The sequence below is a fragment of the Doryrhamphus excisus genome, linkage group LG13 (assembly GCF_037039965.1).
Source record: "Doryrhamphus excisus strain RoL-2023G ecotype Guam linkage group LG13, RoL_Dexc_Guam_v1.1, whole genome shotgun sequence".
Lineage (NCBI taxonomy): Eukaryota > Metazoa > Chordata > Actinopteri > Syngnathiformes > Syngnathidae > Doryrhamphus > Doryrhamphus excisus.
This window is the reverse complement of record NC_136369.1, coordinates 19,040,342-19,112,430: the sequence shown is the minus strand read 5'-3', so window position 1 is coordinate 19,112,430 and position 72,089 is coordinate 19,040,342.

The following is a 72,089-nucleotide window of genomic DNA, read 5'->3' as shown; positions in this document are numbered from 1 at the left end:
AATTTACAACGTCCATATGGCCCCGCCCCCTTTGCTAACACAGCGTCCGGAGGTCTAGACTCCCAAAAATCAAACAGACAGGCTGACCTGGGCGGCGCACGGTGCGCACGGTCAGGCTTGTTTTGGCTTCACCTCTGACTGACTGTAGATCCATTTACAGGAAGCACTTCTTGGCTTCGGGGAGCTTACTCGCTTACGGCATCGTCGTCATAATTCAGACATGTATCGCCATTCCTCCCCCGCCCCCCTAGCGTTCCGTTTCAGGGAGTGCTTCCAAAGTGGATCCACTTCAAAGGTAGGGATGGATTGATAGCTGAAGACAAATGTTAGTTCATAAGAGATGGGATTCTCTAATGGAGTTATGCTAAATGTCAACATCGGGAATGGGACGATACTCGTATTCCTGAACATGCATCAGATTACAATTGAGTGCATCCCATAATCAGTTCCCAGTTCCACATGTCCAAAAGGAGTAGGAAGAAGCAAAGCTTATTAAATCCTACCCCTCCATCTGGTACTTTTACAATCACTAACTGTTACATTTGTTCACTTCCTGCTTTCCTAATATATTTTAATTTTAATTTTAATTTTAATTTTAATTTTAATTTTAATTTTAATTTTAATTTTAATTTTAATTTTAATTTTAATTTTAATTTTAATTTTAATTTTAATTTTTTGTCATGAGGTGATATGACCTTGTATTGTTTCTTGAATTGGCTCATCGTTGTGCATTGTTTGAGGGTCTTACTCCATCCATTCCATAGTTTGATTCCACATACTGAAATGCTATGGCTTTTTTTATGGCTATGGCTGCTTTCCAAATATAATTTATTTATTTTTATTTTTTAAATTAATAATTTAAATTTGATAATGGTAATGGTAATGGTTTTATTTCATTTGAACATGCATCAGATTACAATTGAGTGCATCCCATAATCAGTTCCCAGTTCCACATGTCCAAAAGGAGTAGGAAGAAGCAAAGTTTATTAAATCCTACCCCTCCATCTGGTACTTTTACAATCAGTAACTGTTGCATTTGTTCACTTCCTGCTTTCCTAGTATAGTTTAAGTTAAAAAAATAATTGTATTATTAATTGTTAATTTTTTGTTAATTATTTATGTTTTAATTTTAATTTTAATTTTAATTTTAATTTTAATTTTAATTTTAATTTTAATTTTAATTTTAATTTTAATTTTAATTTTAATTTTAATTTTAATTTTAATTTCACGCTAACCACTCGACTACCGTGCAGCCTGAACAAACAGCCCGAGTACACACTTAAAATATAAGTTCCTTCACGCATGATCCAAGAACAGCTGTTTACATTTTTTTTTTCTCCTCATATGACATCATCCTCGAGCCAGCTTCCCTTCCTTCCTGTCTCGCTTTCGGATGGGCTTTGTTATGACAGGTTTAATTGAGGGTTGTCAAGGCATAACATTTTTGTAAATATTAGACTTGCCAAGAGCGTCAATAAGAGGAAGTGGCCTTACATGCAGTGTGTGCTGTTGTTGCTCTCGCCCCAAAACACAATACGCGCCTTTGTGAACGCATCGCCAAGAGGCGTTTGGAGCGTCCACAAATAAACGGACGTATCCTTTCAGACTTAGAATAAAGTGGAAGCTCCGAAGTCCGATGGAGTCGCTTCATAATTGGAAACAACGTCTGTCATCATCACAAAACCTTTATTAGCTAAACAGGCAATTTTAAATACTATTATTATTAATATTTAAAGATATAAACATGAGTGGATAGTGCGCAGGTCTCACAGCTAGGAGACCCGAGTTCAATTCCACCCTCGGCCATCTCTGTGTGGAGTTAGCATTTTTTGGTTTTCCGGTTTCCTCCCACATTCCAAAAACATGCTAGGTTAATTAGCGACTCCAAATTGTCCATAGGTATGAATGTGAGTGTGAATGGTTGTTTGTCTATATGTGCCCTGTGATTGGCTGGCCACCAGTCCAGGGTGTAAGTGATACAAAATGAATGAATGAATGAATAAAACAGCTTTGACTTTAATGACGATAAGTCATTAAAGTGGCCCACTACATCCTTTGATTTTAATTATGAGGCCCTGAAACACAAGTGGGCAAACTACGGCCCGTGGGCCAAATGTGGGCCACCAAGTGTTTGAATCCGGCCCGCCAGTTGCAACTTCTTAGTATTTCAACTTTTAACATACAAACTGCAAGTCGGATGTCTTCATTCATTCATTCATTCATTTTCAAACGCTTATCCACACGGTGGGTGGAATTGAACTCAGGTCTCCTAGCTGCATGACCTATGCGCAAACCACTCCCCCACCGTGCAGCCTCGTTCAATTAAAATAACACATACAAATAAAACAAAGACCAAATATGCAAAGTGCATCTGGAAATTGCCTAAATGTGTGAGTGTGCATGGTGTGTTGAATAAAAACATTCAGTAGTTGAAAACAAGGCAAACGTCAACAAGCAGTTGTTATTCATTCATTCATTTTCTACCACTTATCCTCATGAGGGTCGCGGGGGGTTGCTGGAGCCTATCCCAGCTGTCTCGCTTCGGGCGAGAGGCGGGGTACACCCTGGACTGGTGGCCAGCCAATCACAAGGCACATATAGACAAACAACCATTCACACTCACATTCATACCTATGGACAATTTGGAGTCGCTAATTAACCTAGCATGTTTTTGGAATGTGGGAGGAAACCGGAGTACCCGGAGAAAACCCATGCATGCACGGGGAGAACATGCAAACTCCACACAGAGATGGCCAAGGGTGGAATTGAACTCAGGTCTCCTAGCTGCATGGCCTACTCGCAAACCACTCAAACGCCGCGCAGCCTTGTTCAATTAAAATAACACATACAAATGAAACAAAGACCAAAATTGCAATGTGCATCTGGAATTTTCCTAAATGTGTGAGTGTGCATGGTGTGTTGAAAAAAGACATTCAGTGGTTGAAAACAAAGCAAATTTCAGTCATTCATTTTTTTACCGCTTATCCTCACGATGGTCGCGGGGTTGGGGGGGGGGCTGGAGCCTATCCCAGCTGTCTTCGGGCGAGACCCTGGACTGGTGGCCAGCCAATCACAGGGCACATATAGACAAACAACCATTCACACTCACATTCATACCTATGGACAATTTGGAGTCGCTAATTAACCTAGCATGTTTTTGGAATGTGGGAGGAAACCGGAGTACCCGGAGGGTGGGATTGAACTAACGCGCTAACCACTCAACCACCGTGCAGCCCGTCGGATGTCTTATTATTTAAAAAAAACAACAAAACTGTCAAATTTAATTACGTAGTTTTATGTGGTGTGATGTTTAAAGTGCTCCTGAAAAAAATGGACATAAGAACATACAGCTGATAGCATAACACGTTTACACATAAAATTAGACAAATAATAAAAAAAATTTAAGCATTAAAATATTGTGTGTTAAATATATGTTTTGGTCCCCCGGACAATTTTGTCAACTCAAAATATTTGACCTAAAATAAGTTGCTCAAATTACAAGTGGTTCAATTTCAGATGATCCACTGGGTTATAAAGGAAAGAAAAAAGCTACACACACAAAAAAAAACATGACTCAATGTTTCAGCATTGCATTGAAACGCATTTTAATTGCATGTTGGTGTTGTGTTCGTGTGCAGCCACTAGCCAAGCTGACATCACCTCATCGTGCGTGTGCATTCATCGGCCTCCTTCACTGATGAATACCATGACAGCCCCCGAAGATGAATGTGTTATTGTCATCCATGTCGTTAATGGCTTCAAAGGAGCACCTGGTGTGAGCTGCACACACACACACACACACACACACACACACACACACTCCACCATCTTGTCAGCTATTCAAATATCATAAAGTTACCTTCAATGAGTCATTAGCCATCGCCTCAATGCTTCACGTGCACATTAGGCGCTCGCGTATTTCCATGAGGTTTCCATTGTGTTTTGGCCCGGGAGAGTTCCAGTAAGTGACACTCGGGGGCCTGACTCACCTTGGAGGGCGGGGCGTTCGGGGGTAGCCGGCTGAGTCAGAGTGCATCATCGCTTAATAATGCCACTGTTGTTGTGAGGAGGCATAGAAATTGTGCTATCAATGGAGGAGTTGTAAAAAAAAAGCACAAATAAACAAATAGGGCCTGTTATTCTTCACAATAAAGACCTCCCTGAAGTCAAAGTGTGACTACGGATGGTTGTAAATACTTTGTGGAACTTAAGGAAGCCTGTTTCCGCCACAGGAAAAAAAAAATAATCCTGATTCTAAGTCATAATTATGAGATAAAATGTCGACATTATGAGATAAAACCTCCCGAGTTCCATTTGACCAAGGCTCCAGTGAAGGCGACACGCTAGTAGGATGCATCTCACCTTTGGGATATGTTTTTCGAGATGCACAGTATATGAATGAATGTAGTAGACATTAAAAAAAAATTCAAAAAACAAATAAGGAACAAGAACCGGGATATAACGTTCCCACTTTTGGACAGATTTAGTAGAGATACTCAATTGTTTAGGCCACAATTAAATAAAAGTAAAGTAAAGTAAAGTACACACAATCTACACTGCAAAAACGCTGCTCAAGCTCTGCAACCATTCTGTCCAGTGAACAGTGATCAATGATATAATAATCATTATTATATTATTCATTAGCCTATTATTATTACTATCATCATTATTCTTCTTTTGATTATTACTACTAATACAACTAGTAGTAGTAGTAGTAGGCTAGTATTAGCCTGCTTATTGGCTTGCTTATTAGCCTGTTTTTGCCCTATTATATGAAATTTGTCTGAATTTTTTTTTGTAAAAAAAAAAAATCAATAAAAAATTATCAAATTGTTTTATTTTTCTTAAGAACATTTTAGGGGGGATTCAGCAGTAAAACCTCAAAAATCTTATGAGCCCCTATTAAATGAAATTTTTATATGAGAATTTATATGAGATTTTTTTTGTAAAAAAAAAGAAATCAATTAAAAAAATACAAAAATCGATAAAAAATATCAAATTATTTAGGGGGATTTAAGAACATTTTAGGGGGGATTCAGCCCTCTAATTATTAATAAAATCTTATTAGCCTGCTTTTGCCCTATTATATGATTTTTTTTATGAGATTTTATATGAGATTCTTTTATAGAAAAAAAATGTAAAAAATATCAAATTATTTAGGGGGACTTAAGAGCACTTTAAGGGGATTCAGCCCTAAAACCCCTAAAATCTTATTAGCCTGCTTTTGCCCTATGATGTGAAATTTTTATGAAATTTTATATGAGATTTTTTTGTAAAAAAATCAATAAAAAAATCAATTAAAAAATCTCAAATTATTAAAAGGGGCTTAAGAATATTTTAGGGGGGCTTCAGCCCTAAAACCCCTAAAATCTTATTAGCCTGCTTTTGCCCTATTATATGAAAATTTTATATGAGATTTTTTTGTAAAAAAAAAAAAAAAAAAATCAAATTATTTAGGGGGACTTAATAACATTTTAGGGGGGCTTCAGCCTCCTTAAAAAAAGGCTTAAGTTACACACATCCCCGATGAAAAAATTGCACAAAACTATGAACCGAGAACTCATCGTACCACACACAAAATCCCTTCAGCGAGCTTTCGAGGTAGCCATTTTGAAAGAACCTAAACTACCTCAAACTCTTTTGTCAGACCTCAAATTGTTGTTTCTGTGACAAAGAGACTTCCAGTGAACAGCAAAGTCCTCCTTTATCGTATAACAATGGAGTCCATCTGACTAATTCATATGGGAGGCTCTTTAACGAGACATAACTCCACTACGGCTCCTCCACTCCGATATAAGAGATGATGAAATATGAAAATTGACAGCGCCGCCAGCCTGCCTTTTACGAGAGTCCTCCATAAGTCATAGAAGGAGGGCTCATCCTGCAGGAGGGATTTACGATATGACGGGAACACTCCTCATCACTCCACAGCCAAGTGCCGTGATCCGCATCCCCTCTGCCATGAGAAGCATCATTATCTAGATCAGGCTTCTCTATAAGCTTCATAGACAGACTGCTATTTACATATTGTAAACAAGCCCCCCCCCCCCTCCCCCTGCATGCTCATGTGTGTTTAGGGGGTTTAGGGGGTCATACACACGGGTGATGTAAGAATGTGTTTGTGTACATCAGTGTTTTTTTTTCTATCATGCCCCCCCCCCCCCCGAGGGACAGAATGCAAATAAATGAATAAAATGCAACAACATGGAGAGCATACAACTGTATTCAATAGTAAAATGGCATGTTGAGTACTAGAAATGTGTACACGTTGGCAGGTCTGCACTACAATGATTCTAAATCTGAATCTGAATCTGAATCTGATTCTGATTCTGATTCTGACTGACTCTGATTCCGAATCTGATTCCGAATCTGATTCTGAATCTGAATCTGAATCTGAATCAGATTCTGAATCTGATTCTGAATCAGATTCTGAATCTGATTCTGAATCTGATTCTGATTCTGAATCTGATTCTGAATCTGATTCTGATTCAGAAAGCTTTCTAGATCTTCCAGACTCCGCACTTCTATATGCAGTATTTCAACTGTGTTTTTGATTCCAACCCAAACAGTATGTTTAATTTACAATGATTCTGATTCTGATTCTGATTCTGATTCTGATTCTGATTCTGATTCTGATTCTGATTCTGATTCTGATTCTGAATCTGATTCTGATTCTGATTCAGAAAGCTTTCTAGATCTTCCAGATTCCGCACTTCTATATGTAGTATTTCAACTGTGTTTTTTATTCCAACCCAAACAGTCTGTTTAATTTACAATGATTCTGATTCTGATTCTGATTCTGATTCTGATTCGGATTCGGATTCTGAATCTGATTCTGATTCTGATTCAGAAAGCTTTCTAGATCTTCCAGATTCCGCACTTCTATATGTAGTATTTCAACTGTGTTTTTTATTCCAACCCAAACAGTCTGTTTAATTTACAATGATTCTGATTCCGATTCTGATTCTGATTCTGATTCTGATTCTGATTCTGAATCTGAATCTGAATCTGAATCTGAATCTGATTCTGACTGACTCTGACTCTGACTCTGACTCTGATTCTGATTCTGATTCTGATTCTGATTCTAAATTCCGAATCTGAATCTGAATCTGAATCTGAATCTGAATCTGAATCTGAATCTGTGAATCTGAATCTGTGAATCTGAATCTGATTCTGATTCTGATTCTGATTCTGATTCTGAAAGCTTTCTAGATCTTCCAGATTCCGCACTTCTACATGCAGTATTTCAACTGTGTTTTTGATCGCAACCCAAACAGTCTGTTTAATTTACGCCAACGGCCACTCCCGAGGACTTCCGGACATGTAGCTCTGTGTTTGCTAATTGATTTCATTGCATGAAACAACACTATAATTTGTTGTGGCTTTTGTTTTGCAGGGCCTGAAAAATAACGATTCATATTGATACCGTGTGAAACTTTGAACTTGCACAACACTGCAAGCGAGCAGCGGGCAGCCCGAGAGCCTTTCAGCCCCCCTCCCCCCCCCCTCCCTGCATGCTCAACTTCAACTGTTTGTTTGCATTTTTTGCACAGAGAGTGTGTGGCATTGACAAAGTTACAGAGAGAGAGAGAGAGAGGGGGGGGGTGGTCAAGGGAAGTGCTGAGGGCAAAGAGCCAGCTGAGACAACAGCTATTACAACAACGACAACAGGGAGGCTGAGGATGAACACAGACTGTACGCTCTTTGCTGCTGCTGCTGCTGCTGCTGCTGCTGGTCATGGTGCCTCTGGGCTCGCAGCGAGGGCAACATGACCTGGATGTGAAGCAGAAACACATCCAACGCTTAGACATCTTCAAGCCCATTAAGACGGGAAAAATGTGCCGTGAAGTTCATCAGGTCATGTTTTGCTAACATTCTCCCAAAGGCTTCCTATTAAAATACACAAAATTCAATTTATGATACAGTACCTAATTTTTTGGCACCGACTCGGACTCCCTTGGCTCCATCTTCTGCATCCTGCTGCTCCCTCGACTGGCGGACATGCAAATCATAACAGATACAAGGACCACCAGACAGACAGACAGACTGGGACAAATTGGGACAATCGACCCCCCCCCCCAGTCCGTGTCCTCCATTACCACCCACTCTTCCTCTCTGTCGCAGCAGCCTCTGCTCAGGGGGCTAATTCCACCGTCAGATCACCATTTGTACTTATTATGCTGACATAATTAATCCCCTGTTGTGATCAGTGGGGGCATGAGTGGATTGGGAGGGGGGGGTTCTTCGCCCACCCCCCCAACCCGCCAAACCCCCAACCCCGTCCTCTTTCCTCCATGTCCAACTTGTCTGGAAGGAGACGTCTTTTCATAATCTCCTACGTCTGAGTTATTATTTAAGATGGGACAAAAGTATCCAAAAAGTGTATTTTATTTGGATGACACAACATGTTTACAGCTAGTTAATATTCAATTGGTCAAACTGACATGAGTCAGTAAACACATAGAGTAAATGATATGTGGTATTCCTTCAAAACTAATAAATAGAGAATATTCCAAGTACATACATAACATCGGACACTGTGTGGTCGATATAGACAGTAATATCCATTCAAACTATATGCTGTGTTACTCATTAAATGATACATGAATTGATGCCGTCAGGGATAATGATATCAGACGTTGTTGTACTCATTAAATGAATGAATACAGGAATAAATGATATCAGACGTTGTTGTACTCATTAAATGAATGAATACAGGAATAAATGATATCAGACACTGTTGTACTCATGAAATGAATGAATACAGGAATAAATGATATCAGATACTGTTGTACTCATGAAATTAATGAATACAGGAATAAATGATATCAGATACTTTTGTACTCATGAAATGACTGAATACAGGAATAAATGATATCAGACACGGTTGTACTTATTAAATGAATTAATAAAAGAATAAATGATATCAGACACTGTTGTACTCAAATGAATGAATACAGGAATAAATGATATCAAACAATGTGTTACACATGAAATGAATGAATACAGGAATAAATGATATCAGACACTGTTGTACTCATGAAATGCATGAATATAGGAATAAATGATATCAGATACTGTTGTACTCATGAAATGTATTAATACAGGAATAAATGATATCAGACAATGTGTTACCCATGAAATGAATGAATACAGGAATAAATGATATCAGACACTTGTACTCATGAAATTAATGAATACAGGAATAAATGATATCAGACAATGTGTTACCCATGAAATGAATGAATACAGGAATAAATGATATCAGACACTGTTGTACTCATGAAATTAATGAATACAGGAATAAATGATATCAGACACTGTTGTACTCATAAAGGGAATGAATACAGGAATAAATGATATCAGACACGGTTGTACTTATTAAATGAATTCATAAAAGAATAACTGATATCAGACACTGTTGTACTTATTAAATTAATGAATACAGGAATAAATGATATCAGACAATGTGTTACCCATGAAATGAATGAATACAGGAATAAATTATATCAAACACTGTTGTACTCATGAAATAAATGAATACAGGAATAAATGATATCAGACACTGTTGTACTCATGAAATTAATGAATACAGGAAAAAATGATATCAGACACTATTGTACTCATGAAATGCATGAATACAGGCATACTACATGATATCAGACAATGTGTTATCATTGAATAATACATGAATGGATGAATTTCAGGAATAAATTGTATCAAGCACAGTTGGACCCATTAAATGAATGAATTTGGGATTAAAATATATCAGAAATTGGTTATTCATTAAAATAAAAATGAATAATGAACATATGAAAATAAATTAATGAACATATGAATGAATGAATGCTATCAAACACTGTGGTGCTCATGAAATGATAAATGATATCAGACACGATTGGACAAATTAAATGTTTATTCAGGAATAATTAATATCAGAAAGCATGGTATTCCTTAAAATAAAATAAAATAAAATAAAATAAAATAAAATAAAATAAAATAAAATAAAATAAAATAAAATAAAATAAAATAAAATAAAATAAAATAAAATAAAATGAAAATATATATGTATATATATAATAAATCATCGGATAATTTGTGGAGTGAATGATATCAGATTTTGTATTTATGGGAAATAATTAAGGAATAAAGGATATCAGACACTGTGGTGCTCATTAAATAATAAATGAATGTAGAAATTAATGATATCAGACACTGTTGTCAAAGGAATAAATTCAAGAATACATGATATCAGGACATGGTATTCATTAAAATGCATTAAATAATTTGATTAATAAAAGCAGGGGAAAGGAATACTGTGATCCTGAGCCTTGTGCTTATTCCACGTATGTTGGAAACAGAATATTCTTGTACCGTTTCATATTCGCACATGAAGTTCCTCGCGCTGGTTTTACTCGGCATACTGAAGCGCTAAATGTGCCGCATAGTCTAATCATCTCCTTTCAAACGATAGCAGCCGCTGTTGTGGTAAACATCTTTGATAGGAGTCAAGGTTAAGAAGGAGGGAGGGAATATGGAACAATGAGGGAGGATGGGGTTTAGATTCATCAAAAACACCAGCTGGATTAATAAATCCACATCTTAAAGTGACCGACGGATTAAAAAGAGGGTCGTGTCAGTTGAGAAACATATGTTGGCAAGGCTGAGAAAAAAACATGGTGGGAATAATAACACGGAGAAAAAGGGAAAGCACTTCTGAGAAATCAAAAGGCGAGCTTGGTGAACTTTGATTCTGGCGTGTATGAGTCTGTGTGAGGTCAAAGCTCCGGGGAAAAACACCATCGGATTGTTTGTGCACAGGAGAGACAAATATATAATTCAGGGAAATTGTCCGCATATTCAATATCATCATGCGATCTAAGTCGATAAAGAGGTGGAGACAAAGGAACCGTCTTTGACAAAACAGTCTGAGGCCATATTTCATGTGTCGTTTTTGATTTTTATGAAAGTACCGTAATTTCCCGACTATAAGTCGCACTTTTTTTCATAGGTTGGCTGTTCCTGCCACTTATACTCCAGAGCGACTTATAAATGAAAAAAATATTTATGTTCCATAAACATTGGACACCTTTTGTGTTCATGTTTATTTTTTGTGTAGCTGAATAAGCATTGTGTTAGCATATCTTACACCTATTCAGCCTGTTCTCTATTCTTTTATTGGTAGAACTTGCCTTCCAAGAGGACCTCATGTCTGTTTTGGTCAAGTAGTTCAAATAAATTACCCCCCAAAAATGCCACTTATACTCCAGTGCGACTTATGTATGTTTTTATACCTAATTATGCATTTTTGGCCTTGTGCGATTTATACTCCAGTGCGACTTATGTATGTTTTTTTCTACCTAATTATGCATTTTTGGCCTTGTACGACTTATACTCCAGCGCGACTTATGTATGTTTTTTTCTACCTAATTATGCATTTTTGGCCTTGTGCGACTTATACTCCAGCGCGACTTATGTATGTTTTTTTCTACCTAATTATGCATTTTTGGCCTTGTGCGACTTATACTCCAGTGCGACTTATGTATGTTTTTTTCTATCTAATTATGCATTTTTGGCCTTGTGCGACTTATACTCCAGCGCGACTTATGTATGTTTTTTTCTACCTAATTATGCATTTTTGGCCTTGTGCGACTTATACTCCAGCGCGACTTATGTATGTTTTTTTCCTACCGAATTATGCATTTTTTGCCTTGTGTGACTTATACTCCAGTGCGACTTATGTATGTTTTTTTCTACCTAATTATGCATTTTTGGCCTTGTGCAACTCATACTCCAGTGCGACTTATGTATGTTTTTTTTCTACCTAATTATGCATTTTTGGCCTTGTGCGACTTATACTCCAGTGCGACTTATATATGTTTTTTTCCTACCTAATGATGCATTTTTGGCCTTGTGCGATTTACGTATACTCCAATGCGACTTATGTATGTTTTTTTCTACCTAATTATGCATTTTTGGCCTTGTGCGACTTATACTCCAATGTGACTTATGTATGTTTTTTTCTACCTAATTATGCATTTTTGGCCTTGTGCGACTTATAATCCAGTGCGACTTATGTATGTTTTTTTCTATCTAATTATGCATTTTTGGCCTTGTGCGATTTATACTCCGGAGCGACTTATCGTCCAGAAAATACAGGTTGGACCCTGGTCTCCTCGCTGTGAGGTCTGTGTGCTAACCACTTGACCACCGTGCAGCCCTGCATAATAATGTTAATAATAACAATAATAATAACAATATCACTGCAGCTTGGTTAATATGGAGGTTTTATAAATATATTGGAGCATTATGGGATGTTTTAATATCTTCAGAAAGTATGGTGGTGGGTAATTTCCAAGCCTGGGGCTGCACGAGTGCTGCCATTCATTGCACTTCACTGCAGTTTATTGCGGGTTAAAATGGATTCCAAAAGGTACTGTGACATTCTGACTTTTTCTACCTAAGTTTTTGCCAAGTAGGCTGAAGGTGGAGATAATGGGGTCCAGACCTAAACCCTATTGAGCACCTGTGGGGCATCCTCTTTGTTGTTGTTTTTTTTGTTTTTGTTTTTGTTTTCTTTCTTTCTTTTTTTTAGGAGAGCGGCGGGCATGTTGACTTTTTGCAAGGTCTTAATTGTACAGAAAGTATTGATTGAATTCATTTTAATTTAATTTAATTTAATTTAATTTAATTTTATTTAATTTTATTTAATTTTATTTAATTTTATTTAATTTTATTTAATTTTATTTAATTTTATTTAATTTTATTTAATTTTATTTTCATCCTCAAGTGTAAGGAAGTGGAGCGCCAGGTCCTGTCCAACATCCACCAGCTCCGCCAGTGACATCATCAGAGGGAGTGGAAGAAAATTCCAGCAACAAATTCCGACTCTCTGGTGAATTCCATGCCCGGGAGGATTAAGGAAGTGTTAAATAACAGTGGCGCTCATGTTAATATTCACACCAAGGACACACTACACACTGACAACAATACATCAAGTGAATATTGTGGCTTTAAAGTGTCTTAAAATAAACCTGTTTCACTTTTTCCCCCCAACGTTTCCCGCCTAAGACCTTCATTCCGATGTAGGGAAGGATACAGCTGCCTGAACTAACCTCAAGGTTACTTTCTCAGCTCTATTATGGACACTATTCCCTGTGCAACTTTGAGAAAATTCAGTGATCAGACACTACAAACTTTTTGAACATCCTGAACATTTGGCATCACAGGAAAACAGGAAAAAAAACCACCTGGTATTGATGGGAAGCCGAGTGTTATTTTGCCCCGAAAAGAAGAGAGTGTACAGTCAACACATCTACATGCACCACTGCAGGAATTTGTGACAAAAGTGCAGAAGTGAAATGTAGAGTTAAACGGAGGGTGCGAAACCTGCGGCATGCAATTCCAGAAGCAAAAATAATATACTGTATAACCTAAAATACATAACATCTTAAAGTATTTAAGAACAAACATAAATAGTATGGGGCTGCACGGTGATCGAGTGGTGAGCACGCAGGCCTCACAGCGAGGAGACCCGAGTTCGATTCCACCATCGGGCATCTCTGTGTGGAGTTTGCATGTTCTCCCCATGCATGCGTGGGTTTTCTCCGGGTACTCCGACATTCCAAAAACATGCTAGGTTAATTGGCGACTCCAAATTGTCCATAGGTATGAATGTGAGTGTGAATGGTTGTTTGACTATGTGTCTATATAGTCTATATAGTCCAGAAAATACGGTATATCTGTTTGGGAAATTAATTGGAAATTAAAATAAGAAAGATATATATATTCTTTATTCAGTTTTACAACACACAGCCATTATTGTCTAGTGTCATGATCTGGGGGTGCACGAGTGCTGCAAGGACTCTGAGGAGCTACGGTTCATTTAGACCATTTTAATATTTTGGGGACATCAAAGTGTTAGTGTGGGCATGAGCTTGTCACACAGTGGAATGAAAGGTGAGCGCGGGGCGCACGGGGGACGGGGGGGTCTCGGAGTGGGGGGTCACCAGACTAACTACTATGTCGGTGCCACCATACTAATGACAGCACAGCATGTATGAAATGAATAGGTATGAATATGAGTGTGAATGGTTGTTTGTCTATATGTGCCCTGTGATTGGCTGGCCACCAGTCTCTCGCCCGAAGACAGCTGGGATAGGCTCCAGCACTCCCGAGACCCTCAGTATGGCTCCTTGAGGTCTTTATACAAACTCAAAAGGCCCCATAAAGTCGTAATTTTGTCGTAAATTTCTCTGAAAATATTATTCTGGAGTGGAAAAATTTGGAGTCCAAATATCATTTCAGGAAAATATGTTTCTGTGAAATCTTAACATTTGTAATGTAAATCAAATTTCCATAAAAATTATGCCTCTCCTAAGTTGTAGTTTTCGGAATCCAACCAAAATGTATTGGAAAAATATGGTGTGGATTCTTTCGGAATCCAACCAAAATTTATGGGAAAAATATGGTTTGGATTTTTTCGGAATCCAACCAAAATTTTTGGGAAAAATATGGTTTGGATTTTTTTTATTTCATCATTTCCGAAAAGGAGCTGCAAAGTGAAATATCTAGGATGAAATAAAAAATAAAATAAAATAAGTACACTTGTTGACCCTTTGGTCACAAACTGGTCCCTGAACACACCAATGCCGACAACATGGCACGTCCCATTAGTGGATGTTTCTGGGATACTGCGTTCCCGTCTTGCAAGCCTCCATTGGAAACCATCTGCCAACTTCTTCTCTTTTTTTTTTTTTCTTTTCCACCCGCCCTCTTCATGTTATTTGTTTGATTGGAGCTCTGCGATTCACAGCAAGGTTGAACTCTGTGGGAGTTATGATGTTTTCCCTCTTGTGATACTGTATGTCCCGGACAAATTGTGCCACAAACTAAATATTAATCTATGTGCAGACTTTGTTCCCAGCCAGCTGCTGCAGTGTGTATGAGATTTTCTCCTTTTTTTTTTTTTTTTTTTGGACCGGGCCCAGCTTCCCGCCCCATTATCTTCTCTGTGTCTTTGTATGCAGCTGATTTATTTCAACAGTGCTCTTTTGGCTTAGTGCTGGGTGCCGCCTCTTTGTCAGCTCCTGTGTGAACGCAGAAGCCTTTGACCACCTTTGACAGTGTGAATATTTTAGCGCCTTTTAATATGCAGCTGAACTTTTATGTAAATATGAGAAGAAGAAGAAGAAGAAGAAGAAGAAGGGAGGCGGGGTCTGATGGTGATGCGCTTGGGACTATTCTATCGCTTTTTATACCCAGTCAATTGAAAATGTAAACATGCAAAGTGGAACATTCTGTATAGTTCTAATAAAACATATAGACTTTTTATGAGGAATGCTCCCATCGGGGTTTTATGCTGCCGATCCTCCAGGACTGAAATTAGTCGATATCGATCATATGGATTAATTATACATTTTTGTATTCATTTAAGATGACTACAATTGGCCAGGGGTGCCGTATAAAGGGGAAAAATCAGGACAATTTCAAGGTCCCTTGAAGGCCCATAAAATAAGTAGTGATGATAGATGTTGCGATCAGGGTTTTATGCTGGCGATCATTCAGGACTGAAAATAGTCGATATCGATCACATGGATTAATTATACATTTTTGTATTTATTTAAGATGAGTGACCAGGGGTGCCGTATAAAGGGGAAAAATTAGGACAATTTGAAGGTCCTTTGAAGGCCCATAAAATAAGTTGTGATGGTTGATGTTGCGATCAGGGTTTTATGCTGCCAATCATCCAGGACTGAAATTGGTCGATACCAATCATATGGATTAATTATTCATTTTTGGATTAATTTAAGATGAGTGCGATTGGCCAGGGGTGCCGTATAAAGGGGGAAAATCAGGTCAATCTGAAGGTCCCTTGATGGCCCATAAAATAAGTAGTGACGATGGATCAGGGTTTTATGCTGCCAATAACAATCCCGATTATCCATGAGTGAAATCAACCGATACCGAGCATATGGATTAATTATAATTTTTTTTGTCTTTATTTAAGACGAGTGGTGTTGGCCAGGGGTGTTGTATAAAGGGGGAAAATCCGGACAATTTCAAGGTCCCTTGAAGGCCCATAAAATAAGTAGTGACAATGGATGTTGCGATCAGGGTTTTACGCTGGCAATCATCCAGGACTGAAATTGGTTGATATCAATCATATGGATTAATTATACATTTTTGTATTTATTTAAGATGAGTGTCCAGGGGTGCTGTATCAAGGGGAAAAATCAGGACAATTTCAAGGTCCCTTGAAGGCCCATAAAATAAGTAGTGACGATGGATGTTGTGATCATGGTTTTATGCTGCTGATCATCCAGGACTGAAATTTGTCGATACCAATCATATGGATTAATTATACATTTTTGTATTCATTTAAGATGAGTGCTATTGGCCAGGGGTGCCGTATAATGGGGAAAAGTCAGGACAATTTTAAGACCCCTTGAAGGCCCATAAAATAAGTAGTGACGATGGATGTTGCGATATGCTGCCAATAACGATCCCAGTTATCCATGAGCGAAATCAGCCGATACCTGTAGATGTACTACTGACTATATTCGGGGTCACCAAGGTTTTTAAAATCGAAAATGGCTAAGAACTACTTATTTTTGAAACATTTATTTTCATAGCCAAACAAAGCCAATATGCTAGTTTTCCCAGAACATGAACAAAATGCTAGCATCCACAACTCACGTTTTGTATCTTACAATGAGTTTATTTCTAGTCTTCTCAAAGGTTTGCCCACCTTTGCCAGGCCCCTCCAGCCGCATCCGCTGCCTTCTTAACCACAGAGGCAGCCAACACGGACAGGATTGTCTGCAATCTGTACTGAAGAGGTGCCCACACTTGCTAGTACAGTGTGTTGGGACCGGGGCTTTAGCCGCTGCAAGCCTCAAAAACTCACCACACCCTGCCAAGTGCTCGCCCCCCAGCAGGCATGGTTGTTATTGTTTTGGCCCGCTTGCGCACTATGAAGGAAAGTGGAACGAGGATGCTGGACAAAATAATCAGACATGACACTGATTTTTGTGGGCTGCGGTCGTACTAACCACAGGTGATTGGCTTTTGCGATTAGCATTGAAAGGCATTTATTGGCACATATCGATCATGTGATTAGTCGGTGGTGGATCGATTGGAGCATCTTTTTATCTTTATATCTGGCAACTTTATGACCCTCGGAAAACAAAAAATTAGGTTTAAAGTAGAATATTTAGAAAAAAAAACATGAATTTTGATAAATTCTTATTTTGTATCAAAGATAGTTCATAGATTTTTTTGGAACCTGTAAACCCCCAAATGGTCCAAAAAAATCCAATAAAAACATAATTAACTTTTTTTTATTGCATCAAATCTGTTTAAATTCTTTTCAGACCATTCATTCATTCATTTTCTACCGCTTTTCCTCACGAGGGTCATCATCAGGGAATCTCTGAGTTTATTTCACCAGAAAAAACACAAAAAATAAAAAATTAAAATAATAAAATAAAAACAATAAAAAAAACCAAAAAAAACCCAAAAAAAATCTAAAAAAATAAATAAAAAACAAATTCTAAAAAAAAAAAAAACTTCAAAAGCTCAAAAAATCTCATAAAAGTCTAATAATAAATGTAATATATTTTGTATATTTTCCCCACATTTTTAACAACATCAACTTTAGACTTAAACCACGGATCAAAAGGTTTTTCAGAAATTATTTTTGATTTTTGATTTTTTTTAATATACCTTTTAAAAATGTTCAATATTTTCCCTAAATGAGGTCACTAATTTACCATAAATAAAATAAATCATGAATCAAATACATATTATGTATGGATAATAGATAATGACTTATGAACATCACTGAGGTTTTCCATATTTTTACTCCACATACACTAATTGCAGGGTATTATGCCAATATGCATTATCTTCAGCTTTATATTAGTGTGTCTTTCGACCGCAGAGGTCCTCCGAAGTTGGCCGTCCACAATCACATTCTTTTTATTTGCGCCTATATCAACATACTGAGTACACAGAGGCCTCCCTGAACTCATTTCTCTGCCGAACACTCGGCCATTTGTTGAGCGTCACACAGCAGGCTCTGCTGTCTGAGGCCCGAGGATTAGGGCTCGATATTTGTAAACCTCTGCTGGCTTTAGTGCGGAAATGGGGAAGTGGAGGGAGGAAAAAAAAAAAAAAAAATGGGAAGGCCTTGGCAACGCGTGAGTGTGAAAAGCTATCAAATTGTCAGCCACGACAGAAACAGTTACACACGGCGCCTTCTGGCTGACACCCGCACAATGCGCCATTAAACCTGCGACACACTATGGCCTTATTTGCATGCATGTGACAGGATGTGCTCTTATAAGAGCTAATATATGGACCTGTTCATAAATGCATTGGCTGCTATTGTGTATGGATTTGTGAGAACATTCCACTTTAACGGGCGCCGAGTGTGTGACTAATGTTTTGACTTCTTATTTATAGAAAACTTTAACTAGATAAAGTGCTGATACAAAAATTGTTGCAGCACCCAAAATATTCACTAGAACAGGGGTCTCAAAAACGCGGCCCGTGGGCCAAATGTGGCCCGCAGGACACTAGTTTAAGGCCCCCGCCTTGATATGAAAGTTTAATGTTAGTGCGGCCCGTGCAAGTTTGATATGGATGCTGTATGGTATCATGTACCCAGAAAAAATTACTACGTTTGATTCATGTTCATGTTAAAGGTTAAATAACTGTTAATAGTTATCCTCCCTATCCGTGTGGAAGTGGTAAGTTTTTGGCTATTTAAGTTTAAAGGAAATAACTTGAAGGCTACCGTTTAGGTCGCTAGATCGCTAGTTTGCGAGTTAGCATGTGTCTCAAGACACTGCAGTTGCGCAATATGTTGTAAATAAAAAGAGTATAAATGTGACTATAGTCGTGTTTTGTCATGTCTACAGGGCTCTAATAATGCTTTGTTCATTTTAATCTGAAAAAAATAATTTTTCTACCCACCAACTATATGTGGTTTCTTAAGTTTTTATTGTTTGCCGTTTTATTATTATTATTATTATATTTATTTATTTATTACTGATTGATTGATTTTCTTTATTCTTTATTTATTTTTCATCTTATTTTGTGTGTCAAAAAATAAAAAGTAAGATATTTGACAACAGTGGAATGTTTTATAAATTTTTTTATTTATTTTTGTTTTTAATAAATGCGTTGTTTTGGGGTTTTTTTTGGAAAACCTGATGCGGCCCAGTCTCACCCAGACCCGAGCTCCAGTGGCCCCCAAGTAAATTGAGTTTGAGACCCCTCCACTCGAATCTACACACAACCCAGAAGCCATTAGGAGTTCATTTCAGTTTTTTATGGAATTCTCCTTTTACTTTTGAAGTGACCGCCGCCCGCCTGTTATTTCCTGCTTTGGAGCGCGAGTCACTTCGCTCACTATGTGTGTAATTAAACGCAGCGTGGAGCGTCCCGTGGAGTGGTCCCGCCCGGCCCGCTCGGCTGATGTTACAGCGACATAACGCCTCATTGGCGGCGCTAGGGTTCACTGCACGTCCAATTTACCCCACGGGTGGTAGGGCACGGCCCCATCGCCTTGTGAGGTGAGGTGGCAAGCGCCGTGTTTTGTGTGGTTTCAACCATAGCTACGACAGTAATTTTCATAATAGTAATATGTTTTGATGCTAATAGTTGCAGCATATTTAATTTGACTGGATTCGTGCATGTGTGTGTTCCTGGTTCTGATTCAGACTCTAGTGCAGCTCTCCAGCACATTAATTTCATAGCTCTCTATGAATTTACTGCTGGGGGCCTCAGGAGTTTTTTACAGAGACTCTTCAAACAAAGGTCAAAGTCAAGGGCGTAAGGGCCGCCGGCCTCTGGGACACAGCTGCAAATAAAAACGTGGGATATGTTGACACTTTATGGGTCTGTTTTGAAGCTGATAAAAAAATGTTAGGATGCAGACGTCGCTAATGTAGACAGATAGAGCTACATGTTTTTTGTTGCCTGTGTCTGACCCCCGTGAGCTGCATTGACTTGAAATTTCTCACACAGCTCCTATATGTCAATAAACACCCGCTGCAACTTTGACAGACAAAATATTTGAGTAAGATTGGGTGGAAAAACATGGCCATCATCAATCAAAATGTCTAATAAAGGGCTATCATAGAAATATATGCGTTTGTGGTGACCTAGAAAGTGAAAGTTACGTTTTTGTAGAAGGTCCCTTGAAGGCCCATAAAATAAGTCGTGACAATGGATGTTGCGATCAGGGTTTTATGCTGCCGATCATCCAGGACTGAAATTGGTCAATACCGATCATACGGATTAATTATACATTTTTGTATTTATTTAAGATGAGTGTCCAGGGGTGCCGTATAAAGGGGAAAAATTAGGACAATTTCAAGGTCCCATGAAGGCCCATAAAATAAGTAGTGACAATGGATGTTGCGATCAGTGTTTTATGCTGGTGATCATCCAGGACTGAAATTAGTCGATATCGATCATATGGATTAATTATCATTTTTTGTATTTATTTAAAATGAGTGACCAGGGGTTGTGCCGTATAAAGGAGAAAAGTCAGGGCAATTTCAAGGTCCCTTGAAGGCCCATAAATATGTAGTGACGATGGATGTTGCGATCAGTGTTTTATGCTGCCGATCATCCAGGACTGAAATTGGTCGATACCGATCATATGGATTAATTATACATTTTTGTATTTATTTAAGATGAGTGTCCAGGGGTGCCGTATAAAAAGGAAAAATTAGGACAATTTCAAGGTCCCTTGAAGGCCCATAAAATAAGTAGTGACAATGGATGTTGCGATCAGTGTTTTATGCTGGTGATCATCCAGGACTGAAATTAGTCAATATCGATCATATGGATTAATTATACATTTTTGTATTTATTTAAGATGAGTGACCAGGGGTTGTGCCGTATAAAGGAGAAAAGTCAGGGCAATTTCAAGGTCCCTTGAAGGCCCATAAATATGTAGTGACAATGGATGTTGCGATCAGTGTTTTATGCTGCCGATCATCCAGGACTGAAATTGGTCGATACCGATCATATGGATTAATTATACATTTTTGTATTTATTTAAGATGAGTGGCCAGGGGTGCCGTATAAAAAGGAAAAATTAGGACAATTTCAAGGTCCCTTGAAGGCCCATAAAATAAGTAGTGACAATGGATGTTGCGATCAGTGTTTTATGCTGGTGATCATCCAGGACTGAAATTGGTCACTATGGATCATATAGATTAATTATACATTTTTGTATTTATTTAAGATGAGTGGCCAGGGGTTCCGCATAAAGGGGAAATGTCAGGGCAATTTCAAGGTCCCTTGAAGGCCCATAAAATAAGTAGTGATGGTGGATGTTGCGTTCAGTGACTGAAACTGGTCGATACTGATCATCAAAGTGAAAGTTAAGCTTGTGTGAGTGAGAACAAAATTGTTGCACAACTTGTGATAGGAGACGCTATTAGACTGAAAACGACTGATGTAATAACTAACCATAGTACAACTATATAGAGTATAACTATATATATATATATTTATGGCCTGAAGATTCCTTTAATCTCACGTAGTTTAAGTAAGTAGCCATAAGCGGGAACAAATATTAAGCAAAAATGAACAAAGACCCTCACAACAAGACTAAAATTATTCATATCTACTGTCGCTGTGATTTTAATTGTCACGGAGTAGATCGACTTGCCTGAAGAAGGAACTGTAGCTTTGCCTGTATTGTTTTATTGTCATTTATACAGTGGTATAAATCGCAAAAATCTTGGTATGAGCTGCTAATTAACGGCAGGCATAGCCGAGGACAGCTACTTGGGAACCTGGGGAGATCGAGCCTTCTCCGCTTTTAGCCTTGTTTTTAGCTCTGAATGAATGAATGGATATTGTATTTTAACGCATCGTTTACTCTGTTTTTACTCAACTCATTTTTTTTTCTTCACTGTAAAGCATCTTTGAGTACTCTGGAAAGTGTTATACAAATAAAATGTATTATTATTATTATTATTATTATTACTTGTGTCAGATCTTGGCTGAAGAGCTAGCAATGCTAGCATAAGCAGCGCACTACCTGGTCACCAGAAAAGATGGTCAGTAAAATATACGTATAATATGTAACGTTTATCTTATTTATTATGTATTTGGTAAAACTATGATAGGAACAACATCAAATTAAAAGTGTGTCAAAAACTGACGGAACATTTTCGACAAAACCAAACCACCCAAAAACTGACACATACAAAAATGTACTGTAGTTTTGACTGTACTTTAAATACCTATGTGTTTGGACACTAGATGTGGCTACAAGTGAAATACTGGCCGTACCCAAATACACAAATATGCACGCACACATCGAGCTAGCAATGCTAGCATAAGCAGCGCACTACCTGGTCACCGGGAAGAATCGTCAGTAAAACATACGTATAATGTGTAATAATTATCTTATTTATTATGTATTGTATAAAACAATGACAGGAACAACATCAAATTAAAAGTTTGTCCAAAACTGACGTAACATTTTCGACAAAACCAAACCACCTGAAAACTAGCACATACAAAAATGTCAGTAAAACATACTTTTGTAACGTTTATCTTATTTATTATGTATTTGGTAAAACTATGACAGGAACAACATCAAATTAAATGTGTGTCTAAAAACTGACGTAACATTTTCGACAAAACCAAATCACCCAAAAACTGGCACATACAAAAATGTACTGTCATAAATGCCATATGTGTTTGGACACTAGACTTGGCTACAAGTGGAATACTGGTCGTACCAAATGCAGAAATATGCATATACACATCGAGCCGTCTCCCACTGCCTCCCCAGCAAACACAAAAGGTCCGCTGTGCTGACAACTCAACTGGAAGGCGGCTTAAACTTTGACCCCGCAGGTCAACTCATTAACACCAATACTTTGGCCTACTGATGCAAATTAAGAAACTTTTGAATGATACAACACAACAGTGTCATTCTGTCCCACAACATTTCATTAACTGGGTGTTTACGTTTGGGGGTACAACAGATATTCATGGGCGGGTTTCTTTGCAGGATAATTCCCAGCAAGAACTCCACCGATTTTCATTGAAATGAAGTCTAAGATCAGTAAGTCAAATATAAAACTGGTGCTTGTTGGGTGCAGGGTGGTTGTTTAAGGTGCTTTTAAGTGCACAGATAGTGTGTCACAGTGTCGCCTAATGGTTAGCGCCATCTAATTGGTCGGAGGTGGAGTCGGGCAGGTGTGCAGCCATTGTTTACCTTGACGAGATTATTTGTACCTCTCACCGGCGAAGAAAAAAGCACAGGTATCATCAGAGGGCAGGGGGTCTGCATTTACAATGGCCGAATTTAGTTATTGCACTCTGTTTTTTTTTGTTCTGTTGTGTAATTAGAGCTGCTCTGTAATTAGCGGCTTAAGGACCTGGGAATTGACAGTGTGCCTTGAAAGTAGACGTCTCAGAGAGGTGATGGGAAGAAGGTCCACCATTTTTGGTTTTCGCCATTAATTTGAGATTTTTGAGGAAAAAAACCCCAAAAAACTGAAGGTCCCTTTCACACAGAACCTTGAGACCATGACTCGCTTTTGCATATGAAATATTTGTTAGGTAGCAACCATTGTTTTCAAAACAGGGCAGGAGAAGTGAACCAGTCTCTGTGATATTACCCTTAGAAGAACCCGATTGGTGGGTTGATTTATTGGGTCCAATTCTAACTTATCCACGCAGATCATTGACAAAAATGCCGGGAAAAATGTCGATCCAGAGCCATCCCAGCTTGCTAAAAAGTGCCACTCATATTGACTCCGGGAGATAGGAAGAAGGTCCACCATTTTGGGTTTTCGCCATAGATTTGCCATTTTTGAGAAAAAAAAAACCCAAAAAACTGAAGGTCCCTTTCACACAGAACCTTGAGACCATGACTCGCTTTTGCATATGAAATATTTGTCAGGTAGCAACCATTGCTTTCAACACAGGGCAGAAGTGAATTAGTCTCTGTGATATCACCCTTAGAAGAACCCGATTGGTGGGTTGATTTATTGGGTCCAATTCTAACTTATCCATGCAGATCATTGACAAAAATGCCGGGAAAAATGTCGATCCTGATCCAGCCCAGCTTGCTAAAAAGTGCCACTCATATTGACTCCGGGAGATGGGAAGAAGGTCCACCATTTTGGGTTTTCGCCATAGATTTGAGATTTTTGAGAAAAAAAAAACAAAAAACTGAAGGTCCCTTTCACACAGAACTTTGAGACCATGACTCGCTTTTGCATATGAAATATTTGTCAGGTAGCAACCATTGCTTTCAACACAGGGCAGGAGAAGTGAACCAGTCTCTGTGATATTACTTTTAGAAGAACCCGATTGGTGGGTTGATTTATTGGGTCCAATTCTAACTTATCCATGCAGATCATTGACAAAAATGCCGGGAAAAATGTCGATCCTGATCCAGCCCAGCTTGCTAAAAAGTGCCACTCATATTGATTCGGGATATGGGAAGAAGGTCCACCATTTAAGTTTTCGCCATAGATTTGAGATTTTTGAAAAAAAAAAAAAAAACCCAAAAAACTGAAGGTCCCTTTCACACAGAACCTTGAGACCATGACTCGTTTTCGCATATGAAATACTTGTCAGGTAGCTAACATTGCTTTCAACACAGGGCAGGAGAAGTGAACCAGTCTCTGTGATATTACCCTGAGAAGAACCCGATTGGTGGGTTGATTTATTGGGTCAAATTCTAAATTATTTTGACAAAAAAAATTGACAAAACCTTATCATTGACAAAAATGCCGGGAAAATGTCGATCCTGATCCGGCCTAGCTTGCTAAAAATTGCCACTCACATTGACTGGCGAGCTATCAAAACTGGCGAGCACCAAACCTCAAATGGATTCTTTCCGTTGTGCTGTACGACCGCCGTCGCTAATGCTAACTAGCTAACTGCTAACTAACTGGAGCCGCATCGGATTCAGTGTGCACCCATGGTCATGCTACACCATCCGCTAAGATGTCACAGTTAAAGTACCATATTTTGGGACCAACAAGTTATTGGCTTATCAAGACTTAGCAAGAAGTCATCTGAATTGACAGTCACATTGTCAACACCGTAAAGCCCAGCCCAGCCTTTCAACTCCCCAAATGGCACCAAAAAGAAACATAAGCTCCACTCAGACACATTTCCTTCCTGACCTCGCCTGCCACGGTGTTCTGCAGCTAAGCTGAAGGGATTTGCACCAGCTCAACATTTACACCATATGGATGCTTTATTACCCGGTAATGATCTCTCTCTCTCTCTCTTGCTCTGTCGAACCAGAGATGAGTCGCACTAGCAAACAGTCTTACGGGGTGACCAGGTGATTAGAAAGACTTAAGCCGGGATTGGGATAGAATTCTACGGAGGAATGTACAAATACTTTTTTGCTCACTTTGTGTCTTACCAGCCATGCACATCCATCATCTCAAATACAGTTCATACTAAATCCTAATAAAAGGTTGGATGACTGGTTATTTGTTCCTATGCTACCGGTCTCTATTCAAGCTTGATAGTATGTTCGCAAGAAAAAAAAAATTAATGCAAAAAATGTTTGCTCACTTTGTGTGTTACCAGCCATGCACATCAACCATCTCAAATACAATTCATAGAAAATCCTAATAAAAGGTTCTAAACAGTATGGATGACTGGTTATTTGTTCCTATGCTACCGGTCTCTATTCAATCTTGATGGTATGTTCGAAAAAAAGTATTTTTTAATGCAAAAAAATTTTGCTCACTTTGTGTGTTACCAGCCATGCACATCCATCATCTCAAACCCAATTCATAGAAAATCCTAATAAACAGTATGGATGACTGGTTATTTGTTCCTATGCTACCGATCTCTATTCAAGCTTGATGGTATGTTCGCAAGAAATATTTTTTTAATGCAATTTTTTTTTGTTCAATTAATAGATTAATAGATTTAGATTAATTAATTTAATTAATAGATTAATTAATACAATTAATAGAAAATCCTAATAAAAGGTCCTAAACAGTATGGATGACTGGTTATTTGTTCCTATGCTACCGATCTCTATTCAAGCTTGATGGTATGTTCGCAAGAAATATTTTTTTAATGCAAATTTTTTTTGTTCAATTAATAGATTAATAGATTTAGATTAATTAATTAATTTAATTAATAGATTAATTAATACAATTAATAGAAAATCCTAATAAAAGGTCCTAAACAGTATGGATGACTATTTGGTTATTTGTTCCTATGCTACCGATCTCTATTCAAGCTTGATGGTATGTTCGCAAGAAATATTTTTTCAATGCAAAAAAATTGTGCTCACTTTGTGTGTTACCAGCCAAACTATTTTTTGAATGCAAAAGTCTGATAACAAATTTGCCTGGGTTCAATTCCCAATCAATGCACTTTCTAAAAAATCAATAAATACCATGACCCTGAACGGGCTATACCATGCTAATACGATGCTATGATATGTTATGCTGGAGATATATTCAGTTACACAATGCTATGCTACATTAGGTTATGCTACGCTACACTATGTTACGCAACGTTATATAGCATGCTATGTTTATGCATGCGCTAACAAATGATGAAGTCGTCACCGGAGGACCAAATTAAAACAACGTCAGCTTCAGCAGTAATTGGATTCATTTTGAAATGAGCGCTACACCGTCTATTGATTTCAACTGCGGCATATTAGCGCTCGGGTAATCAATGGAATGGATCGGGCGCTTATTAAACTGGAATAAGCTGGGATGGGCTTTCCCCCCATTTGTCAGCCAATGACTGTTAATCTCATACCTGGTCAAGGGGTAATGCGTTTTACCTCATAGGGGCCATATTACCATCGACAAAGGGGGGGAAATTACAGCGGTTGCATTGATTGGTGTATGGAAATTAATATGTTTTTACACAACAAGGCAAGGCTACATGGATTTAAATGTTTACAAGGGGGAGTGAGTCGTTTTATATCCTTTACATTTTTTTTTTGTGGTTAAAAATCCTGGTTACTCTGAACAGACGGTACAAAACTCCGATGTTGTCAAGTCAAAGCCAAATTATGGCTACTTTCTTTATCAGTCTTTTGGAATTTCAGTCAGGGGGAATTAATTCTAAGGAGAACATTTGCAAATGAATGTGAAAATATAACTGAGACGGGACAAACAGCTCCGGGACACAAGAAAGAGAAAGCCCTAATTTATTAGCGATGCACGACATTTTTCACCGAGCAGCCGGGGCAACTGCTCCGTCAGGACTGAAATGAAATTAGAACTCCAAAAACAAAAGAGCCTCCCTAAAGCTGCCGAGGGTCTCAGTCTGGCACAGTGAGGTCATCCGGCGGCGGAGGGGAGATGGCGATGCGGGTGCAAATCAGCTGCTTTTCTCCCGTTTCATTTCTCATGGGCCTCTTTTCACCAATGTCGGAGCATATCTTCGGCCCTCCCTTACCCGCCACGCTGAAAGAAAGGGCCTTCCCCGGCGACCAAGGTGACCCGCCACTGAGAAAAAGGAGGACCTGCCATGAACTGAGTGTCAGCCATTAAATATGATTTCGCCCATGAATGGCGAGCAAACACATTCAAGCGCAGGAGCTCATTAAGGCCGCATAATCTCTCTTTTCTTAGGCACAACAATGATTTTCAGCTGGGAAATGCAATGTTTTTTGTTTTTTTTTTTAAGAAAGGGGAGCTCAGCCATTGATTGGTGTCGCATTGAAAGCAATAAATCAAGTCCAACTTCACATCCTGGACCCATTTGCCTAATTCAGCTCCTCTCGCCCTAGCGGTCAATTAGTTTAGAGCAGATATATTCAATACGGAGAGACGTAATAAATAAATCCCTTGCTTTGGAGAACGTCCAACTTACCTGCTTCTTTATAAACATCATCGTAAACCTTTGGGTCAACTTTTGTATCCTTGTTTATTTTAATGGCAACGTTATCCCCACTTAAGACTCGATATGTGTATGATTAATCTGAAACGAGTTTTTAGTCTTATATGAGTATGTTTGTTTATTGCTTGAATGTTTAGCAAGTAGAAGGTACCACTTTTCGGAGAACTTCTTTGCCAGTTTCCCATTGGGTGAAAATGGGCGACATTGATGTTTTTTTGGGAATCAGCCAGCAAATTTTGGAAGTAATGGTAATGGTAATGGTTTTATTTCACTTAAACATGCATCAGATTACAATTGAATGCATCACATAATCAATTCACAGTTCCACATGTCCAAAAGGAGTAGGAAGAAGCAAAGCTTATTAAATCCCACCCCTCCATCTGGTACTTTTACAATCAGTAACTGTTACATTTGTTCACTTCCTGCTTTCCTAATAAAATTTTTAATTTTAATTTTAATTTTAATTTTAATTTTAATTTTAATTTTAATTTTAATTTTAATTTTTAAACATTTTTTATTTTTAAAAAATGTCTTTAATTTTTTCATTTTTTACAAAATTACATTTTTAAATTTTTTTTTAAAAATACATATTTTTAAATTAAAAAAAATTACATTTGTATTTTTTTTATAATTTTTTTTTATTTAAAAAAAATGTTTTAATTTTTTTTGTCACATATCTAGGTACTAGGTATCTAAGTACTAGGTGATATGACCATCCAATGACATAATGGGTACCATAGTAACTGTCAATATAGTGATATATATAGCACATCATGACTGGTTCAAGACTCTTCATCCTTGTATTTAGCAAACATCAACTGCTTGAAGATGAACTATATCAGCAAGTTGAAGTATTTGCAGCTGCAATCAGCCTGCTTGGTTTCTATCACACCAGAACGAGACCTCCAGGAGACGTAGAGTACGGACAGGATTCAGCATTTCTGACTTCTTTATTCAGTTTCAGCTGATTTCTAATTCAAAGGGTTGTGGGAGAAGCCGGCGAGGTGCGGTAGCAGCTGCTCTCAGCCCAGCTACCTTTGTAATCTGCATTAGCCGCGTTGCACGGGAGCGCCAGAGGTCAAAGTATTTAAATGAGTGCAGGGACAGGGGGTGAGTGTGGATTACATGTCATGGTGGCGATAGTCGCACGTAAGTGCTGCTTGATGATGTGCTTTTCAGAAACGTTCACATTGTTTAAAAGGGGACAGTCATTTACAAAAAGGAATTGTATTGGAGACGTCCATTAAGGTAAACCAAAGTTGTATCTGCACTTTATGCTCCCTCATGTCGCATTTTCTACCCCATTTTTCTATAATACCCCTTTGATACAGTGGTGTGAAAGTGTTTACCCCTTTCCTGAGTTTTTATTTTCTGCATGTTTGTCACACTTAAATGTTTCAGATCACCAAACAATCAGTCTGGAAAAGGTTATAAAGCCAATTCTGACTCCAGCAAACCACAGTGAGAGCCATTATCCACAAATGGTGAAAATATAGACCGATAGTGAACTTCAAGAGCACAGCGGCGACTCATCCAAGAGGTCACAAAAGACCCCGCAACAACATCCAAAGAACTACAAACCTCAGTTAAAGTCAGCCCTTTAGAATTCTTGGCTCCATTTATCACAGCAAGTCTTCCAGGTGTCTAAGCAGCAAAACAGCCCAGGAACATCACACTACCACCACCATATTTTACTGTTATTTTTATACCGTGCACACTTTCCCAATTTTTGTCTCGTCAGACCAAAGAGTATTTTCCTGAAGGTCTTGGGGATCATCAAGATCTTTTCTGGCAACAGGACGGACAATCATTTCTTCACACAGGGCCATGTAGGTGTGGATTTTTTCCTCCCTAAAAAATAAAATAAAATAAAATAAAATAAAATAAAATAAAATAAAATAAAATAAAATAAAATAAAATAAAATAAAATAAAATAAAATAAAATAAAATAAAATTTAAGTGTGACAAACATGCAAAAATAACAATAATAGATTTTATTTATGAAATCATACAGCATAATAAATATATTAACCAATTTTGGAAATAATTCACATCCAACAAAAAAAATTCCAGAAAAATTGGCTTAGGCATTTTTCATACCATACCATATTATATAGTGCTACAATATAGTGTATGCGCTCTCACATAAAGTATAACTGACATGAGGCACCCTAATCACCAGTTGGTGTGCCGGTTTTTTTTTATGAAATGCTGCTAAACTGCTAGTGTTTCAACAATGTTGCAACAATGACAATGCTGTTCTGTTGTGTTGTTAGCTATCTCAAGTATGCACTGCAACAACACAAACGAAAATAATGTATCTGAAGTATAAACGCGAACGTGAAAGTCTTCCTGGAAAGATTAAGAGCATGTTCTTGGACGTCTGATCTACTCAGACCTTCTTGACTGAGCATTAAAGAGTGACAGGAGGCTCTTAGTATATGTCTCCATGTCGTCACCGGGGCAAGATTCAAGAGGTCGGGTCGAAGTAGCATGTCATAAGTTTGTCCAGTGGTACAGATTTATAAGCTACTAAAATGACAGAGGAACCGGAGCCCAAAACCCAGAGGGAAGGCTTTTTTTCCATTTTTAATTCTTATTAGTACATACATAATTGTATGGGTACACAGTTGAGTGTTAAGTTGCTGTGTGATGAATTTAGTGCTGTTAGTACAACCAGTCAGACTTTTGTGTTGTTATACTGTTACATACAATGACCTCCTGCAATTTTCCAATTTGTTGACAAACTCGTTGTGAGTGCACTTATAACTCTTGATTTGCTCTTACCAAAGAATGACTGATCGTTTCACCGCTGACTCATGAGCAGCTTAGAGTACTTGAACTGTATTAATCAGTATTTAAACAGTATTTACACAAACAGTAGTAGAAGAAGTAGAGATGTCACAAGATTTAGCCCAAAATTTTAGCCCAAAATTTTAGCCCAAAATTTTAGCCCAAAATTTTAGCCCAAAATTTTAGCCCAAAATTTTAGCCCAAAATTTTAGCCCAAAATTTTAGCCCAAAATTTTAACCAAAAAAATTTTGCCAAAAATTTTGCCAATAATTAGCCGTACTGCTGCATAGCGCAGGGTTCAAAGTTTAGGAGCAAAAACAATAGCTTACACACCAAAATTTAAGGTAAATAAACTAACATATCGGAAACAAATAGCATATTTTTGACTCATGGCTGGGTGAATTATACACATGTGCAACCATGTGTCATTTGTTTGTCTGATCACGCAACTGTCTCTCCATTCGCATACAGGCATTGTCATAGAATCAACATATATGATCCTCATTCGCATTCAACACACAATCATTCCTAACATTTATGTATGCACGAACAGTTTGCTGCAGCGCACAACCGATCCGTCCGATCTCTCGACATCCACGGTTCTCCTTCACTTCATCCAAGCTCAAATCATTCCCAAGGATCATGCTTGTACACAGGCACACAGTTGAGTGTTAAGTTGCTGTGTGATGAATTTAGTGTTGTTAGTAAAGCGCTCTTCGGCAAATGACACCCAGTCAGACTTTTGTGTTGTTATACTGTTACATATAATGACCTCCTGCGATTTTCCAATTTGTTGACAAACTCTTGATTGGCTCTTACCAAAAAATGACCGTTTCATCACTGACTCATGAGCAGCGTAGAGTACTTGAACTGTATTAATAGTATTTAAACAAACAGTAGTAGAAGAAGTAGAGGAGATGTCACAAGATTTAGCCAAAAATTTTAGCCAAAAATTTTAGCCAAAAATTTTAGCCAAAAATTTTAGCCAAAAATTTTAGCCAAAAATTTCAGCCCAAAATTGTAGCCAAAAATTGTAGCCAAAAATTGTAACCAAAAATTGTAGCCAAAAATAAACTAACATACGGGAAACAAATAGCATGTTTTTGACGCATGGCCGGGTGAATTGTAGACATGTGTCATTTGTTTGTCTAATCACGCAACTGTCTCTCCATTCGCATACAGGCATTTTCATAGAATCAACATATATGATCCTCATTCGCATTCAACACAAAATTGTTGTTTGCAACAGTTTGTTGCATCACACAACCGATCCGTCCAATCTCTCGACGTCCGCGTTTCTCCTTCACGTCATCCAAGCTCAAATCCTTCCCAAGGATCATGCTTTTCCAATCGGAGACGCTGAATAATTTAACATGACATCTCAGAGTGATTGAAATGACAAATGAATGCCATTAACCTCAATGATGGCGACAATCATTTATAAAAAAAAAAAAAAGCATACATCCTGACGAATGTTTTAGTGCTATTGAGCAGAACCCAACAGACAGATTGTGTGCGGTGTCACACGGAGCTTACATAGATCCTCGCCGTGAAGCCTGCAGAGGAATGACTGAAAGCTCAATAGGGATGTCTGTCTCGGGGGGGGTCCTGACACACCCCCCCAACCACCCGAACCCTGTAGTAAAGGCAGCTTAACCCCCTCCCTGACGCACATGCATACATGTGACATACATATTAACACAATATAAAAAAAAAAAGTGATCGAGCACTTTGCCGTCACCGCGGTCCAGATTTATCTCCGCGTTAAAAAGTAAGCGCGGCCATTAAAGTCGCAGGTGTTTGGACGCCGTACGACTCCGCGATCGATAATGTCACTCTTAAATCGTTTTGTGCCATTAGGGAGGATGTGATCACGCAAAAAAGACAACCCTAACACTTTGTGTGTTTACAATGTCGCCCGTATAATTTAACACAAGCGATGACGACGGTGATGATCGGCAGTAAATGGCCGAGCTGATGATTGATAGCCGCACTTAGAACAATTAACGCCGGTTCAAACTTGCAGAAAGTTTCTTTTTCCGTCCAGCGAGGTCGAGCACTTTTTTAGCGTTAAAGCTGATGAGTTGGTGTCGCTGGAGCGTCGTCCCCAGGCCGTAAAGTCTGTCGCAGGCAACAAATAAAGACTAATGTAACGCTTCGCCGTGATCAGCTAGCTAAGCCGCGCAGACCATCTTGCAACCAAACTCCCACAGGAGGAAGAGGAGTGTACTCCATACGCTCAACAATACCACATAAGGAAGTAAAACATACTGAAACACATTTTGTTGATATTTGGAGAGTATCGGTACTTTACATTTAGATAACACAATACTTAGGAGTAGTTGTTTAAGGTAGTAGCCTAGTTGGGAGCACTAGTAGTAGTACTTATAGTGGCCATGTTGATAGTTGTAGTAGTATAAGTAGCAGTATCAGCCAGCAGTAGTAGTAGAAGTTGTAGTAGTAGTAGTAGTAATTACCTTAGTAGCGTATAGGTACACAGGTAGCGGAAATAGGACTTGTTGTACTGGAAGTACTCTGGATAGTAGTGGCAGGACTAGTAGTAGTACTTATAGTGGCCATGTTGATAGTTGTAGTAGTATAAGTAGCAGTATCAGCCAGCAGTAGTAGTAGTAGTAATGGCCTTAGTTGTAGTAGCGGAAGTAGGACTAGTTGTAGTAGTACTAGAAGTACTCTGGATAGTAGAGGGAGCACTAGTAGTAGTACTTATAGTGGCCATGTTGATAGTTGTAGTAATATACTAAGTAGCAGTATCAGCCAGCAGTAGTAGTAGTAGTAATGGCCTTAGTTGTAGTAGCGGAAGTAGGACTAGTTGTAGTAGTACTAGAAGTACTGGGGATAGTAGTAGGAGCACTAGTAGCAGTACTTATAGTGGCTATGTTGATACTTGTAGTAGTAAAAGTAGCAGTACTTATGGCGATATTGATAGCTGTAGTACTATAAGTAGCAGTATCAGCCAGCAGCAGCAGCAGTAGTAGTAGTAGTAGTAGTAGTAGTAGTAGTAGTAGTGGTAGCAATGGCCTTAGTAGTACTGGTAGCGGAAGTAGGACTAGTTGTAGTAGTACTGGGGATAGTAGTGGGAGCACTAGTAGCAGTACTTATAGTGGCCATGTTGATAGTTGTAGTAGTATAAGTAGCAGTATCAGCCAGCAGTAGTAGTAGAAGTTGTAGTAGAAGTTGTAGTAGTAGTAGTAGTAGTAGTAGTAGTAGTAGTAGTAGTAGTAATAGCCTTAGTAGTAATGGTAGCGGAAGTAGGACTAGTTGTAGTAGTACTAGAAGTACTCGGGATAGTAGTGGGAGCACTAGTAGTAGTACTTATAGTGGCCATGTTGATAGTTGTAGTAGTATTAAGTAGCAGTATCAGCCAGCAGTAGTACTACTACTACTACTACTAGTAGTAGTAGTAGTAGTAGTAGTAGCAGTAGTAGTAGTAGTATTAGTGATGGCCTTAGTAGTAATGGCAGCGGAAGTAGGACTAGTTGTAGTAGTACTAGAAGTACTGGAGATAGTAGTGGGAGGACTAGTAGTAGTACTTATAGTGGCCATGTTGATAGTTGTAGTAGTATAAGTAGCAGTATCAGCCAGTAGTAGTAGTAGTAACGGCCTTTGTAGTAGTGGTAGTGGAAGTAGGACTAGTTGTAGTAGTACTAATAGTACTGGGGATAGTAGTGGCAGCACTAGTAGCAGTACTTATAGTGGCCATGTTGATAGTTGTAGTAGTATAAGTAGCAGTATCAGCCAGTAGTAGAAGTAGTTACAGCCTTTGTAGTAGTGGTAGCGGAAGTAGGACTAGTTGTAGTAGTACTAGAAGTACTGGGGATAGTAGTGGGAGCACAAGTAGCAGTACTTATAGTGGCGATGTTGATAGTTGTAGTAGTATAAGTAGCAGTATCAGCCAGTAGTAGTAGTAGTAACGGCCTTTGTAGTAGTGGTAGCGGAAGTAGGACTAGTTGTAGTAGTACTAGAAGTACTGAGGATAGTAGTAGTAGCGATGTTGATAGTTGTAGTAGAATAAGTAGCCAGCAGCAGTCGTAGTAATGGCCTTAGTAGTAGTTAGCAGTGGTAGTGGAAGTAGGATTAGTCGTAGTAATGGAAGCAGTAGTAGCGGGAGTAGGTATTACTATTAGTGCTAGTGGCAGTAGTAGTAGTACTGTGTAAGTGTATGAGTAAGCATATTAGTGGTTGTCGTTTTATTGAGTAGCCTAGTTGTAGTAGTAATAGAAGTAGTGGGGATAGTAGTAGGGGATGGTGATGGCAATAGTTGTAGTAGTATAGGTATAGGCAGTAACAACAGTATTTGTAATGGGCATGCTAGTGATGCTAGTGGAAGTAGTATTGGTTGTAATGTTGAAAAATGTCGTATACTGCAGTACTTCCAAATCAGTGACGGTGTTACTTAGTCTTGCGGTACTGCAGTACAGTAAGTATTTACCAAAAGGTTTATTTATAAAAGTAAATAAAAGCCTTAAGGTTGATAATAAAAATGGCGGCGTTCCGGTTGACTTTGTCCAGGCTGGGAATGCCAGCGCGATGAAAATGAACTATTAATCTGTTTCCCCAAAGGAATTCCGCTCGCCACACAAGCTTGACAGCCGCAATTGGACGCCGCTTGTCTGGTCAACAAACAATTTTCCTGGGCTTCACTGCCTCTCAAAAGGCACTTTTTCTTTTTCTTCATTCCGAGCAGGACCCTGATCATGTGAAAAAAAAAAAAACAAAAAATGTCAAAGCTTCCCCAGCTTTTCTTCTGGCACAAAGATGTCAGATGGAGAGAGTTAAGAATTTCCAAACATGTTAATCCGCGCGAGTGTAAACGCCAATGCGCGTCCGCTTGAGAGTCATTCAGCATGTTGGAAAGTTCCTGTGCTCGAGTGACAAAAGTGTGCCTTTGAGTCAGCCATGCTTACTGAACACAAACAATGGCGGATTAGCGCTTTACGTAATCACACTCATCATACAAACTATGGCTTGGGGAGCCACAGATGGCTTTTTTAATTGCACAATAGAATATGATCCATGAGAAAGAAATTCAGCTATTATGATAATATTATTGTTATATACTAACTCAATGAAATTTGATATTTATATTGATATGGGGTTTATATGTAGTAGTACATTTATTTTGGACAATCAAATAAGCATTATATAACACGATAATTCATTTTCTACTACTTATCCTCACAAGGGTTGCAGGCATGCTGGAGCCTATCCCAGCTGTCTTTGGGCGAGAGGCAGGGTACACGCTGGGATAGGCTCCAGCACCCCCGCAACCCTCGTGAGGAAAAGCGGTAGAAAATGAATGAATGTTATTAAAGTCCTCTAGGCATAAAATAGCACCCCTATAGTCATTATTATATTATAGTACACATTCATTCATTTTCTACCGCTTATCCTCACGAGGGTCGCATGCATGCTGGAGCCTATCACAGCTGTCTTCGGGCGAGAGGCGGGGTACACCCTGGACTGGTGGCCAGCCAATCACAGGGCACATATAGACAAACAACTATAATGTAATCCCTCGTTTATCACGGTTAATTGGTTCCAGAGCTGACAGTGATAAGTCAGTTTCTGAAAAAAAAAGGATTACATATTCATAAATTCTAATATTTTCATTGTTAAGGCATCCAAAATCTGTTCACAACCTACTAAATATGATTTTTAATGTTATTAAAGTCCTCTAGGCATGAAATAGCATCCCTATAGTCACTATTACATTATAGTACACATTCATTCCTTCATTTATTTTATACCGCTTATCCTCACGAAGGTCGTGGGGGTGCTGGAGCCTATCCCAGCTGTCTTCGGGCGAGAGGCGTGGTACACCCTGGACTGGTGGCCAGCCAATCACAGGGCACATATAGACAAACAACCATTCACACTCACATTCATACCTATGGACAATTTGGAGTCGGCAATTAACCTAGCATGTTTTTCATCAGAGATAGCCGAGGGTGGAATTGAACTCGGGTTTTATAGCTACGTATATTATAGCAATATTAAGTATCAATAATTAGGCCAATGTTAGCAACAGCCAGTGGCGTCATTAGGCCCATTTTAGGGGGACTTCAGTTTTAGGGGGACTTCAGCCCCCCGTAAATAATTTGATATTTTTTATTGATTTAAAAAAAAAAATTATTGATTTTTTTTTTATATCTGACAAATGTCATATAATAGGGAAGAAGCAGGCTAATAAGCAAACCAATAAGCAGGCTAATACTAGCCTACTACTACTACTACTACTAGTATTAGTAGTAATAATCAGAAGAAGAATAATAATGATAGTAACAATAATAGGCTAATGAATAATATAATAATGATTATTATATCATTGATGACTGTTCACTGGACAGAATGGTTGCAGAGCTTGAGCAGCAGTTTTGCAGTGTAGATTGTGTTTACTTTACTTTACTTTACTTTACTTTTATTTAATGGTGGCCTAAAACAATTGAGTATCTCTACTAAATCTGTCCAAAAGTGGGAAAGTTATATCCCGGTTCTTGTTCCTTATTTTATATTTTGGGTATTTTTTTTGAATGTCTACTACATTGATTCATATCCTGTGCATCTCCAGGGGGCTAAGAACCAAATGACGCCCCTTGGTTGTTCATGTTTAAGAGGTTAACTTATCCTTACACTTGCATGATGGCTGCGGTTTGACCCTGGAATGGATTTGTTTCTTTGTTTCCGATGGGAAAAGTTGGTTCAGGAGTGTGAAACTAAAGTCTTGTTATCAGTGCGGAGAAAAGATGAGGTCATGGTAAAAAGGAAGGAGAGCGCAAGATAAGAAGCAAAACGACACGCAGGCTCGCCGGTGTGACAAACAAAAAAGTGTGGTTTGAATTATAGTCCGTCTGTATGGTTGGTATGGCTAATAAGGAGCCAAGCCAATTAGGCTTTTAAGTGTGCTGGGATTGCAGAGGAGGTAAGAAAATGAATGAATAGCCGCTTCTTATATTTCCCCGCCCTGGAAAACATACAGTAATTAGCCAAAAAGTGTATGTATAGCACCACCTGTACTCATTCATTCAGTCCAAGGTGTATTGTCCGCTATTGCCAAGGGACGCTGCGGAGCAACTACACAACAAAACAGCTGTGCGGAATATTACATTACAACAAGACATATCAACAAATGTGTCTCCAAGAAGCCCTATTGTGTATTTTATCCACTTTTAGCCTATAACGTAATCCCTCGTTTATCACAGTTAATTGGTTCCAGAGTTGACAGTGATACGTCAGTTTCTGAAAAAAAAAAAAAAAGATTACATATTCATAAATCTAATATTTTCATTGCTAGGGCATCCAAAATCGGTTCACAACTAAATATGCTTTTTACATTATTAAAGCCCTCCTGGAATGAAATAGCACCCCTATAGTCACTATTACATTATAGTACACATTCATTCATTCATTTTCTACCGCTTATCATCACAAGGGTTGCGGGCATGCTGGAGCCTATCCCAGCTGTCTTCAGGCGAGAGAGGCGGGGTACACCCTGGACTGGTGGCCAGCCAATCACAGTGCACATATACACAAACAACCATAACGTAATCCCTCGTTTATCGCGGTTAATTGGTTCCAGAGCTGACAGTGATGTACGTCAGTTTCTGAAAATATGATTACATATTTATAAATTGTATATTTTAATTGTTAAGGCATCCAAAATCTGTTCACAAACTACTAAATATGCTTTTTTACATTATTAAAGCCCCGCTGGAATGAAATAGCACCCCTATAGTCACTATTAGTCACTATATTAGTCACAATTACATTATAATATATAATAAATAATATATATATATAATAATAAATAATAATAATATAAATATACATGAATATATATAAATAATATAAATATATAATAAATATATATAAATAGATCAAATATGAATTTTTATGCTCTAATATGCGACAGATTCAAATATATATGTACGTATATAATAAATATATAAATAGTATAATAAATAATATATAATAAATAATATATATAATATATTAATAAATAAATAATATGTAATAATAAATAAATAATATAAATATATAATAATATACATATAAAAAAATATATAAATAGATCAAATATTTTTTATGTTTTTATGCTCTAAAATGCGACAGAATCAAATATATATATAATAAATATATAAATTGTACAATAAATAATATATATAATAAAATATATATAATATAATATATATAATAATATATATACATATAAATATATATATTATATAAAATATATAAAAAAATATATATATAAAAAATATATATATATAAAAATATATATAAATATATAAATATAAATATATAAATATATAAATATAAATAATATAAATATATATAAATTGATCAAATATGATTTTTTTTACGTATAGGCCGTATTCAAACACAAAACATTATTATTCATATGTTTGAAAACCTGTAATAGAGTGAAAATTCTCTAAATTCTAAGCGTGAAGTTGCAAAGGATTACTGTACGTCATTCATTAATATTAAAATAATGTACATTGATCATTGTCCACATAGACAGTGGTTAATCTATGGTTATTATCACACATTCCCCTCTTTGTTATCATTGTACAATATGTGTAAAAAGCAAAACATACTCCGCTTCTCATGGATGTTAAACCTTCCTAGATTTACTGACGACTTTAGAGGCAAACGTTTCTTTAAGTTTCAGAGTGGTTTTGAGACAAAGTTAGCATTAATTGCTTTCCAAGCTCACATTTTGGCACATAATGCCACTTTATTACATGCGAGCACAGCATGTGTGTGGCAGACTTGGGCGACACACCAAAATACAAAAAAAAAAAAAAAAAAAGGCTGTGATTGCAACTATGCGGTGCATTCAAAGCCAATTATAAGTCGTGAAAAAGTGTTTCCATGTACTGTAAAAAGTCTCTCTCTCTCACACACACAACAGCATCATCTTTTAATTGAATGCAATAATAATCCCGCAGCTGCGCTTGGTTATTATTTACAGTACGCTGCCAAAGCTGTGCACAACGCTGGAAGATGCGCAAGCTATTTAAAAATGGTGCGGCGGGTTGTAACGGTGTAGCTACTACGTCGTAAAAAGCCTCCAGACAAGCTGTCTGTCACAACATTTGTTTGCCAGATTACATTCCTCGGCTTTGCACCGCTGAGAGAGCCAATAAAACGTCCAATGTTGGCGGTGACATATGCTCAGAGGAAGGGAACACTTTTAGTCATCGCTAAAAAAACAAGACACGAGGCGGGCATTTCTTCATCAGCCAATGGGAAAGGAGGAGAGGAAGAAAGAGTTTGGAAGAGGAGGAGGAGGAGGAGGGATGCTGAAAGAAAAGGTCATGAGTGGCAGTTGATGTGAGGAGCCTCAGCGACCTCACAAAAGGAGCCTTGACATCATCAGGTATTGAAGGCAGCGACAGGGAGAAGGACTTCTTTAAAGCGGGGGGGTGGGGGGGGTTATGCCGTAATTACATTTGCACTAAAACATGCCCAAGTGCTCCTATGTTGGTGGGAGTATGATTTTTTTTTTTTTTAAAGATGGGGGTTGGAAAGCCGAATTAATAAGCACTCTTTGCCTTTAGAGAAGAAAACACAAAAGATTTAACAACATTTCCTTCATTAAGCATAAACATACATTTAATCATATGCAGTATAAACGGTAGTATATATGTGCAATATACCAACTATGCACGTATACATATAACTTCTGATTTGTATTAGCCGGATTTTGCACCATCTCCGCTCTTGTGTGATTTATATTATACCGTATTTTCTGGACTATATGTCACACTTTTTTTCATAGGTTGGCTGGTCCTGCGACTTATACTCCAGAGCGACTTATAAATGAAAAAATATATATAAATATAATCACTCTAGACTTTTGCACCGATATCTCCTACTCCGTAGACATTAGCTTACAAAGACAACCGAGAACGACAGAACACAAATGCCCCCCCCCCCCCCCCCCCCCCCAAAAGAAAATCAAGTCGTGAAATTTGCAGCTGAAAGCAATAATCGAATAGCAGAGAGAAAGTTTGGAGTAAGTGAGAATGTATGTCGCAGGAACAGCCAACCTATGAAAAAAGTGTGACTTATAGTCCGGAAAATACGGTAAATATACTGTATTCGGAGTATAAGTCGCACAAGGCCAAAAATGCATAATTAGGTAGAAAAAAACATACGTAAGTCGCTCTGGAGTATAAGTGGCAGGAACAGCCAACCTATGAAAAAAGTGCTTATAATCCGTAAAATACGGTATATATACTGTATTTTCCGGACTATAAGTCGCTCCGGAGTATAAGTCACACAAGGCCAAAAATGCATAATTAATTAGAAAAAAACATACATAAGTCACACTGGAATATAAATCGCATTTTTTGCGGGTAATTTATTTTCCAAACTACTTGACCAAAACAGACATTACGTCCTCTTGGAAGGCAAGTTCTAACAATAAAAGAATAGAGAACAGGCTGAGTAGGTGTAAGATATGCTAACACAATGCTTATTCAGCTACACAAAAAATAAACATGAACACAAAAGGTGTCCAGTGTTTATGTAACATAAACACTTTTTTCATTTATAAGTCGCTCTGGAGTATAAGTGGCAGGAACAGCCAACCTATGAAAAAAAGTGTGATTTATAGTCCGGAAAATACGGTATATACATATATATACCGTATTTTCTGGACTATAAGTCGCTCCGGAGTATAAGTCGCACAAGGCCAAAAATGCATAATTAGGTCGAAAAAAACATACATAAGTCACTCTGGAGTATAAGTGGCAGGAACAGCCAACCTATGAAAGAAGTGTGACTAACACAATGCTTATTCAGCTACACAAAAAATAAACATGAACACAAAAGGTGTCCAGTGTTTATGGAACATAAACACTTTTTTCGTTTATAAGTCGCTCTGGCGTATAAGTGGCAGGAACAGCCAACCAATGAAAAAAAGTGTGACTTATAGTCCGGAAAATACGGTATATATACCTTATTTTCTGGACTATAAGTCGCACTGGAGTTTAAGTTGCACAAGGCCAAAAATGCATAATTAGGTAGAAAAAAACATACATAAGTCGCACTGGAATATAAGTTGCATTTTTTGCGGGTAATTTATTTTCTAAACTACTTGACCAAAACAGACGTCCTGTTGGACTATAAGACTATAAGTCGCGCTTTTTTTCATTATGCGTTTTTGATCATTTTGTTCGACTTATACTCCGGAGTGACTTATAGTCCAGAAAACAGATTTTAAAAAAAGGTGTCCAGTGTTTATGTAACATAAACACTTTTTTCATTTATAAGTCGCTCTGGAGTATAAGTCGCAGGAACAGCCAACCTATGAAAAAAAGTGCGACTTATATTCCAAAAAATTGGGTATATATAGATATACACTTTTTTAATGGGAAGTAAGATTCTGATATCACATAATAATGAAATAAATTGAGTCAAAGGTCCATTTGTACGATGAATATACGTAAGTATAATATTCCTGTATCTGCACCAGCATGTAATGTGTTCTTCCTTGAGCTCCGCCATGCTCCTTCTACCGAGTTCAGGGGTTAAATAAGGTCAAGTAATAGCTGGGTTAAGTACTTGCATTATCTTACTAGGAAGCATACTACGTTGTGAAAAGCATGAATCTGCTCGAGAAAGTGAACCAAGTTCTTTCCTTGTGCCCGAGACCTCATCCATTACCAGCAGCGATGGAGTCCAGCCCGGGTGTCACCGGGCCTGAGAGACACTGAACAGCACAAAGCTTCCACTGTGAGCTGTGTAGCAGCGCGGCGATAAACCACAACAAGATTACCGACCAGAATAAGCTATGCTCTTAGAGGCCGGCTGATATAAATCAAGCTCTTTTACACATGTAGTGATTTGTGACGGGAGGGTGACAGATTCACCAATCCTATGATATTCGCCGGGGTTTCCGCCGCAACCCATCGTGTCGGGTCATCATTATCCTGACAGGGGCCCGCCAAAGAGCGCTCAGCCAGCAAATCCAATTAGTGTTCCCCGTGATGACAGTGGTACACTGCTGCCGGGCCAACGGCAAGCTGTAATATGATGTTATTATACGCAAAAGACTCAATCTGTTTCCTGTGGGAGGCTCGTGTCAGGAATCGCAGGGAGAGGCGCTAATGCTCAACTGACAGCCCCGTTCGCTGCCTTCTGCTACACGACTAAACGAAGCATCGTCATTGTCACGTACTTAGCACTCAACAAGGCTTTGAAGCAGCCTCTAATGTGCTTGTTGTAGACGGATGGTTGTGGTTTATACACAATTATACATGTACAAAAAGGAGTAGGAAGAAGCAGAGCTTATTTAACCCCTTCTCCGTGGCAGGGCAGACTAGCTAGGACAGCTCGGACAGACCCAGCATGCCTTGCGGGCACTTAGAAATACAAAAACAGTTTTAAGTTATGTGCTATGTTTAGTGCTTAGTTGTTGATTTATGTGAAGCGCTAATGCTAATGCTGGTGCCAGTTGGTGCCAGTTCGCGCCAAGGCAATTTGCTGTGGCGCCTAGTGTTGACAGTAAGGTGCCTAGTGGCGTGCAGTGGCTCAAACTGCCTCCCAACTGGCTCGTGGTGGCCCGTAAAATTGAATGATTCTAGGAGTCCACTCGGCTGGCGCCAGTTAGTGCCAGTTGGTGCCAGTTTGCGCCAGTTTGCGCCAGTTTGCGCCAGTTTGCGCCAGTTCACTCCAGTTCATGCCAGTTCGCGCCAGTTCGCGCCAATGCAATTTGCTGTGCCGCTAAGTGTCACCAACAGGGTGCCCAGGGGCGTGCAGTGGCTCAAACTGCCTCCCAACTGGCTCGTGGTGGCCCATAGAATTTAGTTTGGCGGCAAGAAAATTTCTAATTGTTTAAAATCTTTGTTGCGCCAATTGCTTGATGCACAAAGTGGAACCAAATGCTACAAACAATCTAGACTTAAAGACTACTGGAATCGACTGGAATGTAATGGTGCGAGCCAAGTTGCGCCAATGATTCTAAGAGTCCACTGGGCTGGCGCCAGTTGGTGCCAGTTCGCCCCAGTTTGTGCCAGTTTGTGCCAGTTCATGTCAATGCAATTTGCTGTGGTGCCAGGTGTCGCCGATAAGGTGCCTAGTGGCGTGCAGTGGCTCAAACTGCCTCCCAACTGGCTCGTGGTGGCCCGTAAAATTGAGTTTGGCGGCAAGAAAATTTCAAATTGTTTAAAATCTTTGTTGCGCCAATTACTTGATGCACAAAGTGGAACCAAATGTCACAAACAATCTAGACTAAAAGACCTCCCGAATTCACTGGAATGTAATGGCCCGAGCCAAGTTGCGCCAATGATTCTAAGAGTCCACTGGGCTGGCGCCAGTTGGTGCCAGTTCGCACGAGTTTGCGCCAGTTTGTGCCAGTTTGTGCCAGTTTGTGCCAGTTTGTGCCAAAGCAATTTGCTGTGGCGCCTAGTGTTGCCGATTAGGTGCCTAGTGGCGTGCAACTGCCTCCCAACTGGCTCGTGGTGGCCCCGTAAAATTGCGTTTGGCGGCAAAAAAATTTCAAAATGTTTAAAATCTTCATCGCGCCGATTGCTTGATGCACCAAGTGGAACCAAATGTCACAAACAATCAGACTATTGGAATCCACTGGAATCTAATGGCGCGAGCCAAGTTGCGCCAATGATGCTAGGAGTCCACTGGGCCGGCGCCAGTTGGTGCCAGTTCGCGCCAGTTGGCGCTAGTTCACACTACTTCGCGCCAGTTTGAGCCAGTTGGTGCCAGTTCACGCCAATGCAATTTGCTGTGGCGCCTAGTGTCACCAATAAGGTGGCGTGCAGTGGCTCAAACTGCTTGCTAACTGGCTCGTTCTTGGTGGCCCCGTAACGGTGGCAAAAATTGAGTTTGGCGGCAAGAAAATTTCCAAACATTTAAAATCTTAGTCGCGCTGATTGCTTGATGCACCAAGTGGAACCAAATATCACAAACAATCCGACTATTGGAATCCACTGGAATGTAATGGCGCGAGCAAAGTTGCGGCAATGATGCTAGGAGTCCACTGGGCCGGCGCCAGTTGGTGCCAAAGATTATGTGATTGGCGTGTAGTGGCTCGCTGTGGCGCCGAATTAATGGCAACATGCCGAGCGAACACTACGCGCCAATCACATAATCTTTGGCGCGTACTGGCACCAAGTGGAGCCGGCTCAGTGGACTCCGAGCATCATTGCCGCAACTTGGCTCGTGCCACTACATTCCAGTGTTTTCATTTTGTTGCACCGTGAGCAAGCATGTCGCTCTGCTTGATGCCACCGAAAGATAGAGGGCTCGTCCGCCATTTTTTTTTTGGGCAGAGGGCGTCAAAATATTTTTTGATGCCCTCGGACAAAAAAATTTTCAACTTTCGATTTTCAATTTCAACTGTAGCCCAGTCGCGCTTACTTATCTTGCTACTTAGACAATACTGGCTGTGTGTTGTATTGTTTTCAGTGCGTAGTACATCTATACTGTTATATAAGCTGTACACTGACTAAAAACTGGCTTAAAAAAACGTGATATATCCTCACTGACAAGCTAGCTAACATGTTCCCACACTGAGCTAAACATTAGCTCGGAATCCGCCAATGATTCTCCCACTCGGACTGATGGATTGCATCTTCCTGGCCTCAAGCTCGTATCGCATTTTCTCCCAGCCGTGATCTATTTTATGGATGTTCCACACGCCGGCCATTGACGGTTTCCTTTTTCTTGTTTTTTTTTTTTATTTTTATTATTTCTCCAAGGACCAAGTAGAACACCTGTCTGCTTTAATCCCTGCAGAAATGTCAGGTCGCTGCGTGACATTGATAGAAGCAAGGCGCTATAGATCGACTGTCGGGGCAGCAAAAGAGTGGAGCGAGTGGGGGCTGCCGTGTGAATCACCGACTTCATAAATGAGATTGGAGTAGCAGACGGTGAACGGAATCATATTTTCATGAGTCACGCCACTTATGAGTGGTGGTCATAGCGATGACACATTGGTTTTTCCCAGCAGCTGACGTGATCATCAACAGGAATATATGATAATAACAAAACTGGAAAAATGGGAGTCGTAATTTTCTTGTTTAGAATTGAGATTAAGAACAAAAAAAAAATAGCAGAAATATAAACTGCATGCTAAACATTTTCTGTCCATCAATCTAAAACTTGACGTGACTCATTAATCACACACACTCGATCTGTTGGTGTGACATCACATCAGGAAGCGACCCCTTTTCATTCGCAGAATTCATTCCCAGAGGTCAACCGTGTGGTTATTTGTCCCAGAGGGGGTCTTGGCAGCTCGCAACAATCTGGCCGTAAGTAATGGTAAACTATATTACGCAAATCTTGAATGAAGACGAGCCAGACAAGTCCGTCGGCGGAATGTTTCTTTGTCAAACATAATACAAATAATGACTCAAGTTTGCTCAGCGATGAACAGATGGTTCGAGCAGTTTTTCATGGAAAACAATTTGGCCTTGAATGCTCAATGTTTGTACCCTTGGACTTTTATGAAAGGTTCCATTTACAATTTCACATGAAACACTAATCTCCACTGAGTCAAAGATAAGAACAGGAGTGTGATCAATATTTGAAACACACACACACACACACACACATAAAAAGCAGGATATTGTGCGTCATTTGTGAACAATTTGATATCAGTCTCACCTCAATAACATCTGTGTCAAAGTTGACAAATATAGACAAAAACTTATTACGGTGATGTAGTGATTTCTTTTGCAATCAAGACAATTATAAAAGTAAAAGACGACTTCCATTGCGTCTTATATTTGGCAGAATACATCATTTATATGATTATATTTCATAACAATGGCCAAATAAACTCACATCCAGTAAGTAGGAGTCTTATTTTCGTCTTAATGGCTTATATACGGTTATTGTGTTTACTGTATTAGGTAATACAAGCTTAAACGTGACTATAGGGGTGTTATAATTATATTTTAATTATATAATTTATATTTAATTAATTGTATAATTATAATTATTATGTTATATAATTATATAATTATAAATAATTTTGTTTAAAAAAATCTGATTCATTTTTATGCGGTGTTATGTTGTAGGGGTGTTATTTAATGTCTGGAGGGCAATTACAATTAATTATATAATTAGATAATTTATATTTAATAAATTATATAATTATAATTATTGTGTTTTATAATTATAAATAATTATGTTTTAAAAAATCAGATTCATAAGGTAAACAGGTTTTATATGGCGTTATGTTGTAGGGGTGTTATTTCATGTCTGGAAGGCAATTATAATTAATTATATAATTATATTTTAAATATATAATTTATGTTTAATTAATTATATAATTATAATTATTATGTTATATAATTATATAATTATAAATAATTATATTATTAAATAAAAATTTATATTATTAAATAAATAATTATAAAAAAATCTTATTCATAAGGTAAACAGCTTTTATGTGGTGTTATGTTGTAGGGGTGTTATTTCATGTCTGGAGGGCAATCATAATTAATAATATAATTATATTTTAATTATATAATTAGTATTTAATTAATTATATAATTATAAATAATTATGTTTAAAAAAATCTGATTCATAAGGTAAACAGGTTTTATGTGCCCTAACTATGAAAATATTGTATTTATGAATAAGGAATTCTACTTTTCGGTTGGCTCTGGAGCCAATTAAACGCATTAAATTAACGATTATGCTATGTCACAGTAATATAAAAAAAAATACCAACATGACCACTAAACCAAAAAATTCTGCACACTAAGTTTTCATTTATTACTATTTTTAATAAATTTAAAAATGTTTTTTTTTCAATAAAATGTAATAAAATACTTAACACTTGTGTTAACTCGTGTTAAACCACAAAGTGGTTGAAATGTTAAGGTAGCTGCTGACAATAAATGAGTGTCAATTTGAGTGGGAATCATTGCGGCTCATAATTAATTCCCCATACACACAAAACTCCACCTTAAGAAAAATTAGACGCTTTGTTTAGTTTTAATAAAGCATCCGCCTCCACTTTACATGGCGAATGTGCTCATTGCCTTCCAATGGGATTATTGTGCAGCTGTGGGCATGTTTGTTCAGCAGCCGCTGGTCACTTCTGTCTCTCAAACCTGCTTATAGATTTCCTTTTTGCTGTGTGGCCTGGGACGGGGTCAGGGGGTCAGGCTCTAGCGAGGCATGATGGGAGTGATTGTTCTCCAAAGGCCTTGGGTGTGGAATCTATCATCATTAATGCACCAGTCGCCTCTTGTTAACCGGCCGGCCAAACATGATGGAGAAGACCCTTCTGTCGGTTTTCCGAATGGCGATCAAATGTGTCATTCCGGCTCATTATTGGACTAAATGGGAAGAAGGTAAAGGTGGGGTCGGCCATCGGGGTTCAGATGACAATTTTCAGCCTGATGTTGGGAGTGATGAGCGTGATCCAGTTTGGGATGGAAAGTGAGGATACAGTATTGTTGTCACATGACTGTAAATGGTCAAAATGCTCAATACATTCATTCATTCATTTTCTACCGCTTATCCTCACGAGGGTCGCGGGAGTGCTGGAGCCTATCTCAGCTGTCTTCGGGCGAGAGGCGGGGTACACCCTGGACTGGTGGCCAGCCAATCACAGAGCATAGAAATGAATACTTAGTTACATTTAAAAATGTCAAAATGAAAATAAAAATATATGATTACTATATTTACAAATTCATATTCTTATTAAATTACAAATATTTAGGAAATATTATTATTAAAGTATTATTATTAAAATATTATTATAATATTATATATTTTAAATATATTAAAATATACATTAGAAAATATTGTAATGTATGTAAATAAGTGAATAAAATGTAAAATTTTCTCAAATATAAATATAAATATAAATATAAATATAAATATAAATATAAATATAAATATAAATATAAATATAAATATAAATATAAATATAAATAGTAGTAACTCAAATTTAAAGAACTCAAAAGAAAATAAAACAAAAATTCAAAAAATATTTCAAAAATTCTCAGAAAATATCAATAAATATAATGCTAGCTACAATTTAAATTTACAAAAATAAATAATTTTACAAAATTTACAAAAAATAATTTTAAATGTAAAATGTAACATTCATTATTATAAAATTAATGCAAAAAAAAATTGAAATAATAAATTAGGTGACAATCTATTTTGTAACATATGTAAACAATATGTACAATTTGTAATAAAATGTATGAAAATAGTAATTATACGTTTCAAAAGTAAAATAAAAAGCAGTACATAAGAGGGGGAAAAATAAAAAAATTGTACTGAATCTGGAAAAAAAAAACAAAACAAAAATTCAAAAAATATTTCAAAATTTGTCATATACAAAAATATAACTAAATATAATCGTAGCTAGAATTTAAATTTATACAGGGCACATTTAGACCAACAACCATTCACACTCACATTCATACCTATGGACAATTTGGAGTGGCTAATTAACCTAGCATGTTTTTGGAATGTGGGAGGAAACCTGAGTCGAACAGGCAAACTCCACACAGGGTGGAATTGAACTCGGGTCTCCTAGCTGTGAGGCCTGCGTGCTAACCACTCGACCACCGTGCAGCAGTTTTTCACCCAATCTTGCTCAAATTTTGCAGATATTCATCTCCCATTCTAGAACCAATCCAACCAAGTTTAAGAACAGCGCCACCATGTGGTGGATGTTTCCGTAAAATAATAGCACAAGTAACACAGTAAGGGTCCATGTTTGGACCGAGTTTGACCCTTTTGTGTGGAACAGTTAAGGAGAAGAAGAGCTTACACTATATACAAAAATAGGTGGCCCAATTTGTAAAGGTACGATTCCCCAAGACCACCGCTGTGATAACAGCTGAACATCTTCACTTTGATGACTTTCCTTAAACATACGCTTCCGTCCACATGTTTACTCAAAGATTGTGAACCTGGTCGAGATATTGCGACCTGGCGCTAACATAAGCGTCCTCCATCACCGGAGCCTATTAAAATGATATAGGTGAGAGGAACCAGCTGCTAAGACCCCCCCCCCCCCCCCATTCAAGGTTCCAAAAGCAAACAATTCCCCCCATTTTATCATTGCCCCAGTTTCACCTTTGACCTCGAATGGGAAGCTAATAATGAATTCCATATTTCCGCTGATGGTGGACAGCAGGACTGGTTCCTAGTGACCATCAATCAGAGGGGACGGAGCTGGACTGGTCACTGCAACACCCCCCCCCCCGTTTGACCCCTAAATAAATACACAGTGGTCACTTGCTGATGACAAGCTAACGCAGGACCATCCCTTCCCTTTTTTTATAAGTTTAATGAGGAATATTAACATGCAGCATATCATGCAATGTCTATAAGTCACACTTTCTTTCATAGGTTGGCTGTTCCTGCCACTTATACTCCAGAGCGACTTATAAATGAAAAAAGTGTTTATGTTACATAAAGACTGGACACCTTTTGTGTTCATGTTTATTTTTTGTGTAGCTGAATAAGCATTGTGTTAGCATATCTTACATCTATTCAGCCTGTTCTCTATTCTTTTATTGGTAGAACTTGCCTTCCAAGAGGACGTAATGTCTGTTTTGGTCAAGTAGTTCAAATAAATTACCCGCAAAAAATGCCACTTATACTCCAGTGCGACTTATGTATGTTTTTTCCTACCTAATTATGCATTTTTGGCATTGTGCGACTTATACTCCACTGCGACTTATGTATGTTTTTTTCTACCTAATTATGCATTTTTGGCCTTGTGCGACTTATACTCCAGTGCGACTTATGTATGTTGTTTTTCCTACCTAATTATGCATTTTTGGCCTTGTGCGACTTATACTCCAGTGCGACTTATACTCCAGTGCGACTTATGTATGTTTTTTTTCTACCTAATTATGCATTTTTGGCCTTGTGCGACTTATACTCCAGTGCGACTTATGTATGTTTTTGTGGACCTATTTGTGCATTTTTGGCCTTGTGCGACTTATACTCCAGTGCGACTTATGTATGTTTTTTTTCTACCTAATTATGCATTTTTGGCTTTGTGCGACTTATGTATGTTTTTTTCTACCTAATTATACATTTTTGGCATTGTGCGACTTATACTCCAGTGCGACTTATGTATGTTTTTTTTCTACCTAATTATGCATTTTTGGCCTTGTGCGACTTATACTCCAGTGCGACTTATGTATGTTTTTGTGGACCTAATTATGCATGTTTGGCATTGTGCGATTTATACTCCAGTGTGACTTATGTATGTTTTTTTCTACCTAATTATGCATTTTTGGCCTTGTGCGACTTATACTGTGGAACGACTTATAGTCCAGAAAATACGGTAATTTCTTACAAAATCTTTGCTACAAATTTTTTTAATTTTTATGGAGTCCGGGCAAAATAAATGTGTGTCTGCAGTCAAGCCTGGTAGTGGGGGCCGTATGAGTGCTGCTGACATAAGGGAGCTGTGGTTCATTCATGGAAAACATGGATACGGTGACACTGAAGCAGCGCAGCGTTGGAAACGGGTTTGCAAGGCGTATAATTAAAAAATAGTTCATCCTCAAAATGGGAAAAAAATTCGGAACATTTTAGGGTGTGGGGGGGTTACGTGAAAAAATACGTGAATTTAGTACTATTTGCAGATGACACCTGGATTTTTTTTGTTTGCCATGTCAAGTTTTATTCCTCTTTGTAAATTTGTTACCTTTGATGAGCACCAACTTAACAGGAAATAACAGGTGGTGGGGGGAAGGTGAGGGGGGGTGAGAATGTGAGGTGTATGCGTATACGACACACACAAAAAAAAATGTTCTGAAACTATTGCGGCAGATAAGAAGCGTGTGAAAAATCGATGAGGGAAGCTCAGTTGTCAGCGTGACGATGTGCTGACTAACTCTCGGAGGAGCGAGACAGAGTGGGAAGAAGGTTTTAAGGACGCCCACAGGAGATAAGACAGCATTCACATGGGAACGCCACCTTTTTTCCTCCCCCCCCTTCCTAAAGTCACCAAATCTTTTAGAGGAATAGAGTTGAGTGCTCCCCCCGGTCCCGATGGAGGCTGGCTTTGAACGGTGGGAAAAAAAGCAGTGGACCAGGATGAGCGTAGAAATTCCATCCATTTTCTACACCGCTTACCCTCATTAGGATCACGGGGGGGTGCTGGAGCCTATCCCAGCTCATATCAGGTGAGAGGCGGGGTACACCCTGGACTGGTCGCCAGCCAATCCCAGTGAAATGAATACTTTTACATTTAAAAATGTCAAAATGAAATAAAAAAATATTACTATATTTGCTAATTCATAATCTTATAAAATTACAAAAATTTAGGAAAAAATGTTTTACAAAGGTGTATGCACTATGAAATTGTAATGTATGTAAAAAAGTGAATAAAATATACAAAAACATCAATAAAATAGTAGTAACTCCAATTTAAATCGGCATAGAAAATAAAAAAAAATAAAAAAATATTTTATAAATTGCCATATACAAAAATATCAGTAACCCTAATAGTATCTACAATTTAAATTAAAAAAATAATAATTTTACAAAATTTACAAAAATATTTTTTTATGTAAAATGTAACATTCATTATTATAAAATGAATGCTAAAAAATTTAAATGATAAATTCGGTTACTATCTATTTTTTAACATATGTAAAAAATATGTAAAATTTTTAATAAAAATGTATGACAATAGTAATATTTTTACTTATTATTATATTTAGTATTTATACTTTTATACTTACTTATAATATTTATATTTATAATAATAATTATATGTTTCAAAAAGTAAAATAAAAAGCAGTACATAACAGGGGAAAAAAACATTATTTAAATGAAAAATTGTACTGATTCACTATAATAAATATAATTGTAAAATAGATAATAAATAAATAAATGGACCATTACAAATTAAAAAATAATAAAAATAAATGACAAAAATCATTTAATTCAGGTTTATCATTACCGATAATCTACATTTTGTTTAAAGTATCAAAAGATAACAAAAATAATAATTATAGTGTAACAGTAGAATCATTTTCCAGCTCAAACATGATTTATTTAGTTTCCTCTTCCCCTTTTTTTTCCTCTTCTTAAAGTCACCAACTCTTTTAGAGACCCGGACTTGAACGCTCCCCTCGGTCCTGACGGGATAGAGGCTGACTTTGAACAGTGGGGGAAAAAAAGGGGGCACCGGGACGTGCGTGGTAATCTCCTCCTAAGCCTTGCCTATTTATCACGGAGGTAACGATAAGAATCAGATTTAAAAAAAAAAAAAGGTGAACCCTGAGATGGGTCAGAGCCTCACACGGGCGGTAACGCGATCTGCAGGAGAGTGCTGATAACCCAGGACAATACTAGGGGACGCCTGTCAGATAAATAAAACAAACGGGGCAGGTTGTAAAAGTGAGAGGAGGAGGAGGAGGAGGAGGAGGGCCCACGTGGTGAACAACATCACTACTAAGAATAGGAGCAGAGTGATGGCTGGAGGAGGAAGGAGGAAGGAGGAAGGAGGAGAGGGATGCTAGGCGGGAGATAAAGGCAGCAAAGGGGATGACTTATTTGGAGGACGACCACAGACGGCCACAACACTGATTGCATTGTTGTACTATTATTGTATAGAGGAACCTCCAAGGACCCACATGATATAGTACATCCAGTTTCCGTGGGTTCCTGAACTCATCCTTGCTATTGGAAACCATTGTGCAACCTTTATTAACAATAAAGTCATATTTTAACACTCATACAAGTACACAAAGTCAAATGTCAAATGGGAAACTTAGTTTGGGGGAAAAGTTTATATTATGGGAATAAAGTTGTAATATTACGAGAAAACAATTAATAAGAAAAAGTTGAAATATTTGTAAAATTCTAAAAAAAAATAAAAAAAATAAAAAAATTCCCCAATAATAAAGCCAAAATATTAGCAAAATACTAGAAGCGAAAAAAAGTTATATTTTCTCAAAAAGGTCCAATTTTGCAAAAATAAACTTGTAATAGTATGAGAAAAAAATAATGTCATTTTTGTAAAAAAAAAAAAAAGTGAAACATTAAAGAAAAAAATGCAATGTTATGAGAAACAAGCGGAACAAATAATAAATATGTATTTTTTTTTAATTATGTTGGGTGGAAAAGTCATTATAGTACAAGAATAAAGTCAAAATATAACGGGTATGAAGTCGTTATATTATAAGAGAAAATATTAACAAAAAATTGGGATATACAATTCTAAAAATCAAACAGCAAAAAAAGAAAAAAAAGAAAAAAAGCCAAACAACCAAAATATTAACAGAATTTTTTTTGTATTCTAACAAAAAAACGTTTACAGAATAAAAAAGAATTGATGTAATAAATGTGTAATATTTTGAAAAAAAATATTAAAGATAAAATCTTAAAGATGCAATATTATGAGAAACAAGCAGAACAAATAATAAATATGTATTTTTTTGAAAATTATGTTGGGTGGAAAAGTCACTTTCGTACAAGAATAAAGTCAAAATATTATGGGCATGAAGTCGTTATATTATAAGAGAAAATACAAAATCATTGAAATATAAAATTCTAAAAATCAAACAGCAAAAAAGAAAAAAGCAGCAAAAAAGTAAAAAAGAAAAAAGAAAAAAAAGAAAAAAAGAAAAATATATATTGGGCAAAAAGTCCTAATATTACAAGAAAAATGTCAAAATATTATGAATTAAGTCATAATAAGGACAAAAAAAGTTGACAAAAAAGGTTGAAATTGTTTGATAAAAACAACAGCAGAAATAGAAAAAAAAGCTTTAATTTTCCGAGAATAAAGTCAAAATTATTAAGACAAAATAGTTGTAATCGAATGTTTCATAATTTTATGAGGGAGAATAATTTTTCACCTTATATCACAAACTTGTAATCCCGTTTTAAATGCCCGGTTGTCCCGTTTAATGCAAGACCCAGTGGGCTTTAAGTGACCAATGGGGGCCCGGTAAGGTCAGTCCGTGGACCTCCGGGACCTCCCTGCCACTTCCCTACCTACTCTCTCCGCCGGGACCGCTGGGAATCCTCCCTGTCTTGGATGAGGTCATGTTTTCCAAAGCTTGCACATGTTCTCATGGGCACACGCTATCACTGCGGTTATGAAAATACAGGCAGGCAGACAGGAGAGCATCCTGTGCCGTTGGGGGCGCTAACAATGGAAGAAAACAAACGTGTGATACTGTATGCGCTGGTCCCTCGAGCAGATAAAGACCGCCGCGTTGTGTGTGCCCCCCCCCCCCCTCAACACACACACACATGCTGAATTAATGAGCAAAAAGCTGCCGTGCAGATGACTGATGACTTTAGCGCTTTGAGAGCCCGCCCCCCCGCCCCCCCCCCCCCCTCCCCTCCTGCTGTCACCTCGGTGTCTCCGGCAAGTGGCTGGATGGCGTCACCTCGGTCTTACATGAGATAAAGTTGACAAGATGATGTCTCACAGGCCCCAGAGTCTCAATCAATCGAGCAAACTCATTAAAAAACAAACCACCTGCGAGGAAACCGATGGTCTGCTTCCTGTTTGGGCGTTTCCTGACCTTTAGTAGAGCTTTTGTGTAAATGATATTTGCAATTTTTGAGCCCTTAATCATACTTTTTTTTTAAGCTGCATGGAAAAAAAGCTGTTTTTTTATTTTGTGTATAGAGTGCATCCGACTCACTTTAAAATCTCTGTATTTAATCAATTGCACTGTAAGATAAGGCAACTGGCAATTAATATTTATAAGTAGAACCTTTAAGAATATTTTAAGTTATACTTAAAATAGTAATATTATAGTAATTATTTGTTTCAAAAAGTAAAATAAAAAGCAGTAAATAAGATGGGAGAATCATTATTTAAATCAAAAATTGTACTGATTCACTATAATAAATATAATAGTAAAATAGATATGTGAAAGTGTGTATGTAAAAAAAGTGAACAAAATATACAAAAATTTCTATAAATATAGAAGTAACTCCTATTTAAATCTGCAAAAGAAAATAAAACAAAAAATAAAAAAATATTGTTTTTTGAATTTTGAAAATTCAAAAAAAAATTGTCATATACAAAAATATCAATAAATCTAATAATAGCTACAATTTCAATTTACAAAAATAAATAATTTTACAAAATTTACTAAAAACTTTTTTATTGTAAAATGTAACATTCATTATTATAAAATTAATGCTAAAAAAATGGAAATAATAAATTAGGTTACAATCTATTTTGTAACATAACGTAAAACATATGTAAAATTTTTAATAAAATGTACGAAAATAGTAATATTATAGTAATTATACGTATCAAAAAGTAAAATAAAAAACAGTACATAAGAGGGGAAAAAATCATTATTTAAATCAAACATTTTACTGATTCACTATAACAAATATAGTAGTAAAATAGATATAATAAATGTAACATTACAAATGAAAAATAATAAAAATAAATTATAAAAATCATATAATTAATTTTTATCATTACCGATAATCTACACTTTTTAAAAGTATCAAAAGTTAACAAAAACAATAATAATAGTGTAATAGAATAGAATCATTTTCCAGCTCAAAAATGATTTATTTAGTTTTCTCTTCCCTTTTTTTATTCCTCTTCTTAAAGTCGCCAATCTATCTGATGCAATAAATTTATTCTTAATTGATTCTTGGTTTAATTTATTTGTGTTTTTTTTTCATAAGTAACTACAAATTATTTTAAGTAGGTTACACAAATCTGCAAAAAGTTCATATTCATCAAAAATGACAAGTTAAATAAACTGAAAAGACAGATAATGCAACTGGCAATCAACATTTATAAGTAGAACTTTTAAGAAAATTTTAAGTTAACGATACTTATACCAATTAATTATTTTGATGTTGTTAAGTGTTTAATGTTTAATGTTGTTTAATGTTTTTAAGTTCATCTTACTTAATATAGCCATAGTTCAATTTAATCAAAACATATTAGTTAAAAGTACTCAGAATGGAACATGTTAAATGAACTTGACGTAATTAACTTATTAGAACTTTTTTTTAAAAGAACTTTGAGTATGCATAACTTCATTTATTTAAGTACTTTGAACATTCGGGTTCACAGTGTGTGAATTTTCTTAGTGAAAAAATGTAATGATAAAGAACATAAGAATGTAATTCAGTGTACCTAATGCTGTGGCAAGGCGTTGTATATCTGGATGGTATTTGAAACACGATCATTATTTAACACTTGTTTTCTTTATTTTTGTGTGTACAGGAAGTCCAAAGACAGACAGCTGAGATTACACACGTCTCACTCATATCATGAAAACACATAATTATGATGTTGGCTGACTTGCCCCATCATGACTGCAAACATCCTGTCCTTGTATGATTTGGACATGAATCACGCTCCGTCGATGCGGTGGCTAGCACGGCCGAGGAAGTCTGTTGCTTGTTTGGAACTTTGGGAAACCAGATTTTGACGAAATGGGTAAGCTGACTAACGGCTGAAAGTATGAAATCTATTTGAAGTATAAGTATTAACCAACATTTAAAAAAACACAGGAGTTACAAAACATCCTGGACATCACAACCGACCCATAGGAGGCCTCGGGGGATAGAAAAAAAGCTCTCCTCCCATTTTGTGTGGAAGTGGTAAATTGTTGCTTTCTTAATCCTTCATATCCACCTCCTTTGAAACATGAACTTAAGTTTAAAATGAGTAAATTGGAGAGGCTAAGTAGCTAAGTCGTCTCTTATGTCCTTTCAGTGATCCAATTGCCTGCACAATATAATGTAAAAAAGCCTCTCGCCCGAAAACAGCATGGTATAGGCTCCAGCATACACCTTGTGAGGATAAGCGGTATAGAAAATGGATTAATGGATAGAGGAGTGTAACAGTAGGGGTGCTATTTCATGTCTGTGGGTCTCTAATTATGTTAAAAAAATGTATTTACAAAGTCATAAACAGCTATTTTATACTAAAAATTACAAAAAAATTGCAAAAAAATTACTAAAAAAATTACTAAAAATTAAAAAAAATGACAAAAAAAATTACTAAAAAACTACAAAAATTTACAAAAAATTTACAAAAAATTTACAAAAAATTTACAAAAAATTTACAAAAAATTTACTAAAAATTTACTAAAAATTTACTAAAAATTTACTAAAAATTTAAAATATATATTTTTATTATTATTAAAAAAATGAAAATTCACTTATCATTGAACCAATTAATCACTGTAAACGAGGGGTGACTATACTCCATCATAGAAACGTTTTTGAGATTCTACCGGATTCTGATTTTCTTTCATTCTCTTTGATCTGATCAGAAAAAAATTTGGAAAATTAAGGAAAGGCATACCTTTCCCGGAAAATTCTAAAAGCTGTACCTGCATTTTTTTTTATTAGGATAAAGTTCCCAGAAGCTGCAGGGGCAATAAAGAATGTCAAAGCAGATAAAAGAGCAAAGGCAGGATTAGGGAAGAGATGGAAGCTGTAAAATTGTTCCATTCTCCGCTTTCTCCTATTACAGTTACCTTCATTATGCTGAAGGACGAAAAGACGTGAGAGTCATTTGAACTTTCACAGCCCCCCCCAAACCCCCCCCAAACCCTCCTGTGGTCTCATTCTCGCATCCTTTTCATGTTTTGACATTTCTTTTTAAGAAAAAAGACCGTAAATTAGGAACATTGTTGTGTAAAGACTGACTCACCCGGCCCTCCCCCACTCATTCTTTTTTTTTTTTTTTGTTTTCTCTACTCCGCTAGTGGTGGAGACTCATAAAAGCGGCGGCGAAGAGACGTTGAAATATCTGAAGCTTGCAGAGATAAACAGACTCAGGTATTCATTGCACATTTTATAGGCTGTCCCGAAAAGAAGAAACAAAGACACTGTCCTCTTACAGATTTGTTTCGACGGTGCAGATCAATTAGTCCAATGAGAAGCCCTCACGGACACGAGAACTACATTTAATGTGCTTTCACACCTGGCATATCCCAGTCTAGACAACGGAACTCTTTAAAAGTACATCCTCGTTAAAATATGAAAACCTATAAATGTTTGGGTGGTTTTATTGTCTTTTTTCATCTGTGTGATTTTGACAAAGATCAGATCACATTTTGATGGTGATTTTATGCAGAAATGTGAGAAATTCCAAAAGGTTCAGATACTTTTTCACACCACTGCATTGTGTTGTGCAATTTTGATTGTGCTATGTGAGTGTGTGCTTGTGTTGCACAAGACAAAAACTGCTAAATGAATACAAAATTTACATCCAATTAGGAAGTCTACTTATGCAGAATTGTGAGGAATTCCAAAAGGTTCAGATACTTTTTCATACCACTGTACTGTATCGTGTTGTGCAACTTTGATTGTGCTATGTGAGTGTGTGCTTGTGTTGCATAGGACAAAAACAGCTAAATGAATACAAAATTTACATCCAATTAGGAAGTCTACACACTGGAACGCTTTAAAAGTACATCCTCGTTAAAATATGAAAACCTATAAATGTTTGGGTGGTTTTAGTGTGTTTTTTTCATCTGTGTGATTTTGACAAAGATCAGATCACATTTTGATGGTGATTTTATGCAGAAATGTGAGAAATTCCAAAAGGTTCAGATACTTTTTCACACCACTGCATTGTGTTGTGCAACTTTGATTGTGCTATGTGAGTGTGTGCTTGTGTTGCACAGGACAAAAACTGCTAAATGAATACAAAATTTACATCCAATTAGGAAGTCTACTTATGCAGAATTGTGAGAAATTCCAAAAGGTTCAGATACTTTTTCATACCACAGTACTGTATCGTGTTGTGCAACTTTGATTGTGCTATGTGAGTGTGTGCTTGTGTTGCATAGGACAAAAACAGCTAAATGAATACAAAATTTACATCCAATTAGGAAGTCTACACACTGGAACGCTTTAAAAGTACATCCTCGTTAAAATATGAAAACCTATAAATGTTTGGGTGGTTTTAGTGTATTTTTTTCATCTGTGTGATTTTGACAAAGATCAGATCACATTTTGATGGTGATTTTATGCAGAAATGTGAGAAATTCCAAAAGGTTCAGATACTTTTTCATACCACTGTACTGCATTGTGTTGTGCAACTTTGATTGTGCTATGTGAGTGTGTGCTTGTGTTGTGTAGGACAAGAACAGCTAAATGAATACAAATTTTAGGAATATTTGCCTTCAAAAATCATTGTAAAATACTGTATATAAAAATGCAAGTTTTCCAAAATAGGTGTCGATTAATTCTGTAATGAATTAATCATTGATTAATTGTTGCAAACTGATATTTTTCTTATTTTTTTCTCAATTAAAAGATCAGATCACATTTGATGGTGATTTTATGCAGAAATGTGAGAAATTCCAAAACTTACAGATACTTTTTCATACCACTGTACTGTATTGTGTTGTGCAACTTTGATTGTGCTATGTGAGTGTGTGCTTGTTTTGTATAGGACAAAAACAGCTAAATTAATACAATATTTACATCCAATTGGGAAGTCTTTAAAACAACTGAACTCTTTAAAAGTACATTTTGAATGCTTTTCATGAAATCTAGCAGAATAAAAACTCCAAGGCGACATCAGGTAAGGAATTTGGCGTTGAATATTTGGCGTTATGTCATTCAATATGTCCCAAATAGTGTAGAAGTAGTCAATGATCACACAATTTCAAAACAAATAACAGCAATATATTTGGTTACAGTGCTGGACTTTAAAGTACTACGCCCCTCTAGAAAGTGAAAGTACAGTTAGGCTGGTTTTAGTGAGAAAAACGCATGTACTGTATTGTGTTGTGCAACTCTGATTGTGCTATGTGAGTGCGTGCTTGTGTTGTATAGGACAAAAACAGCTAAAATTAATACAATATTTACATCCAATTAGGAAGTCTAGACAACGGAACTCTTTAAAAGTACATTTTAGATGCTTTTCATGAAATCTAGCAGAATAAAAACTCGAAGGCGACAGCAGGCGAGGAATTTGGTGCGGAGTATTTGGTTACAGTGCTCGACTTTAAAGTACCACGACCCTCTAGAAAGTGAAAGTGACAGTCACCCAGGCTGGTTTTAGTGAGAAAAATGCATCTACTGTATTGTGTTGTGCAACTCTGATTGTGCTATGTGAGTGTGTGCTTGTGTTGTATAGGACAAAAACAGCTAAATGAATACACATTTTAGGAATATTTGCCTTCAAAAATCGTTGTAAAATACTCTGTATATAAAAATGCAAGTGTTCCAAAATAGGTGTCGATTAATTGTGTAATGAATTAATCATTGATTAATTGTTGCAAACTGATATTTTATTAATTTACCTGTACAAACTACTGTTTGAGTTGCTGGCACTAACCAACCTATTTTATGAGCGTGGTTCCGCCCCTGCATGTCACCACAGCCCCCTGGAGGGGGGGCGGGGATTGGGGGGGTGGGGGGGCACACCACTATTTAATTCACTATTTAATTCACTATTTTTGCCATAAATTGAATAATCATCATAAATTACGGGATAAAAACAGCAAAATAAATAATATGCCGCCAAACTTTGAGGGTCCAGGGAACCGTACTGTGCCCACTACAGCTTTACTTAGTCAATTTGTCTGACTTCAGATAACTCAAATTCCTTTTTGCAACCAGTGGTTGACATATTTGTCACATATTTGTGTGAAATTAATTAAATTAAAGCTACACTTCAACCACAAGCTTATTCGGAATCCATTGCGATGGCGCGTAAAGAACAAAAACAGTCCAAATACTAATAACGACATTAAATGCGGCCATGCAGATTTGAGCATGGAGGCCCCGCATACACAGGCACACAATAAAGAGGTAAATAAATGGGCTTCATGGATCAGTTTTCACCGTTTACTTTTAAGAACCATCTGTGTCTGCGCTGTCACTCGGGCTTTGTGCGCCCACAGATGCTCCTTTTGTGCCTCGCTTCCAAATCTTAATAAGCAGTTAAAATATTTGCCGAGGTGGCTTTTCTTTGCCTTTCTCCCTCTCTCTTTTTTTTTTTTATTATTATTATTATTTATACCTTTTCACGGGCCCTAAAAAATGGAGATGTCCACTAAATGTGATTGATTGGGCTTAAAAATGGCCATTATTGCCATTAAGCGCCACATGTCAGCTGCTGCTTTTGTGGCGGCTGTATTTCTAAGCTAACCAGTGATCCATGAGCACGCTGGCGGGGAGGGGAGGAAGAATGTAACGCCCTGAAAGAAAATGCCCATTTCTCTCTCTATGGATCCGTCACCTGATTAAAAATACAGCTGCAGACACGAGCATACAAGAGGCAAAGCGAGTCAAAGAAAGAGGAGGGAGAAGAAAGGAAGCAAAAACGAAGAAAAAAAAAAAAAAAAAAAGAGGGGTAAAGCAGTGATGTTCCGAGAAAATTCCGTGAATTGAACTTCTTTCAGGCCAGAAGAGGAGGATGACAATGGCATATTGGAGGAGTGTGTGGAGCAAACCTACAAGTGTGCACATGTGGGATTCAAACACAGAGGAATGCCAAGACAACAGGTTGTCGGCAAAGTTAGCCTGTTTTAATCACTTCAAAAAGTGCAAACAAAAACGGAATAAATAAATAAAGTCAACCTCCGAGGTGGATTTGGATTCCACTTCCAAGGAAAATTTACACGGGATTGAAGCCATTTTTAATTATGCAAGATTTCAAGATTCTTACATTCATTCATTTTTCGACCGCTTATCCTCACAAGGGTCGCGGGACAATTACCTATGGACAATTTGGAGTCACCAATTAACCTAGCATGTTTTTGGAATGTGGGAGGAAACCTGGAGAAAACCCACGCATGCACGGGGAGAACACGCAAAATTCACACAGAGATAGCCGAGGGTGGAATCGAACTCGGGTCTCCTGCGCACTAAAGACTCATCCGCCGTGCAAATTTGAAGAGAAAAAAAAAGTCCATATATATGACAAGTTGCAGGTGTCCATGTTGTAACATGGGATATTTACACAGAAACACAGCCTATAAACCTTGCAATCAACCTTGCACTCGGTGTTCTCCACGTAACTCCTTCACTCTGATGAGTGACACATAAGACTCCTTTTTTATCATCAGAGTTCTGCTGTAGTCCAAGCAGTCCAAAAAGAAGCTGTAGTAATTCTACAATTGATCAAATTTACTTAAGATTTATCAGATCAAAACATGATATATGTTAACCACTGTTAATGCAAAAACGCTAGTCCAAGATCCTCTAAATGAAAATATTGAAAAAAGCGCTCCAATGTACTTAGTGCGTTCTGCTGTTTTTTAGGACCCATTGAAAAAAAAACAAAGATTGTCTATATGCCATAATCACACACGGTTTTTAAGCACCAACTCCATAAAAAATCAAAATACTTAAGAATCCTCTAAATGAAAAGACGGCTCTGCTGTTTTTAAGGACATAGTGCAAAAACGCTAGTCAAAGATCCTTTAAATGGAAGAAAATGAAAAGAGTGCTTTGCTGTTTTTAAGGACCTTGTTCTAAAACGTCGGACATATTTCGACACAATTTAATATCGTCGGTCAAAGAGCCTCTCTATGTGACAATAGTATGACTGATTGTCAAGACCTACTAGGAAATGCTAGTTAAAGATCCTCCATAGGTCATGATCACTCTTGATGACATGTGTGCTGCTGTTTTTTAGGACTCATTGAAAAAAAACGAAGATTGTCTATATGCCATAATCACACATGGTTTTTAAGCACCAACTCCAAAAAAATTTAAATACTTAAGAATATTCTAAATGAAAAGACTGATCTGCTGTTTTTAAGGACATAGTGCAAAAACGCTAGTCAAAGATCCTGTATATGACATGGTTACTTTGCCAATTTTTAAGCACCTATTGCAAAAACACTGATCAAAGATCCTTTAAATGAAAGAAAATGAGAAGAGTGCTTTGCTGTTTTTAAGGACCTTGTTCTAAAACGTCTGACATAATTTAATATCGTCGGTCAAAGAGCCTCTCTATGTGACAATAGCATGACTGATTGTCAAGACCTACTAGGAAATGCTAGTTAAAGATCCTCCATAGGTCATGATCACTCTTGATGACATGTGTGCTCACACACGGTTTTTAAGCACCGACTCCAAAAAAATTAAAATACTTAAGAATCCTCTAAATGAAAAGACTGATCTGCTGTTTTTAAGGACATAGTGCAAAAATGCTAGTCAAAGATCCTGTATATGACTTGGTCACTTTGCCAATTTTTAAGCACCTATTGCAAAAACACTGATCAAAGATCCTTTAAATGGATGAAAATGAGTGCTTTGCTGTTTTTGTTCTAAAACATCTGACACAATTTAATATCGTCGGTCAAAGAGCCTCTCTATGTGACAATAGCATGACTGATTGTCAAGACCTACTAGGAAATGCTAGTTAAAGATCCTCCATAGGTCATGATCACTCTCGATGACATTGCATTGACTATTGCAAAAATGCTAGTCAAAGATTCTACATCACAACAATCTTCTAGATTACCGGAGTGCTATTTTTCCGAAGCCGGTCAGATTCCGTATGATGCTGTGGTTAGCAACATGCGGTATTGTGACCAAACCTCATAAAAAACCAGAGTGACATGCAATGTGAGTAAAGATGATTAAGGATCACAGTGAGACATCTGTGCAGGTATGGAAAACATGGATTTGATCTACAAAAGCTGCGTTCATTTTCAAAATCAAACTTGTAAAAGCATCATACGAGGAGCAATAAACACAAGAGAGACCTTGTCGGAATTTGCATATTAATCTCCTCTCATCCATTAAACATTTTACTGACCAGAATAAAATTGCAAAATGCTTGATGACGAAAAGGTGAAAAATGGCGTCCCCTGCCAAGCAGGATGGACCTCTAAACACACACACACACACACACACACATATATACACAAGTGGTTTAACCTTTAAGGGGATATTCAAGGTGGCTCAGCTCGGATCGACAGATGTTTCTATTCGGCGCTCTACCACCCTCCTGAATAAAAGCTGCACCCACCAAATTTCATTCATTCAAAAATCCAACATTTGTTCACAACCTACTAAATATGCTTTTTAACATTATTAAAGCCCTTTAGGCATGAAATAGCACCCCTATAGTCACCATTACATTATAGTACACATTCATTCATTTTCTACCGCTTATCCTCACGAGGGTCACGAGAGTATGCTGGAGCCTATCCCAGCTGTCTTCAGGCGAGAGGCGGGGTACACCCTGGACTGGTGGCCAGCCAATCACAGGGCACATATAGACAAACAACCATTCACACTCACATTCATACCATACATCGGCAATTAACCTAGCCTAACCTACCTTTTAATGTGGGAGGAAACTAGAGTACCTGGAGAAAACTCACACATGCACGGGGAGAACATGCAAACTCCACACAAAGACGGGTGGAATCGAACTCGGGTCTCCTAGCTGTGAGGCCTGCGCGCTAACCACTCGTACCCCCACCAAATTTCTAGAGAGAAAAAAATGTCCATATATATGACAAGTTGCAGGTATCCATGTTGTAACATGGGATATTTACACAGAAACACAGGCTATAAACCTTGCAATCCTACTTGCACTTGGTGTTCTCCACGTAACTCCTTTGCTCTGATGACTGAGACGTAAGACTCCTTTTTATAACCAGAATCCTACTGTAGTCCAAGCAGTTCAAAAAATTATAGTAATTGTGTAGTAATTCTACAGTTGATCAAATTTACTTAAGATTTTTTTGATCAAAACATGATCGCTGTGTAATACTTCAAAACATGACAGTAGGGTTCAATTCACTATTTCTTCACTCAATAGCTAATACTAGCTTTTCAGAGCCAACAGTAAAAACTGTGTACTTCTCACCCCAAGGAGAAGGTATTACTCATAATATTACTGAACACAGTATACATTTCATAAATATCCAGCAGGATTGAGGTGGATTGACAAAATATCTAGGGTAGTACTGGTATCGGAACAATACCAGTGGGACAAGATTGATAGATCAGATAGAAACTCAAGGAATAATTTATTGTAGTAGGAATTGAACTCGGGTCTCCTAGCTGTGAGGCCTGCACACTAACCACTCGTCCACCATGCAGCCCCCCACCAAATTCCTAGAGAAAACAAATGTCCATATATATGACAAGTTGCAGGTATCCATGTTGTAACATGGGATATTTACACAGAAACACAGGCTATAAACCTTGCAATCCTACTTGCACTCGGTGTTCTCCACGTAACTCCTTCGCTCTGATGACTGAGACGTAAGACTCCTTTTTATAATCAGAATCCTACTGTAGTCCAAGCAGTTCAAAAAATTATAGTAATTGTGTAATAATTCTACAGTTGATCAAATTTACTTGAGATTTTTTAGATCAAAACATGATCGCTGTGTAATACTTCAAGTACTGGTATCGGAACAATACCAGTGGGACGAGATTGATAGATCAGATAGAAACTCAAGGAATAATTTATTGTAGTAGGAATTGAACTCGGGTCTCCTAGCTGTGAGGCCTGCACACTAACCACTCGTCCACCATGCAGCCCCCCGCCAAATTCCTAGAGAAAACAAATGTCCATATATATGACAAGTTGCAAGTATCCATGTTGTAACATGGGATATTTACATAGAGAAACAGGCTATAAACCTTGCAATCCTACTTGTACTCTGTGTTCTCCACGTAAGACGTAAGACTCCATTTTATCATCAGAGTTCTGCTTTAGTCCAAGCAGTCCAAAAAGAAGCTGTAGTAATACTACACTTGATTTACTGCCATTTTTAATGTGAATTGCAGAATTGCATAAAACACATTATGGTGATGAAAAAACAACAAAGTTATACAGAGTTATTTTTGAAAAAAACAAACAAACATAAAAACCTAATGTTCATATGCTGATGAAGTGAAAATAAATCAATCCACACCCTCGATTAGGGATCAATCAATGATGTGACTGATAAGTGGAATCAATCATTTCATTAGTATCAATAAAGTATCAATTGTGTCACTGAATGAAGAATGGATGACAGGGAGATTCTTCAGTGTTTTCTTTCATTTAATGAATGTGTTTTGAAATACATTTGTATATTCCTGATGGTCAGTGAATGCATCACAGGAAGGTGCACGTCAGAGCCTATTCATACTTGCTACTGCACCTCACGACCGCTGTAACTATTAGATGTCGGTGGATTTTGTCAAACAGCTTATCCGCTGATAACAATGAGATATTGACTGCAAGGTCATAGTCCATGGCCCCCACTTGGGGGTTAAGAGGGTGGGAGCCCAGGAGCAATTATGGCTGCTATAGCTGAAAATTCATGCATTCATCATCGCGGGTCCTGGCTACTTCCCGGTTTGCACTCGCTCTCTTTCTCTCTCTGGGAGAATCCAAAGACTGCAGCTGCTGCTCCCGTTTGATAACGACTTGCTGACCAGAAAGTTAACCCGTGGAAAATGGTTGATATCAGCCACGCATACTGGAGCGATAACGCCATTATTCCTCCGGTTGTTTTTCCAAAAACATGACAAGGTAGGTCAAATAATAGCAAACTCATATCCGTCTTCAATGACCCAGCACAAGGGTCGCGGGGGTGCTGGAGCCTATCCCAGCTGTCTTCGGGCAAGAGGCAGGGTACACCCTGGACTGGTGGCCAGCCAATCACAGGGCACATATAGACAAACAACCATTCACACTCACATTCATACCTATGGACAATTTGGAGTCGCCAATTAACCTAGCATGTTTTTGGAATGTGGGAGGAAACCGGAGTACCCGGAAAACCCGTATTTTCCGGACTATAAGTCACACATAGGTTGGCTGTTCCTGCGACTTATACTCCAGAGCGATTTATAAATTAACGGAAACCGGAGTACCCGGAGAAAACCCACACATGCACGGGGAGAACATGCAAACTCCACATAGAGATGGGTGGAATCAAACTCGGGTCTCCTAGCTGTGAGGCCTGCACGCTAACCACTTACCCCCCACCAAATTTCTAAAGTCCAAATATATGACAAGTTGCAGGTGTCCATCTTGTAACATGGGATATTTACGCAGAAACACAGCCTATAAACCTTGCAATCCTACTTGCACTCGGTGTTCTCCACGTAACTCCTAGATGGCTGAGGTTGGGATCGAACTCGGGTCTCCTAGCTGTGAGGTCTGCGCGCTCACCACTCGACCACCGTGCAGCCCTAGTTTATTATTATTACTATTATTATTTTTCAATGGTACCATAGGTAAAAGTCATCACTTTTTAAAGATTTTTTAAAGTAAAAATGATATTAGCTGATCAAATACGGACTAGAAATCCGAGATGCTGAAAATGTCAGAGCGTTTTTTAAAGAGTTCCCTTTACTGGTCACAACCGATCTCCAAATTTTCCCAGGTTATCATTGTAGCTCAACTGGGATCATTCTGTGTTTCTATTCGGCACTCTACCAGTCACAATTTTCGGAAGCTGTTCAAAGCAATGGTATTGTAATGAAGCATAAAATCAACAAATAAAAAAAAAACAGAATTTGGAGGCGCTCGGGTCACATCGAGGGGCTCGTCTGAAGGACCTCGAGATGGGGGTTACTTCGCTTCTTATATTACGGTTTTTAATATTCATCCACAGTTTGCTAAATCAATGCATCTTTGATTTGAAGGAAATCCTACTACTTTTTGTTGTGCGTACATTCATTCTATACCACAATACAAGCTGTACACTGACTATTCTAAAGAATAAGCATATTTTATTTCTACAGATACACCATTACTTATTTTTGAACGGGTCAGATCAACAATCCTGACGATGCTTTGCTTAGGGTGTAGTCAACAAAATACAACCTACTAACAAGGGCACCGCCCTCATCCTTTCAGGCCCTCAAGGCCTCTCAAACAGTTGGCGAGTCACGATAATCTAATAAGAACACCCTCATATCCATAATTGTAAGAAAGACTGACAGGAATGTAAAATAGAATTCATCAGCATCTGGTGTCCACACCACCGCCGCCACCATGACTGAGTGGGTGGGAATATAACATGCCCACCTGGCAGGGGAGAAAGTCCTGTTTGCTTAGCGACATTAGCTTCCTCAGCGGGGCTCTTCCCGCATTACACACTCACACACAGACACACACAGACACACACAGGTATGTGTAGTGGGGCTGGAGTGTGTAACAAGAGCCAAAATAAAGAGGCACTTAGGTTTGGCCCCTGCATGCACAAAAGCCTCCTCAGTGTGGCGTATAATAGTGTGTGTAACCCCCCCCCAAAAAATCCCCCCCAATTTTTACGCCCACCACTCACACATATGTGTTATTAATGTTATTAATGTTATTAATGTTATTAATGTACCATTGCACATACATTGTGCTGCTTGTAGCTCGATATATTAATATATGCCAAAAGGCACGAAAGTACCCCCCTTTTCAGAGCTGGTCTCAGGCAATGGCTGTCAAATAAAGTTGTGTTTTTTTCTCATAAATTTACGACTTTATTCCCCCAATCTCACATTATTTTCATTACCTGAGACAGCTATGAAAAGGGGGCGACTTATGTGACCTTTGACCTTGGGCAAACTTAATATTACGACTTTTTCTCTCGGAAATGTATAACTTTATTCTCATAAAGTTGTGACTCAAAATAAAAAAGATATTCACTGAATTAAAAAAAATCCCATGATTGTGGCTGACACAGGGATAATTTGAGACAATTTAAGACGTGTAGTGAAGCCTTTTGTGTTCAATATCCAAGCAATCCAAGCGGAAGCTGTTGAGCTACAATTTATCAGAGATTTGTCGTGAACATACGATATTAGCAGCTGCAGGAAGGAAAGACCTGCGGTATCTCTCACTTCCTGTATCATCCTGTTTCGAAAGAAGCTCCTTTAGTGCAGTGGGTGTGTGTTGGAGGGGGTAATAAATCAGACAAAATGGCCGAATAAGGACGCCTACCACACACATATATGTATTATTAATATACCATTGCACATACATTGTGCTGCTTGTAGCCCGATATATTTACAGTAATACAGTGAAGAAAATAAGTATTTGAACACCCTGCTATTTTGCTATTTCTCCCACTTAGAAATCATGGAGGGGTCTGAAATTTTCATCGTAGGTGCATGTCCACTGTGAGAGAGATAAACTAAAAAGAAAAATCCAGAAATCACAATGCATGATTTTTTAACAATTTATTTGTGTGATACAGCTGCAAATAAGTATTTGAACACCTGAGAAAATGAATGTTAATATTTGGTACAGTAGCCTTTGTTTGCTATTACAGAGGTCAAACGTTTCCTGTAGTTTTTCACCAGGTTTGCACACACTGCAGGAGGGATCTTGGCCCACTCCTCCACACAGATCTTCTCTAGATCAGTCAGGTTTCTGGGCTGTCGCTGAGAAACACGGAGTTTGAGCTCCCTCCAAAGATTTTCGATTGGGTTCAGGTCTGGAGACTGGCTGGGCCATGCTAGAACCTTGATATGCTTCTTACGGAGCCACTCCTTGGTTTTCCTGGCTGTGTGCTTCGGGTCGTTGTCGTGTTGGAAGACCCAGCCACGACCCATCTTCAATGCTCTGACAGAGGGAAGGAGGTTGTTCCCCAAAATCTCACAATACACGGCCCCAGTCATCCTCTCTTTAATGCAGTGCACTCGTCCTGTCCCATGTGCAGAAAAACACCCCCAAAGCATGATGCTACCACCCCCATGCTTCACAGTAGGGATGGTGTTCTTCGGATTGTACTCTTCATTCTTCTTCCTCCAAACACGCTTATTGGAATTATGACCAAAAAGTTCTATTTTGGTCTCATCTGACCATAAAACTTTCTCCCATGACTCCTCTGTATCATCCAAATGGTCATATGCAAACTTAAGACGGGCCTTGACATGTGCTGGTTTAAGCAGGGGAACCTTTCGTGCCATGCATGATTTCACATCATGACGTCTTAGTGTATTACCTACAGTAACCTTGGAAACGGTGGTCCCAGCTCTTTTCAGGTCATTGACCAAGTCCTGTCGTGTAGTTCTGGGCTGATTCCTCACCTTTCTTAGAATCATTGAGACCCCACGAGGTGATATCTTGCATGGGGCTCCACTCCGATTGAGATTGACCGTCATGTTTAGCTTCTTCCATTTTCTAATGATAGCTCCAACAGTGGACCTTTTTTCACCAAGCTGCTTGGTAATTGCTCCGTAGCCCTTTCCAGCCTTGTGGAGGTGTACAATTTTGTCTCTGGTGTCTTTGGACAGCTCTTTGGTCTTCGCCATGTTACAAGTTAAAGTCTTACTGATTGTATGGGGTGGACAGGTGTCTTTATGCAGCTAACGACCTCAAACAGGTGCATCTGATTCAGGATGATACATGGAGTGCAGGTGGACTTCTAATGGGCAGACTAACAGGTCTTTCGGGGTCAGAATTCTAGATGATACACAGGTGTTCAAATACTTATTTGCAGCTGTATCACACAAATAAATTGTTAAAAAATCATGCATTGTGATTTCTGGATTTTTCTTTTTAGTTTATCTCTCTCACAGTGGACATGCACCTACGATGAAAATTTCAGACCCCTCCATGATTTCTAAGTGGGAGAAATAGCAAAATAGCAGGGTGTTCAAATACTTATTTTCTTCACTGTATATACATATATTTATATGCCAAAGGTCACGAAAGTACCCCCCTTTTACATGCTGGTGTCAGGCAATGGCTGTAAAATAAAGTATATAAATATTTATAATTTTTTATACATTTAATACATTTTTATATAAATATTTATTTATTATTATTATTATTATAAATATTTATTATTTATTTTATGAATTAAATATTTATAAATAAAGTCGTTACCTTTTCATAGCTGTCTCAGGCAATGAAAATAATGTGAGATTTGGGGAATAAAGTCATAAATTTATGAGAAAATGTTTATTTATAAATATTTATAAATATTTAATTCATAAAATAAATAACAAATATTTATAATAATAATAATAATAAATAAACATTTTATTCTGGAAATGTCAAGATCTCAAGATATTCACTGAATTAAAAAAAAAATCCCATGAGTGAGTCTGACAGGGGAAAAATTTGGGATCATTTGCCAGGACTCTGAGACGCGTAGTGAAGCCTTTTGTGTTCAATATCCAAGCAATCCAAGCAGAAGCTGTTGAGCTACAATCGATCAAAGATTTGAGATTCCAAAGGTCACGAAAGTACCCCCCCTTTTCAGATCTGGTGCCAGGCAATGGCTGTAAAATAAAGTTGCCTGTTTTTTTCTCATAAATGTACAACTTTATTCCCCAAAATCTCACATTATTTTCATTGCCTGACACAGTTACGTGACCTTTGGCGTTGGGCAAAGATAATATTACGACTTTTTCTCTCGGAAATGTATAACTTTATTCCCATAAAGTTGTGACTTTATTCTGGGAATCTCAAGATCTCAAGATATTCACTGAATAAAAA